Here is a 70,572-nt window from a genome sequence, read left to right as displayed (position 1 = left end):
GTCCAAATGTCCCCTTCTTATAATGACACTGGTGATAGTGGCTTATAGGGCCACCCTACTCCAGTGTGACCTGATCTTAGTCCATTATACCTGCAACACCCCTATTTCCACACAAAGGTACATTCTCAAGTACGTGGCTTAGGACTTCAGCATACAAATTGGGAGGGGCGCACAACTCAGCCCAAAATATACACTGTGTCTCAGCAGCGCCCCCAAACACACCCGGTCTTCTTTCTCTTTGTTCTTGCCTGTGACCTGAGATGCACTTTCCCTCCCGTTTCTGTCCAACTCCTGACCATCCTTGAAGGCCCTTCTCAAACCACCTCCTCCACACCGTCTGCCTTCTACGCTCTGGTCAGAAATAGTCCCTCCCTCCTCTGTTGTCTCAAATGCTCTCCTTTTTACTGTCATGGTGCTTTTCCAAATCGGCCCCACGTTTGTGTCAGCTGTGCGACAGTGTGGGTTCAGACCCCAGACAGGCCACTGTCCAGCAGGGTGACTTAGGACCTCCCCACTCCGGTGCGGTCCACAGGCCAGCAGCCTCCGCATCACCTATAAGAAATGCAGAATCTCAGACCCCCCCCACCCCAGACCTGCTGGATCTGAACAACCTGGAGTGGAACGAGACCTCAGCTATTTTCTATGCACGCTGAGGTGAGAGACGCACTGACCTAACACAATTTGAGCCTCCATTTCCTCTCTGTGAAATAGGAATAGTAATGGGTACCTGCCTCCTAGGGTTGCCAGGGCAGTAACTGAGAAAATGCGTGGGCACAACATGCTCCACACAGCGCCTGGAGCAGGGTAAGTATTAATCACAGTAATTACAATCACTGTTATTAGTATCAACTCTTAAAGAGCAAAGATCAATATTTATTTAATGAATAAAACTCAGAATAACATCAAACTCAGAATAACCATGCAAAGAGCTCAGGAATGATGGCTGTTGTTATTGCTGCTAATCTTTATAACCCGCCACTACTTTCCCCCCCCCCCCCCACCTACCTTGGGCCGGGGCCCTGATCAGACACTGCCCATCAGTGCTTATGGAGAGTGTGCAATGGCCGAGTTAACAGGCCCATATGGAGAGGGAACCCTGGGTCTCATGAGCGCTAATTGCATTCACTCACCAGTGCCAAGGCCCTCCTTCCAGGCTGTCACTTAGCCAGCTGCCCCTTGCCCCAGTTCCGCTCCCAGCCAAGAATTCTGGACTCACACCCGCAGTACTTTTCTGTCTTCAGTCACCTCCTGCAAGATGCACAGCAGAGAGAGAGGGAGAGAACCGAAATTGCTATTGAGGGTGAAGGGAGGTTGTGGGATGTAATTCTGGCACATGAGACACTGAGTTCCCGCTGGGAAGGACAGGGACAAGAGTGTCAGGCCACTCGCTGTGTTGCTATGTGCTGGGAACCCTCTTAGACCCTTTTTTATTCCTCTTCTCATTTCCTCCCCGTGACACCCCATGAGAACTTGTTATTTTTATTCCCATTTTGTAGATGAGGAAATTGAGGCACGTAGATATTAAGGAACTTATGTGAGGTCCTTAATATCACTAGGCTGCTTAGTGACAGAGCTGAGGTTCCAGTACAAATTTCTCTGATTCCAAGCCCACTGCCCTGAGACAGACCGAAGGAAAGGAGGAAGTGGGGGAAGACAAGTAACCCTCCTGCCTCCCAGGTTTGTCCAGAGCAGGACAAAGCTTAGCACAGGGGAGGGGGATGTGTTCCGGCTGGGAGGAATCTTTGAGAGGGCCCCACGCAGCCTTCCCACGGGCGCTCCCTCCCACAGACAGACAAGCTGAGGCCTCAGGGTTTGATGGTGCCTTGTATGAACAGGATATGGGCATGCGTATTTAGGGAGCTCTGGTCTGGTGCTCTCATATGGTATCTCCTCTGTCCCCCAGCAGCTGGGGCCATGACGATCCCTATCTGCTGCCCTTCCAAGTTTTTCAGGAATTAGGTGGAGACACCGTTTTTAAAAATGTTCATCACCCCCATTTCATACATGAGGAAACTGAGGCTCAGAGCAGAGAAGAACTTACCTAAAGTCTGGGAGACATCGCATGGCAGAGCCGGGATGGTAACCCAGCCCTGCCTGATCCCCAAGCCCGTGACTCCTGCCAGTGCCCCACTTGAGAGAGGGTGTCTAGCAAGGAACCAGCTCAGAGGCGGAGGACAGCAGATGGAGGCCACCCTCCTCTGCGATTGCTGCCATAGCACAGCTTGTCCCCTGGGGGAGGGCGACAAGAACTCCTCTTCCCAAGGCACAGCAGGGACCACCCATATGGCAGCAGGAAGTGGACAGATGTCCAGTCCAGAAGGCTCTGCTCACAGGGAGCTTCAGACACCTCCTCACCATTGTCGGAGGCAGAACATTCCATGGGACTCGCCCGTCTCTGACCCCACAGGGCCCAGACCCAGCCAGGCCTGAGTTCCAATGCCCCTCCCACCCCACCGGCCGCGCCCACCTTTCTGATATCCACTCTGTAAGCACCAGGTCCAAAGCTGCGTTTGTCTGATGATCCCCACATTCTTGGACCACATGCCCTATCATTTACTGAATTTTTTCTATAAAGTGACTAACTTTTAACTTGGGCTCATCCTGAAGTCTAATATCCACAAAATTACAGCCACAGGGGGCTCATCATTCACGTTGCTCTCCGTAGAGATAAACACAGTTGTTAAAGTAAAATCTGCTTATTTGTGTAACAATTCAGATTGTCTAATGTGACACCAGTGGTATGTGTATCAAATTCCACAAAACTCTGACTTACACATACTTATGCAGCCACACAGGGAACACATGACCTTATCTGCAGCTCCAGTCCCAGCATCTAACATGGTGCTTGGCACATAGTAGGTGCTCTAAAAATTATGTGTATGAATGAATCAGTGAGCCTCATCTCAGGTGGCAAAGCCAGGGGGGAGATGGCAGTCAGACGGGGTGCAGATCCGCCCTGCGACTTCCCTGCCACATCGACTCCTTCCTGATGCCTAACAACCCTCCGCACATAGAGCGGTTCCACTTGGAGACTTGCAATTTGATTTACACCCGAGTGACGTCATAGCCATCACCATGGCAACACCCAGCGATGCCTGTCGGCCAGACAATGTCTCTTCCATTATGAAAGGGCAAATGGACACCCAGGACAGGAAGGAGCCATTCGTGAGGCACGAGCATCAGCCCTTACAGCCCCACATTGGGAGCCGAGGCCTCCAGGGGCTGCTGCTGATGCATAACAGTCTATGAGTCCCGATGGAGGGTGGGCAGACTGCCATCCCTGCTTATGGAAGAAACCTTTGTCTTTGAGACAGGCCAGCCAGCCGGAAGTAACATTGTGTGGGTGGAGGCCAAGTGTAGCACAGGCACGTCTGGCTGGCTTGCCTGCGGGCATCTGCCCCTCAAAACACCTGATGAGTGATCAAAGCTACGGCTTTCCTGTCTGTCCAGCTCTCTTTCCCTTCCTGATTTCTTACTTCTCTTCCTGTTCCCTCGCCCCTCGCTATCTTTCTAGTTCTGTCAACATCTACTGAGAACAAGTTGTGTGTCAGGAACTGTCATAGACAGAGGAGGCGGGTTCCTGGGGTCCAGATGGGTCTCTCCCTTAGAGATAAGAAGGTAAGCCCCCCTCCTTACCCTCTGGGAGGAGCTCCGAGGCCGTGGCTCAGGGCTGGCAGGGTATTGAAGACCAGAGACCTTCCTGGTATCATGAATGACACCTCGGAATGGGTTTCTTGTAGCAGCAGGATTATAAGTGACAGCTGGCTAGAGTGGAAATACTGCTAATAATCCTCCAGGTATTTAAGGGTCAGATGGGATTTTGTGGCCAGTCTGGAAATCCAAGCACTGTCTTACCTGGGCAAATGGATTCCAGATTCCAAACCTGTCAACACTCACTACATAGAAGCTGAGAGCTATAGCTGGCAGCCTCCCATTTCCTCCCCCTCTCTGTGCCTCTCTGAGGCACTCAGACTGCCTTAATCCCACAAGCAAAGGGATCAGAAATTTAGAAGACATCACAGTTTTGCATGGGATTTGCTGTGCAGGCAGCAGGCTGCCTGTCTGTGAAACAATACGGTACGTGGTATACAATAGTCGGCACAGGCTGGCCTCAGGGGGACCGGGCTCCCGCCCCGGCACTCCGCTGCCTGGCTGTCTGATCTTGGGCAAGTTGCCCTCCTTCAAGGAATGTCAGTGTTTTCATCTGTAAAATGGGGGTGATGCCCCCCTAAATTCCAGGACCAATGTGGGAAGTGGTGACATTAACTACACAGAGCCCGGTCTGCAGAAGGCATGGAAGGAATGCCAGCTTTTACTGTGACTTCCTCAGGAATTCGGAGCTGGCCTTCCAGCCACCCTGCTGGCAGGCGTGTCAACAGCAAGAGAAAGATGTTGAAAGATGCCTCCTGAGCTGACCCCAACAGAGGAGCGGTGACAATCGGCCTCTTGAAAAACCTCAGCAAGCTGCCAGGGCCAGGGGAAATCCAACCGTAACGACATTGCCCAGACTCTGCAAGATGTTTCCTAATCGTTAATGCTCACGAAGGGCAAGCAGCAGCTGAGCTCATTCCTCTTCCTCTCATTTTCCACATCAGCCCCAGCCCTTACTGAACATGGAAAAAATAAGGACTTTGTGGGCATGGCTACAGGCTCCCAAACTCTGGCACGTCACCAGGCCCTTCCAGAAATCGGCTTTTCCAACTGGTCCCTAAATTGTCACTGGTAGCTCTGGTGGACAGGGAGTAGCCCTGGCCTAGGGGTTCCCTGAGGGTAGGCCTTTATGATCTGCCATAGTCCCAGCACATAGTAGGGCATAGCACACAATAGGCACTGATCAGTGTTTGTTGGAGGGATGGATGGATGTATATATGAAGTACAGTGAACTGAAGTAGAAATTGCCTCCTTCCTGACAAGGAATCCCATTAGCACGTTGGGGGAGCAGTAGGGCTCAGGCTCTGGGAAAATCTAGGAGGACCGCAAAAGGGGGTGAACCCCTAATGACCTTGAGACCCAGGGCAAACTATTCCTTGTACATGCACAAACACATTTCAGAGAGGTACAAACTGTGGGCTTGGGGGCCAGGCCAGCTTCTCTTGTTGTAGATGAGAGCTTTAGTCTCCGTTTTGTCTTCAGAGGCATAGTCATGTCACCTCCATTGCTGGGTTCTTGCAAAGTTTCTGTTGAGATAACGCTAGCTAAGCAGTCTGCACAAAACCTGACACATATGCATGTGCGATAAACATGTTAATGTTATTTATAACATATAAATAGTATATGACATACGAGTGCTTATGACATATGAACACCCAGTATTCATATCATTGAAACAGAGGGACCATGACCAAGGTGAAGATACAGAGGGAGCAAGAGCTTTGCCTTTATTAGTTGCCTTGTTTTCTCATTCTTTTCTCTCCCAGTTGCAACAAACCCCAGGAGGCCAAAAGACATCCCCTCATCCCAGCCCAGGCCAGGGACAGGCGGCTGCCATGGTGCAGAGAGAGCGGCTGTTCAGGGCAGACAGACCCCAATTCTGCCACTTACTTGCAGCCTTGGGCAAGTTGGGTTTTTTTCCCTCTAAAACTTGATTTTCTCGTCTTTAAAATGTAAATAACAATATTTTCTTTACATGGCAATTGTTACCAGAGTTAAGTGAATTTATGTATACTTTTAAGGGCCTTGTCTGGGTTGATGCTCCAGAAGACATCAATTCTCTCACCTAAAGAGGCAGCTGGGAAATAAATCAGGATCTGGACCACTGTGCAGGAAAGATGCCAAGCTGGGGTCTTCAAGGGGGGCCCTCTTGGGTGGCTCTTGAAGGCTGAGGCAGAACTGCTGGGGCTGGAAGAAGGAGACAAACAGCATTCCAGGCTGAGAACATGCCTGGAGATAAAAGTCACCCTGCGTTCCTGGAGCTGGAGGGGAGCCTGGGGAGTGGGGGAGGCAGCGACGTAACTGCAGTGAGAGAGCCTCTCACATCAGGCTCAAGGAAGGGAGATGCAGAGCCCGGCCATGCGGTCCATGGAGGACATGGTCAGACTCGGAGTTTTGACTGGGAACTCTGCCGGCCATTGCAAGGCAGATGACGGATGGGAAAGAGCAGAGGCCCGAAGTCCAGTTAGGGGCTCGTTAGAACTGTGTGATAAAGGAGGAGATAAAGATGCCTGAACCATGGCGCTGGCCATGAGGAAGGGCGACGGGACAGATTGGGAAAAGAGCTTCAAAATATTTATTGAGTACTTTCCCCATGACCTCCGACCCCTCAATATCCACAAGGAGACGTCTCTCCAAATCTTCACCTGGCAGCTGTGTGATTATCTCGAAACATCTGATCCAGTCAGCCCCTGCTTTAAAGCTTTCTGATGGCTTCCAGTTGTCCTCGAGATTAAAGCCAGATTCCCCAGCTTGGTCTGCAAGGCCCTGCAGGGTCTGGGCCTCGTCCTATCTCCTACGCCCCTGCCACACAGCCTTTGCATATGCTGTTCCATCCACCTCTGTTCCTCTCCTCTTTCTCCTCTAGTTCACACGTACTCATTCGGATCTCAACTCAAGTGGACTTCCTGAGCTCCCTGATTAGGTCAAATTCCCTGATCTCTTGGTGGAATTTGTCATAGTTGCTCTTGTATGTTATTTAGCAGCTCCCACTTCCACTAAAATGTATGCTCCATGAGGGTCACTGCTGTGTGTGTTTTCTCTCTCTTGGCATCCCCAGCACACAGAGCTGTGCTCAGAAGTGCCAGTTGAATGAATGCATGTACACGTGTGTCGGGCACAGGGGCTAGGTACTCTGGGGAGATATCAACAGGCAGGGAAGTTTTTAAGGAGCGGAGGACCACCCCCTAGGAGGGAGAGGTCCTTTTGTACCTCTGTCCCTTGGCTCTTCTGAGGTATTTACAGCAGCAGAGCATATTGAAGGCTGGCATCCCCTTGACAGCATTACCACCAACCTGATTTAATCTGTTGCTTAACTGGACCATGCTGGCTGGACCCAGCCTCAGAGGAGCTAAAGCAGATGCCATGGCAACAGTCTGGCTCCTGGGGATGCCAGATATGGCTTCTCCGTCCTCTGGGAACTGAGCCCAGGATCCATCCTCAGAGGGACAAAGTCTTTGAGGTTGGGATCCAACCTCAGAGGGACAAAGTCTTTAAACTTGTTGGGAATGTACCATCGCAATGAATTGTCTGAGAGCCCAGGGGAGCCATGTATCAATTCATCCTATTTCTAGGCTTGTTCACATATCTGCAGTGACTGTCACCACAGGGGCAAGGCTCCCTGATCAAGAGGGAGAACCACAATTAAAGGAGGCCATGGAAAGCTCCCACACGGGCGGGAGAGAGGAGCACAGTGCTGAGGACCCCAGGTACACGGGTTCAAATCTTGGCTCTGCCCTCTAATTCCCTTCACCCCACTGGTCCCTGTGACCTCATTGATAAAACGGGATTAGACTAAAAACATATCTTGCAAGACTGTGGTGGGGATCAGTTCCGTGGATAGGTAGAAATTCCCTGGAACATTATAGAGCGCAAGCCAAATCATAACGGTTGTCATTATGTCAACTGATGGTCATCGGCACCAGTTCAACAGCAGCAAGAATCTCCAATTTGGAGTTCAGTGAAGAAGAAAACTTTAGTCAATGCAAAATAGCTCAACTGTAATACAGTGTGGCTGTGAAGACAAGATGGCTAAGGGCACTCCTGGAGCCAGGCTCCCCTCTAGCTAGACAGCTCTGCTCACTTCTTCATTAATGTGCCCCATTCTGCTCTGGTGAGACATCATGGGTGTTTCCCCACAGCCACAAAACACAGTCCCTGTATTCAGTGGAAAGAGAAAGTACATTCCCAGAGCCAGAGGGGAGCTGACTTATAGAAACAGAAGTCCCCGCCCCCAGTCCCTGATTGGTCCATCCTCATGTAAATGAGGACTCCAAATACTCACAATTTGATTGGTCCAAAAGGCACTATTGGTCAGAAATGGGCTACTCTCATTGGTTGATGAAGATGAGCAGCTCCAATTGAATAGGTAAAACCCTAGTCCTACTAGTTGAAATAAGACCCCAGGAACTCTTTTACAAGGGCGGGCTCAGATGGCAAGAAGGCAGTGCAGGCAGGCAGTTCAGTTCAGGCTTCTCCCTGAAGTGCAGTTTTCAATAGAGTCCCCTGTGTAGAAAAAACTGCTAAGCTCTGTTTTTTGTTTTGTTTTGTTTTTTTATTTGAGCCCAGCTAGCCACCAGGAGCCCTTCTTAGCAGGTATCTTCTTTCTCAGGGTCCACAATTAGCATCACTGTGGAAAGTGTAAATAGGGCACTGCTAAGTTGTGTATTATGTTCTTATGTGGCTGCTTAGTAAATGGGCTGGGCAGCCTGTGGAGAGTGATCTGTAAGGGTCCTGGATTCTGCTGCAAGGGCCAAGACCAAGGCATTTTCCCCAGAACTGAGTCATACTGTTTCATAAAGACCTTCTGCCCCTATTGGAGCCAACTTTATAAAAGGGTGGTTGAGCTGGACTCCTTGCTGGAGGATTCAGGACTGTCAGGAATGCAGACACATTTACTAAACCCAAATGCAAGTTTATTTACTACTAAGAGCAAAGGGCCAGCATGAAGGCGAGCAACCCTCAGCAAGTGCCATTAACATGAATAAGCAAACCTGCAGGCTTCACCTCCACTATCTGAGTAGGGACCACAAAGTCCCCTTCTTTAAGTGTCTCTGGAAGTCCTGGGGGAAGGAGTTTTCCTTCAGACAAGACCATGCTAGACAACCTTGTTGTGACTGAGGGCTGGGTGCAATTTTTGTGGGTGCTCAAACCGTTGCCTATGTTGGGGTGCTACTGCAAGGTTCAGTGGTCCCAAGCGAAAGCCTCAAGATGCCAGACTGGCTCCTTTTCCTCCTCTGTCCTCACTGTGTCGGAACCATGCTAGAGACCATGCAGAATGGGGAGATTTCGTTCATGCAACAGCCATTTATTGAGCATCTACTATGTGTCAGGCACTATGCTAAGTTCTGGAGGTACACCAGGGAATAAACGTGACACAGTATTTGTGCTTTGTGGAGTTGGTGGTCTAGTGTGTGATAGAGATGATCAATGAGTGAACAGAGAAATTAAAATTGTGAGAAGAGCCAATAAGGAAATAAACAGGATGCTATTCAGTTATGTAAACTAGTAGGAGGATGTAACTTGGGGTCAGGTAGTCAGAGAGGACTTCTCTGAGGAGGTGAAGTCCTCCTCATTTATGCTTAAATCTAAGAGTCATCTTGCCGCATGTGAGGGACAGAGCATTCCAGGTGGGAGGAACTGGGAGGAGGGTAAGTGGCTGGAACACAGAGTGGAGAGGGAAAGGAAAGGGGTGAGGCTGGAGAGGGAGGCTGGGCCAGGTCATTCAAGACCAAGGTGGGGAGTTTGGATATATTTTAAGTGTGATGTGTTTTAAGCAGGGCAGAGATGTGATTTAAATTATGTTTCTAAAATGTCACTTTGTGGGAACAAGCCAGAGGGAGTGCCAGGGTAGGGGGGATGGCGAGAGGTGGGTAGATTTGAGAGATATCTCAGAAAGGGATCAGCCATGCTTGCTGATGAACTGAACATGAATATCTTGATTATTTTTTATTATTAAAATAACACCTATCCCTTGTTTCAATGCCTTTCTCAACCAGGTACTTTACGCAGTTTTCCCCTCTAGCCCTGGACACCGGCACCCAGAGCTTTCTGCACACAAGCGTCCCTCCCCAAGCAGAGGCTGCAGCTGCCTCAGTGCCCTGCATTAGCTGCAGCTCGGCCAGGAGACCACGCCACCCCAGTGAACACCTATAAGTTCATACATGTTACAGACAGCAGGAGCTCGAGCATTGCAGGCCAATCCCAGGCGATGTTTAGAAGAGAGGGGTTAAGAAACTTTCTCCAAATCACACAGACTCCATGTAGTGAGTTAAAAAACCCCAAAGGTAGTTATATTGCTATCAGACCATATATGATAATTCCAAGAAATATTACCTAGGAGAAATCTTTAGAGAATTTGCTTCAATGAATAGCTAAGAGTTCATTTCTTTGATAAACCCACTGAACTTCTATTATCTGTTATGGGCATCAGTTCTCTATTATCTGTCATGTGCCCAGTGCCCAGCCAACCTCTAGAGTTACGAAGATAAAGCCCCTTATCTTCACAAAGCTCAGTTTGGGGGATGGAGGGCGTTTGGGGAGACAGAAGGTAAGGACACCTCCAAAGTAAAGGATGACAGTGCAATGAGACAAGTGCAGGGGCAAAGACACACACACACAACACGCCACAGGACAGCTAATCAAATGGTGTATAAGCCCACTGACTACGAATCTGATGTACAGCACATGCCAGGTGCTTCCTGAGGGCTTGGATGTACTTGTTCTCAACAAGGGTTCTTAGCCCACTAATTTGGACCACCCATCAGGCAGGCTCCGTGAGGCCAAGGTAAATCTCAATCCTGGCTCTCCGATGGTCCCAGATTCCACACTGTTTATGTAGCTGTTTGTCCAGCGCATTTGAGGCTGGCTTTGCTTCTCATTGGCTTCATCTAACATGAGCTCCCTGAAGAAAGAGATCATGTCGTTGGCTTTCTTTGCATGCTTTCCCTTCAACCTTCAGTAACGACTTACCAAACACCTACTATGTGTTAGACTGTCATGGATGGGGGCGCAGAGCAACGACAATGGCAGGCATGGTCCCTGTTGTCATGGAGTTTGCAATCAGTGCTCAACCAACTCTCAGAACCAACTCACAGGAGGGCCTGTTGCGTGGTATTAATTACCATCTGTAGCTTTCTGTCCCCTAAATTTGATCCTCAGCTCCATATCGTCTGACCTCCAAACTCATATATCCAACCACCAACTCTACCCGGATACATGACTAGCCATGAACTCATTATGTCCAAATCCGATTTGTAGATTCCCACCAATGCCACAACCAACCTGGTCCCGCCCCAGCCTTCCCCACCTCTGTGAATGACCATGGCCCACCTAATTACATAAACCCATGACCTAGGGAGAAGCCTTGATTCTTCCCTTACCCGTCCCACACCCTATCCATTCACTGGTCTCTATCACCGCCTTCACCATTGTCTCTTGCTTCTGTCACCGCAGTAGCATCCCGTGGACGTTCTCCCAACTTACCCCACTGGAATTCATTCACCACTCAGTGGTCGGGAGGATCTCATAACCTGCAAACAAAAGCATATCTCTTCCCCATTGTAACCTTTCAAGGACTGGTCTTGGCTCTCAGAGTAGAAGTCCAACTTCAGTCATTTGCCCTGTCCTTGTCACCTCCTGCCTGTCCCTCTCCTCAGTGTGGGCCACTCTCACTTTGTCCCAGCGGGCTGCACTTCCTTTCTCTTCCTGAGTCCACAACACCTCCTTCTCATACTCTGCACCTGCTGCTGTCCCTGACTTCTCTTCCTCTGCCCCATTTTAAATAGCTGCCCTCCTCCCTCATGCTTCCACTCAGATGTCACCTCTTTGGAGAAGCCTCCCCTGACATCCCAATGCAACCCTCACTCTAGTGACCCCATGACACGTCACTCAAATTCTCCCCTTTGCAGCCTTCATGAGACCAAATCTTTAATGGGATTGTGGGTGTAGAATGTAGGATTCATGATGGTAGGGTTAGTGCTCATCTTCATTCAAGTGTCTGTTGAACTCAAACAAACCAACAGCAAAAGCTTTCCAGGGCTGTTTTCAAGATGACATGAAAGAGTGTTTGTGTGGGAACACTGGCCAAGTGTCCCAGGCTGGCCTATAGATTTCAGGAACCAGAAATGCCTTATCTTCTTCTCCTGAGAAGAAAGTCCAAGAGACAAGAGGGGAAGAAGCCTACAGAAGGGCTCCTACTTGCACCTGAAAGAACTTACTTTATTTTCTACCTTTCTCTCCTAGAAAACACGTCAATTTTTAAAGAGCTGGAGGAGTGAGGTACGGGATTGAGAGCTTCCAAGATTCTACCCTTCTTGGTCCCCCGAGCAGCCCTCTCTTGCCTCCTTCTGGTTGCTCTCAGCAGCCGCCTGTTCTGAGATGCCCACTTCTGCCCCAGCCTCCTTCTCCCCCCACCTCACCGAGCTGCTCGGGACCCCTGTCTGTGCCCCTGACCTCAGGAAGGCTCTGATGCCAAGAGCTGCCTCTGCCTGTCTGTTTGCACCAAGGCCCCATGTGTGGTAACAAATCATGAATAAGAAAGAGACACCTGATGGCAAAGCAGTGGTCTCCTGTCAACATTGACCCCTGCCAGCAGCTCTCTGCAAACTCCAGGCAGACCACCGCCTAGAGAGGTGGCGGGTGCTAGGGACAGGCCCTGGGGCTGGAGGCAGAGCCCACGTGAGCTCAGCAAGCAGGATCGAGCCCCTCTGTGTGCCAGGAGCTATGTCTGGGTCCCTACTCTTGCTCTGCTTGTAAGCCAGGAGACTTGGGTAACTCCCTTAGATTTTCTGACCACCAGTTTTCCTGATCTGTAAAGTGAGTATAATAATAATAATTCCAAGTAGGTAACTAGGATTTATATTTTTGATAAACAGAGGAAACACTCAAATGTTGGTTACCTGAAGCAAAATAAACAACAGCAAAAGCTTTCCTGGGCTTCATGCCCTTAAGCCCCTGTCCCTGCCCTGCAGGAAACCAGGGACCCTCTGAACTGCAAAGCGGCTCCAAACTACCCCAGGTGCCACTCACATCACCTCTCAGCCTCAGTTCCCTCCCACCTAGAGCAGGGCTGATTCGGTCTACTGCACGGGGTGATCGTGGGGATTAAGTAAGACAGTGAATGGGGAAAGGCTTTAGGGGACTATCAACTGGAACAAAAGTTGGCTGGGAGTCCTGGTGCCTCTTCCCACGTGGCCAACTATCTGGCATCTGAGTCTTGCTCATCACCATCACCATCTCTAAGCACTGGACCCAACACCTGGCTCATTGTGGGCAATCGCAAGTCTTTAACTAAAGTGATTTTGCCTTTTATCCCAATTAGTCCTCATTATGACAAAGTGAGCACTCCATTCCCCAAACCATTATTTTCTACTTACGAGGGATCCCACAACCCAGCAGGCACCCAAAGGCAATCCAGGTAACACAGCCAAGCCGGAGAAGGGCCTTAGTCTGCAGGCCAGCTCCCTTTCCCCTCCCCACCATCCCCCGTTCCCCTGGCCCAGCAGGGTCCCCCAGATCCATCCCTCCGGACTGTTCTCCAAAATTCCCATGCCAGGTCTCCCTTCTCGGCTGGCTGACACCTTCAGTGATGGGACCGGGGTTTTAGGTCAACATTTAATGAAGGTCTCGTAGGACTTAAAGCTCTCAGGGATTCTAATGGTGGAATCATTGACTCTCAGACTTCTGGCTAAGATCACGTGTCATCTGTTACCTTGGCAGTGTGGAAAGATGGAGTCAGACAGACCTGGACTTGAATTTTAGCTCTTTCAAATGCTGTGTGTCCCTGGACAAGTTACTTCGTCTCTCTGAGCTCATTTTTTTTTTTTTTTTTTTTTTTTTTAATGAGGAGCTTAGAATCCATGTCCCAGCATTTGGTGCAGAGCAAGTGAGCACACACCTTTCCCAGGCCTCTCATGCAGTGACTGACACACGGTGACAGATACACAAGACCAGTGAGGTGGAATGGAACCTCCCCAGGCCTGGGGATCCAACAGGCAGGAGTTCGAAGCCCTGCTCTGTCACTTCCTTGCCACGTGGCCTTGGGCAATTTACTCCACTTCTCAAATCTACAGTTTCTCTATTAACTTGGGATAAAGCCCATCCTCTTGGGGTCTTCTTAAGGACTAAATAAGATGTGTAGCTGTCTGATCATTAGCTCTGCCCTGTACTTCTGAGGCATTTACCCTTTTACTCTAGACTCCAAAGTGAGGTTCCACGGGCCCACCCAACAGACCTCTTGGCTTCCAGATCTACCTGTCCTTGGTCATGACAACCCTGTGGCTCCATGGGCTGTCCAGCTTTGTACCCGGAGACCAGACCTCTAGTCTCACACTCCCCAGAGATGCACCCAACAGCCTAGGCATTTCCCTTATGGCTTTGGCATGACTGGGACAGGAGGTGATGGCTCAGGGATGCTAAGGCTGGACAGGCATGAGCAAAGGTCTCAGCAGATGGCCTACTCATGCCCACTAGGGTAGCCAGGGCCATTGGCTAGGCTGCATCTTGGCCCCGTGAGGGGAACGGATTGATAGCTGGTATCATTTGGCCCTAAAATGGATTTGCTGGGGGGACAAGAAGATGCAGAAGAGGCCAGCTCAGCTCTGGTCCCATGCGGAGGGGCCCCAGGGCACAGGCAGGCCCTGTACTGTGCTGATTCACGGGGAGGCAGCTCCATCCCCGAGGAGGAGCTGCCCAAAGACCTCTTGTCACCGGCCAGGTCCCTTCCATCAGCCCCAGCAGGAATTAGCAGAGGCTGCTAAGTGGCCTCCTGCTTTCTCCTTGCTCCAGAGGAAGGGGGAGGGGCGGGGTGAGGGGGGAGTAGCACCAGCGGTGTGCGCATGGGGTGATTGTCATGGTTACGCTCTGACAAAACAAATGGCTCTGCTTCCTGCAGGCCACCTCAACAGCCATCGCAATGTGGGCATTGATCAAGCCGGCTGCTTGGGCAGCGGGCGCTGGGCTTGGGCACTGGAGCAGGGCCCCGGGTGCCCTCTCCAGCAGCTCTGGGTAAGGACGGCAGACGCTGGCACTGTGCACAGAGGGAGTATTTGCCCAGACACGTGTTGCTTCTGGGGCAAGGTAAGAGCTGGTCCAGCTTGTGTGAGGATGAGGGGCCGGCAGCTGGGCTGTCCCAAGTGTGTGTTTGTGTCTGTGTGTGAGAGAGCATGTGTGCATGTATGGTACACTTGTCTGCCCCTGAGTATCAGTGGGCGTGTGTGTGTGTGTGTGTGAGGGTGTGTACATTGTGTGCTTGCACTCCCGGAGAGGTGGGTCAGCAGAAGACAGGTTCAGGATGTTCCAGCACTAGAAGTAAGATTGTAGCACGACCACATGTTGCTGCTCTAATTCATATTCTTTCTCTCTCTCTCTGTCTTTTTTTCTGTTTGTGATTCTCTCTGCTTCTCTTTCTCCTTGTGTCTCTGGCTGCTTCTCCTTCTCCTGTCTCTCTCTCCTCTCTGTCTCTGCCTCCCTCCTCCCCTTCTCTCGACATCCCCTCCCCCATCCCCGCCACCTGTTTCCACCGTCCCCCAATGCCCCATCTTCTCCGGTCCGTCCTCCAGGGCCCCAGGGCGGTCAGGAGCTCTGCGGGCTATTCACCCCTGCCTGACCAGCTCTCGCCCGCTGCCCTCCAGTGACCGTCCCCGAAGCCGCCGGCCGGGAGCGCGCCCTTCTAGATCCCCGCGTCCCCCGGTTTCTGACAGGTAAGAGGGGCTCCAGGAGGAAGAAGGGGTCCTTGGGCGGGCGCAAGGGGACTTAGTACGACGTGCAGCAGTGGCGTCTGCTAAGACGTCAGGTGCCCGCTGGAAGTCCCGTCATAACATGTCCTGCAGCAGCTGCAACAGTTCCATCCCAGGCTCCCTCCGCACCGCGCAGCCCCACTCCGTGCCCGCCCCGCAGCGCCGCAGACAGAGGCTGGGGGACAGGGAGGCAGACCTCCTCCCTGCTCTCCACACCCCACCCCCAGCAACAGGTACCTTCCTGTCTCTGTCCCTATTTGCCTTTCTTTCTCTTTCCTTTTTGGAAGAAGACTTAGGAGGCAGAGCGCTCTTTTACTCCTTTGCTTGCGCGGGTGCCTGCTCCCTGGCTTCCACGGTCTGAACCCAGCGGGGTCTTGGCAGCTGGGCAGAGGCCCAAAGGGCACCAGGAACCCCAGCCCCCTGCTCGGGGAAGGAAGGCAGAGGGCACGGAGGCTCCATTGGTTGGCCGGCCTGGGGGGCGGGGGCTGCGGAGCGCACGGGCTGAATGTGAGGATGGGTGCTTGAGAAGTGTGTGGGCAAGTATGTGGAGGGCAGTGCCGCCTATGGCGTGAGCTACAGGACGTGGTGTGGGAGGGCGTGCGTAAATGTACTTACACGTTTAGGGGTACCCGTGTGGGACAGCCCGTGTCTGTTGGTGCGCAGAGATTTAAGAGTGTGGGTCACGCACATGTGTGCGTCCAGGCAAGCACACACACACACACCCATGCAGGGGATCATAGATCAAACTTGACCCAGAGGCTGGCTGCTGGGCAGGATTCCCAAGGCCTGGTGTGGTAGTGGCATGAGTCTCCCTGTCACCCAGCCTTGGTTAGCATCGCTCTCCGGGGACAGCGCTGTGGCTGTCTCCAGCCCAGACCCACCGAGGTGATGATCAGGGCCCAAGGCGAGGGGTCGGCCGGCCCCACTGCTTTTCTGTGATGAGACAGGCCCAGGCTGCAGGGCTGGGGACGACCGGGGTTCTGAGCATCCTCCCAGTCCAAGATAACCTGGGGTCTGTGGAGGGCCAGCCTCAAATCCCGGCCAGATGAAGCTCTCAGAGGGCACTCCGGCCACTGGCCATTGGTTTGCTGCCTGGTGGAATGGGCTTCCTGTGACGTTGTCCTGGGCCCAGAGAGAAGAACGGTGTTTCTGTACCCCCCGATCTGCCTCGCTGTGCTCAGCTCCGAGTGCTCACTGGCTTGTGGTCTCTGCTTAGCACACATATGATACTGACTGCGGTTCCACGGGGAAAGGGACAATCCTGGGGGGAACTGGAACAGTGGAAGAGGCACCCGGAGACTCCAGGTCAGTGGCTCCTCTAGGACCCTGGCTTTGGGCTTCTGCTCAGGTTCAAGTTGTCCTGTCTGTTGGGTAAATGGACCTCTCTTTGTACCTCCTGCCTGATTCCCTCCAACTACACGACCCGGGCAACCAATGGCCAAGCTAACTTAGATTTTTTGTGGTCTCGTGGGCAACCTCAGTACAGCCAGACCGGGAAGGGAGCTTGGGTCATAACAAGCAAAGGGTCACCATACACAAGATGTCAGAAGACTTCCATGGGGGGTTTGGGAATGGCCCAGTGGGATCAATGGACAATGTATGGTCACCAGGGACACAAATGCTTCTATCCCATTAACCTCCTTTAAGAGAATGTGCCCACTGGGCACTCCCATTTGGAGCCTTTGCTTAGCCCCTGCTCCCCACTCCCCGCCCCCAGGTTCCTCACCCAGCAATGCAGCTGACCCGTGCAACCCTCCGGAGAGAGGGGTTGAGATCAGGAGTGTTCAGTGTGGGGCTAAGAAGGCCTTTTGGAGGAGGTGATGTTAGAATGGGAACTTGGAGGAAGCAAGGTCAGGATGTGGAAATATGGATGGATAAAGAGGAGCAGGAAGCTTTATATGTGGCCAGAGGCATGAATACAGGCAGGGTTGGGAGGCACGGCAGGTTTCGGTCAGCTGGTATCAGATAAGTCAGTTTGAATGAACTGACAAGCTAGAGTAAAAAGAGGGAAAGGAACGAAAAGTGTTTAGCTGCCAGGTGCCCACTTGATGCCAGGCCCTGGGCTGGGCACTGGGCCTCTGTCCTCAGGGAGTTTGCAGTCTCAAGTGGGGAGACTGACATCCATCCATTAGCCGAGGTTATGTAAACCAGCACCCATGAGAAGAGCTCCTGGGTTTGAGACCTCACCGAGCAAGCAAGCGGAGGATGCCCAGGAAGGATGTATGCGTGAGAGGCACCCGGTCTGGAGGCAGACCCGTGTGAGCCGTCTGCTCATCCACTGGAGGACGGCAAGGCTCAACCACAGGGCAGGGGAAGAGGGGAAGGCTGCTACTGGACCTTGGGGGACTTCTGCCTACAATGATCAGTCACTTGCCTCACTGTAGTCCTGGCACTGAGAAGGCAGCCTACAAAAGAAAACAGAGAAGAGGTAGCTAGAGTGAGGAGGCCATTGTTGTCCCTGCTTTGTGACATCCCCTTCCCAGGTACTTTACCCATAGTCTTGTATTTAATTTCCATTTTATAGTTGATGAAACTGAGTCTTGGAGAGCTCAAAGAACCTAGGTGTAAGGTCACGTAGCAAATGACAGAGCCATTTCACCAGAAATGAAGTAGGGGATGCTGGCAGGTTTGTCAAAAACCTGGGGACATGCTCTCTTCCTGGGTGCCTGGAGAAAGACCAAAATGAGGACTCCACCCTTTATGAAAGACGTTAGACAGTCCCACGAGGGTGATCGTGACAGCCAGATGCGGCAGAGTGAGGCTGTATGCCAAGGGGTTCAGAGGAGGGAGCAGTCCCACCAGGGAAAAGGATCGGGAAAACTTTCAGAGGGGAGGTGGGACCCCAGCGGACCCAGAGGACAGATAAGGAGATCTAGAAGCTCAGAGATGGGGCACTGGCGCTCTGGGTTTAGGGAAGAGCATAGCAAAGACACGGAGCTGGCACTCACAGGGGATCCGGGAAGGAACAGCAATTCTGGTTTGTCGGGAACAGTGGAGGAACAACGTAGGATCAGGCTGCAGCGGGGCTGGAGTGACCATGGGAGTCTGGTTTGGGCATGAAGGAGTTAAGGCTTTGGCAGTCCTGGAGCACAGAAGCCCCGTGACCAGATTGGGATGTCAGGAAGACCCATGGACAAACCGGAGTTGAAATTGCACCTCTGGGATCCTCACTAGGATCTGGAGGGACCCCAGTCCCCAGTTTGAAGACCTTTTGCCAGGTGATGTGCTGTGAATGCCCTTGAGACAAAGGTCTCTAGTGGCCTCACTACAAAGCTCTTTTCCTCTTCCCATAACCACACCGAGGACACTGCTAAGTGGTTCCTTCCATGGGTGACACAGAGTCAGGACAGGCAGCTGGAGGGGATGCTCCCAGCACAGCCTAGAAGGGAGCCATGGGTGAGGGTGGCTGGAGGGCAGGGGTGAGTCTACCTGTTTTACTGTGGCCCCCCCATTCCTCGTTCAGGCCCCATGCAGGGGTCTGAGTGATCATTATCTGAGACACCACAGATGTGGGGCTATAGGTTTTAAAAAAAGTCACCATAATAGAAGAACGTTAATGAACTGACCACTTAAATGTAGTCCCTGTGTGGACATCTCTTTTGCCCAGTGCCAGCATCGATGACCGCCCATCACTTAACATCTGTGTCCAGCAGGTTCTCTTTGGTTGTCGGGTGGGGTCAGCAGCTGACGGTGCAAGTGCTAAAGGATTGAATGGGGAAGCTGATATCTTGTGAAAATTGTGGCATTTAATGGCATTGAATGGTGAAACCAATCAAAGAGGACACTAGAGATTCTCCTAACGCCCCACAAAGTCATAGACAAATGAGAACTTGGCCGAGGTCAGCTGATTAACAACTGGAGAAGAGAACATCAGCAACAATGAGCTCGCGGTGGGAAACTTTACTCACTGTGCTTCGGCACTGAAAGATGAAACGAAAAAATGTCATGTCCTGCCAGCATGTAGTTTTATTCAAAAAAATTTAACCCCCTTCCCAACCCAATCAATACTGACTTGTTCTATATTCATTGAAAGTTTTAACACGTGGTCATAATTTTAATCTTATTTTGGTCCCATGTAAGACTCTATTTTTGTATTTTCAGTTTCATTTGTCAAAATAAAATCCTAGTTGAAAACGTTTCTCACTCACTATTTCCCATGAAGTTTTGGCCCCTATCTTAAGTGGATTCACTTGAAATGGACTTTTTCTGATCCAGTTATTGGAGCAGGGAGGATGTGGAGAGCTCACATGGTCAGTGTTGAACATTTGTAGAGATTATGGAAGAATAAGTGAATGAATGGCTATGCAGCTCCTTCCAAAACCACACACGTTTGCTCTTCAAGTCTCTTGCTTCATTCATTCCTTTAACATTTAATGAGCACCTGCTGATAGCCAGGCACTCCTTTAGGCACTGGGAATCCAACGGTCTACAAAACACACCAAAATATCCACCTCGTGAAGCTTATATTCTGGTGGACCTCGCTGGCCAATCTCCCCTCCCCCCATCTCTTACTCCCTTCCCAATATTGTGGCTTCTGTCCCAGAAGCATCATCTTTGCTCAAAGACCCAAACGTTCACAATTTTACTAGCCAAGTCAGATTAGGTTATGTTACAGCAAGAAGCGGTGCTGTTTTCATTCCCGCTCAAGTCACATCCAAAGCAGGCCACACATGTTGTCACATTAACACAGGCACTCCTTGATCCAGGTAAACAGAAGCTCCTCATGGACACAGATCTCCACAATCACCGTAGCAGGGAACACGACATGGCCAATTACACACCGGCTTCTTCACCTCCAGTCTGTTCATTGGCTGAAGCAAGACACATAGCCACGCCCTCTGGGGGGCAGGGAGGTGCAGCCTGCCATGTGCCCAGAGGAGGAGGAACAGAAAGATCAGCCTAACAGCATGGCAACCGGGATCTGGCTTCTTGAAGAGATGGGTGTCATAGCCTTTATGAAAATACAAACAGGAAATGGAAAAAGAGGAAAAGGAGCATCTTATTCCCCAACCCTGGCCACGAACACTCAACTCTGAGCAGCAAATCCGAATGCCTCATGGCCAGTGAAGTCAGCTCCTGCCACTCAAGCCCCAGCTTAGCAAAGCGGCAAGTCCGGCTTAGTGAACATTGCGCTAACAAAAATACTATCGACTGGGTGACTTAAACAGCAATTTACTTCTCCCGGTTCTGGAGGCTGGAACTGGATCAAGGTTGCCAGCATGGCTGGGCAAGGACCTCTCCCTGATTTATAGACAGCTGGGCACCTTCTTGTGTCCTCACAAGGCAGAGAAAGAGAGCTTCGGATTCTTCCTCTAATTATATAATCCCATTGGGAGGGCTCCGCCCTGGTCGCCTCAGCTAAACCTGATCACCTCCTGAAAGCCCCGCCCCCTCCATGTACCATTACATAGGGAACTAAGGCCTCCACATGGGAAGTGGGGGTGGGGAGACCACGGACATTCATTCAGCCCACAGTGTGGAGGAAGCTCTGCCATGCGACCTCCAACTCTCTCGTGTTACTTCCCCTCTGAGCCTCCTTCCTCTGGTCCTTCAAATTATAATTTTTCCTTTGCTTCTACTCATAAAGCTCCAATTAATTCATGGATGTGAAAGGACTTTCACTATAAATTGCTTCATATGAAGCATGAGAGCTTATTACTATCACTTTGCGACTCAGGGTGAATTGGAGAGGGAAAGTTGGTCAGGGACAAAAAACTTTCCATGCTATTTGTCATTCCGTCATTTTCAATTCTTTGAACCTTAGAAAAGAATAAGGCTTTTCTAAGCTATCCCCTTTCTAAGGGATTTTTCACAAGCCTGTTGAGACACCTGGCCTTGACCAGCTTCACCCGTCAACCCACCTTCTGCTCACAGGCCAAAGCTGCCGACTCACCTTTGAAAGTCAGCCCTGTTTTGTTCTCACCGCCTTAGCTTGGCCCGTGACCTCCTCACCTGGGTCACACACACCTGTCCAGAGCTAAGGAACCCTTGCCCAGTGCCAGCTCGTTACACCGTGTTTAGCTCATTACACGCATCGCTTGGTTTCTTCATGATGATGCTACCAAGCAAGTCAGCCACTACACCCACTTTACAGATCAGGAAACTGAGACTCGGCCAGGTGAAGCCAGTTGCCCATGTCACCCAGAGCTACACTCCAGAGCCTGGCTTCAGACCTAACTGTTGGGACTCAAGAGCTGCATGTCCTGCTCCTCAGGCTGATGATCAAAGGGGCTCCTGCCTACCTGCCCCCCGATGGTTTTGTCTCTGTTGCTGACAAGCCCTCCTTGTCCCTTGGACTCTCCGAGAGAAGGCTCTTATTCTGCCTCTGTGGACTTCCCTGTGGTGTAGTGTGATGAACGCAGAGGCGTGGGAGTAACACTGCCACGGTGTGAGTCCCAGACCCGTCCCTTACGTTCTCTTACGTTCTCTGGGACTTCGAGCAAGTTTCTGACCCTCGAGTGTGTTCACCCAGACCATCTAAAGAAAACAAAAAGCTCTTACAGAGTCCTGAGGCACCGGTGTGACAATAATGCACGCAAACTGCTTAGCACAGTGCCTGACTCAGTGACAGTTCATTCTACGTGTCAGGAAGTTCTAAATCCTATCTCCTTAAACCTGGGTGCAGGCGGGGAAGCCTGTGTCCTAGACATGCTTCTTCCACCGGCTCCCATTCCCTATGAACGCTCAGCTGGCACTTCGTGGAGTCCTGCTAAGACAAGGGACACTGCCAACTCCTTCCGAGGTTCCTCGGCAGGAAGTCACCCCAGAGGATCCATCTGGAGGCCTCTCCACGTGTCTGCTGTGGTCCCAGTGTGCTGATTCTGTAGGACAGCCCTGGCGTTCAGGCGCCGCAGGGGAGTGGAACCTGGGCTTTCATCCCTGCCTGTGCGGAGGAATCACAGCATCTGAGTGAGAACAGGCCAGTGCACTGACGGGGCCTAGGCCCCTGAACCTGCTAGCGGCCGCAGAAGGGCACGGTTAACAACAGGGGTCCTGCAGCCAGGCTGCTTGGGTTGAAATTCTGACTCTACCCTGGACTTGCTGTGTGACCTTGAGATTTATCGAATCTCTCTGGGCCTCAGCGTCCTCAGTTGTAAAGTGAAGATGATCAGTTTCACAGGGGTCTTACAGGGAGGGGGTTAAAGGAGATCGTGCCTGGGGCATTCCGGAGCCACTCGACCCCGCTTCTGAGAGTAGAGCTGGCAAGTCAGACAGGCTGACTCCTTAAAGAGGCACCTGTACTGTCCCTTCAGAAAAGGGAACAGGGTTAATTCTCCAGGGCCACCTCGTCATGTTGTCAGATACAGACACCGATGCCACGACTGGGGGCGGGGCGAGGGGCCGTGAGGAGGTGACCCTCTCCCCGTCAGGTGCTCGCTCATTCTGCAAGCACTGAGTGGGAAGGAGGCCTGCGGTTAGAGATCTGCTTCAGAAGCCGGAGTCCAAACGCCAGCTGCCACCTGCAAGTGGGCAGGAGATGTAACCACTCTGGGCCTCAGTTTCCTCACCTGCAAAATAATCCTGCTTCCCAGGGCCGTCCTGAAGGTCACCTGAGCCAATCCGTAGAAGACAGTTAGAGTAATGCTTGGTAGATATTAATTGCTTGATATGTGTTAGCTGCTCATTATCTTAAAGAGCTGTTTCAGCCCCCGTCCCTGTGCTGGGGACTCTAACGAGGAACAGGACAGCGTTGGTCCCTACTCCGGGGTTTACACCCTCAGGGGTGTTGGCCAGGACAGACACAAAGCGGGGAGCCCATCAGTCTTCATGGCCCCTGGGACCGCGGTGTGCCAGGCCTGAGAGGTGGGCTCTGGGAGCAGGTGACAGCAGAATTCCAGTCTGGGGCCCCTGTGGGGTCTGTGGCAGAGCTGGCGCTTGGGCCTGGGAGCTCTGAGTCCATGTCTAGTGCCCGACACACACAACCCCTCCATGCCACCTGAGGGGACAGCATGTGGCGGCAGCCTCGCAGCTTGGCACAGCCCACCCTGGGACCTCAGGGGGAAACTGAGGCAAGGAATCTATCCTTCAGTCAATACCCTGGCTGGACACCCTGGGAAAGGTGGTCTCTAGGGTGGCCAGATGGCGGGTCTGGGGACTGTGGGTGGCCATGGGAAAATACCCAAATCAGGAGGCCAGATGCAGTCTAAGTTGGTGGAGGGTCAGACCAGAAAGGAGTCCCAAAGAGAGAGGGAAATGAAAGCAATTACCAACGTCGGTTGAGGAGGAGGTGTGGGGGAAGCACTTCACTCACGGTACCTCACCTGTAGCCCTCACAGGGATCTGGGAAATAAACCACCACTTCACGGGCCCGTGACGCAGAGGGTGACTGAGCCTCAAAGCTTTCCGGTGAGAAAGTGCTTGTTACAGAGGAGACAAGGCAGGGTCCAGGAGCAGCAATTAGCTCCCTCATCTGTCATTTTGCCACTCAGAGGCACAAGAAGCAGACCTGGAAGGGACAGGGCTCCAGGCTGGATTCCCAAACAGCCCTCCCTTTGTGCCATCCCTCCGGAGCTCCTCAGTAGGCAGGGAGTGCGGGGCTGGCGCCGCGGATGAGGCCCAGCCACATCCAGAGCATGCATTCAGGAGTGCCTTCCGTGGGGCAAGGGGGTGCCGGCGGCTCAGCAGGGAGCTCACCTCGCCGCTGTGCCCCTGGGAAGGTGGGTGGGAACTGAGTTTGTGTGAATGGAGTCCAATTTTCCCAGCAATGAGGGGCTCGTTTTCTGAGGGACCCTCAGGGAGCAGAGACTCCAGCACTGGCACCTCATTGCTCCCCTGGGAACACACATTTGTCCCCCTGTCAGCAGCGCACTCATGTGCATTTAAACCGCCTTCTCCTTAATTTTATACAACAAAGACTGTCAGAAACCCTACAGACTGCCCTTATTTATCTGGGGTTTTCAGATCCCAGCGTGCCTCCCTCTCCCTCCTTCAGCTGGTCCAGACACAGCTGGGCTGCCAGCCCTGGATGTCCCCAGGGCCGACCTCCAGGTCTCTCGGGCCATGCGGGCATGCTAAGCACTGCGAGGCCTGGGTGATTTCTGTCCTGACCGTCCCCGCCCTGCACAAACTCCCTGCCCGAAAGGAGACACGGCTATCTCTGGGGTGGAATCCAGGCTAAAATAGAGGGATTTTCTTCACTACTAAATTATTGAGCTGAACCCGTAGCCAAGCCCTACTCCTACCCCTGACACATTCCATCTTACTCATTCCTTCATTCACCCGCTCATTCATTCATTCATTTAACAAACGAGAATGTGCCATCCACCCATTCAATTCACCACTGAGCCCAGCTGTGGGGAGAAACACAGCCTGGTCTGGAGTTCTGGGAGCTGACAGCCTCCGAGCTGAGTGGGTGGGGAGTAGGACCAAGACACGGCCTTGGGGCAGGGTCCTTGTGCCCAGGACTCTCTGTGGCCCATGCCTAGCACCATGTGTGGCATATAGCAGGTGCTCCATATACATCTGTTGAATGGACATACCACACATAGATAATGAGATTGCTGGCCTGAGACTATGCTAGTCAAGGGCGATCATATTGGCTCGGCTCAGAACTCCGAGAAGTCTTCATGGAGTTGGTGGCATTTGAGCTGGGCCTTAAATGGTGAATAAGAGCTCCTCCCGGCAGAGGTTTGGGGGAGCTGGCAGCATCGAAAGAGGTAAGAAGCAGGAAAAGCCTGGAGAAAGAGCAAACGGTCTTGACTGGCTGGTGCGTTGGGGCGAGTGGGGAGGTGTCAGGTGCATGGCTTTGTTACCTATACCAGCTGGGTATGGGCCCAAGGGGAAGGGGTTTAGAGGAAGGAGACCAGAATGTGAGAACCCCAGAATTCTAGAAGCTTAGAACAATCAGACCAGCAGACCAGATCCAGAGATCCTGCCCGACTTTGACAGGGCTGCTGGTGCAGGTCTGTGAGCGAACAGTCCTCGGAGAACAGGCTCCCCATGAGGACATGACAGCTCCGACCTCTCGCAGGGTCGGGGACAGGGAACAGGATGAGGACCCCCAGCCCAAGGTAGGTGGGCAGAACAAGGGAGCCAGAACTGCTTGGTAGGCTCAGTCTGCATCTGGCCCAGGCCGGGCTGAGCCCACTCAGCTCCCCAACTCTGTGATGCACTCTAGGGGCGGGGACCCAGACTGGGTGAGGTGAGAGGCCTCCAGAATGGCTTTCCAGGTAGAGGAAGGAGGTCTGCCGTTCTGTCTCTGGGACAACACTGAGCTGGAGATGAGAGCAGATGGGGCAGATTCTGTCTCCAAGGGCAGAATCGGAGGAGTCTTCCCAGACCTGCACGGGGGTCACTCTGCCCAGAAAGTGGGCCTTGCAGGAGGGCCCAGGGAAGAGGGCAGAGGAGAGAAGCCCCAGCCCCATCAGGACCCCCCCGATTTCTGCCCACTCACCTGACAGGGACTCTCCCCTTTATTCTCTCAGTTTCCTGGGAGGTGGGCACCATTGTGGTACCATTTTACAGATGCAGAAGCCATGGCACAAAGAGATCAAGAAACTTGCTCAGGGTCTCACAATATGCAAGCGGCAGAGCCCAGCCCAGGAACTGACCCAAGGCCCTCAGGAAGGGACTTCCTGCCAGGGACTCTAACCCCAGGCAGTCCTCTAGATACAGGGACCAAGCCACTACCCCACAAATGAACTTACCCCTTTCCAATCTCTGCCTGAAGCAAATATTCCCTGGCAAGGCGGGGGTGGGGGAGGCCCCTCTCCTTGACCCCAGAAGCCCTGATGCAGCCATTCCCCATGCCCATCGTGATGACTGAAGACAAGGAGGGCCCCAGCGCTCTCACCTGCTCCCTCCTTGAATGTCCTTTATTGCATCTAAATCAAGTCACACCACACCTGCTGCAAGTATCTGCAGGTCCAAGTACCTGCTGGTCCAGTCTCTGTTCTCAGCCTAGCACACTGCACCCAGGCTGTCGCAGGGCCCACACTGGGCCCCAGACCACAGCCTCCCCAGTGGTGTCTTCTGGAGCTGGGGAATGGTCAGGGGCAGGCTGAGCTCAGGGTGCAAGCAGGACCACAGCAGTAGCTTGAGAGGCCTCAGAGCCAGGGGAAGACCCGTGTCCCCAAGACCCACAGCCCCAGTTCGCCAGGCTCCTGATTCTCATTCTTCCTCTTCTTCCTTCTTCCCCACCCTCCTCCCCACCCTCCTCCCCTCCATCCCTCTCTCCTGTGCATGGCAAGGACTGGGAAGCATCTGGGAAGGGAAAGGACAAGCTCTGGAGGAAGGCGGCTTCTAGCCTGACTACTCACCAGCTGTGTAGTGCTGGATTCCTGACTCCTCAGCATCTCAGCTTCCCCACCTATAAAGTGAAAGTGGGCATGCGCATTGGCAATGATCATGAAAGATTAGAATCTGGTAGATGCCCCTTAGGTGAGCCCTGGTCAGGGACACGGGCCAAGAAGGAGATGTACCTGCTGTTCGTACAGAGCTCACGGCCCTGGGGGAGCAGGGAGACAAGCCCTTGAAAATGGGCAGGTACAGTGTGTCGTAATGTGCGACATGACAGACAAGCGCTCATAGGCTGTGGAAGCCCGAGGAGGGCATGTGAGATGGACTGGGATGTCAAGGGGGGCTTCACGGAGGAGGTGACCATGGAACTGGGTCTTGAATGGTGAACGGGACTTTATACAGCAGAGAGGAAGGCTACCATCATCACAGAAAAAGGCTCAAGGTTGGGAAAGAACCTGATCTGTTCAGGGAGGTTGCTGACATTCATTCTATCATTTAGTTCAAGTTTAAATGTTTATTGAGCACCTGCTATGTGCCAGGCCCTGTACTGGGTACTTTATACGTTTCATGCAATCTAGGGAGCCAGTGGCCCCTGTGCTTGCCAAATTTTATAGTAGAGGGGACTAGCATTTGGGGATTAAATGACTCATCAGGGTGAGTGAAACAGTAAATTATCCACCAGGATTCAAATCTCAGTTTGCCTGGCTCCAAAGAGGCCTGTCTGAAGGAGGGCAGTTGTTTGGGATTTACAGGTTCTAGACCATTAAGAAGCAGCCTGAGTATTTGACAGGGAAACTCCCAGAACCTGGGTAGCTCACTCAGGGCTCAGGTTCAGCACATTTCATTCCAAGAAACACATCATTCAAAGCTCTTTGTGACCCTTAAAGAACATTAAATGGGGCTCGATTTTTAATTCAGGGCACCTCTTCTTAAGTATCCTCTTCTCTCCCCAATTCTCCTGTGGCTGCTGTAAGGCGTCTAGTATCCCTCCGTCCCCACGCCCCACCCATCCTTTCTCCCAGCCCATTCAGTCCCCTTCCTGTTCTCTCTCACCCCTTAGCCCATTTTCCAGATTGAGAATCTGGGAAGCTAAGGACCTGAGCGAGGACAGGTGTCTGGCAGATTAGGGACGGAGGTGGGGTAGGCAGCACATTGGCCCTGCTGCACTAAAATCTGCCCCGAATCACCACTTCGGACCCGCTCACACCGTTCCTGAGGCCCCACCCTTGCCTCTCACACGTCCTGGACACAATGTCAGTGGCTTCTTCCCTGTCAGGTATCTTTCTGTAGTCTGGTGTCCACTCAAAGCTCAGGTTGGAATGGTTGGAGGACGGATGCTCAGCATTCTTTGCTCTTGTCCCCATCTGTCACAGGGACAGCCCTGGGCTCCTCCCAGGAAAAGCCCCACCCAAGTGCCTATTGTACCCCTATGTCCTTCAGATACCCCAAACTCATATGCAAACTGAACACTTCTCTCTTGGGGCCTCAGTATGCTCATCTGCAATATAATGTACCTGGTAAGATTATTGTGGGCATTAAAAATGAGATCGTACACACGCCTGGCACATTTTTAATGTTCACTCAAGTTCAGCTGCTCTTGCAGCTCTTCACCTGCTCCCCAGTCTCCTCTGTGGATAGACTGTAAGTGCCTTATGGACCAAGCTGTGTCTTATCTTTGCATCCCCAGTGGCAATTTGGGAGCCTGGGATACAGGCAGGGGTTACCAATGCTGGATGAATGGATGGAAATATGCACTAATTAGGCCCCAAAGAATTTCAAATTTACTCTTCCCAAGAGGCCTGATATCATTCAAGCATTCTTTCTGAGTGGGTTTGCCCTGGGTTACCCACACTGTTTAATCAAGCATGGCTTCCCAAGTGAGGAGCGTCCCCAGGAAGCCTGGGGGTGGGCTCAGGGGCAGGGGGAGAAGACTGGGCTGGATAAAATCCCCTTGGCAACACTCCACCCCAAGACGGACTGAACCTTGAGGCCAAGTTTGCCCCACATCCCCACATTCAGGGTGCTCATTGCCTGAAGCTGCAGCTCCATCGGCATTCTGCCCAGGAGTGAACCCGGATGCGAGGAGGAGGGAGAGGTGTGGGTGGCGGGAGATGACAGGCGGCTCAGGAAATGAACTCCACCATCTTGTTCTGACCCCTGCGAATGGCCAGGCTTTGCTGGGGCCCCCAAGCCAGAGAACAGCGAAGAGGAGGCAGCTGGGGACAGAGCAGCAGCCCAGCTCCTTATCTCCCTCCTTCTGCCAGTCAACCTGTGCAGATAAGACAGGGCGGAGAGCAGTCTGGGCTGGAGCCACAAAGGAGAATGTAACGAAATGATACTGCTGGCCCGGCAGGGAGGGCGGGAGCGTGGAGGGTCCCAGCCAGGACATGGGTGTGTGTGGGGGGGGGGCGTCTTGGAGGGAAGGGTTCCCTTCTTTGAGAAGAGGCAGAGGAATCAGCACCCATTGAACAGCCTTGCAAATAAATGGCAACAGGCTGGGAGCCCATGGCAGCTTCACCGGGTGCAGAGGAGAAATCCCAGAGAGAAGCAGACCTCAAACATGCGTTCCGCACCCGTTCCACCGCACTCCCCACTCCCAGCCCACACCTCAGAGGCGGTGATCGCCTGCCAGGTTCTCAGGAGCCCAGCAGAGAACCCACACGTTGCCCTAAGAAGTGCTCTGAAGTCTCACGGTGGTATGATGGCGGCCATCCATCCTTTTACTCACTTAACCAGCACTGAGAACATGGTACGGCCGGCCCGGAGCACACATTCTAAAGGGGACCACAGACAGTAACGAACAGTCTCCCAGAAACAAGAGTACCCCAGCACACTGATGCCAACGCCCTGAGGGAGAGAAACTTGGCTCTGAGCTCAGAGGAATGACCCTGGGCATGGTGGTCTGGCTACCCTGCGGAGGCTGGGGGGACCTCAGTCGACATCAAAGGATGAGTAGGACATTACTAGTTAAAGGTGGTTGGGGGTGAATCTTCCAGGCAACAAAGGACACATACAGAGAAGGGAGAGGAGGACACATTGCAGGGAAGCTGGGGAGACCCACTGAATGTGTTTGGCAGCCTGGTGACTGGGAGCTGGAGGAGACAGCAGGACCAAGCCACACAGGGCCCCAGGCCAGGGATTTGGGGCTCTATTCTAGGAGCAATAGGAAACCACAGGTGGGTGGAAGAGGGGGTGGGAGTGATAGAGACCCGTGTTGCTTTGTTAGTTCTGGCCACTGAGTAAGGAGTGGATTATTCCGGTGGGGGAGGGGGCAGCGGTAGATTCAAGAGGCCAATTAGGAGCTGCAGTCCAGGCAGAGATGGTGGTGCCTTGGACAAGGACGCTGGTGACAGAAAAGGAAAGACATGGGTGAATGCCAGGGCTTCTCCAGAGGTAAATCACAGCCCTTGGGGGCAGGTTGGGGGTGGGGGCAGAAGGGAAAAAGAGGTTCCAGGGGTGACTCCCCGGCTTTCAGCCTGCTCACGTGGTGGGATCATGGCCACCTTCTCCATGGCAACTTTGGGGGGTACTCCTCGTTCTTCTGGTACCCCAAGTGTTGACTCTAGTGGGAAGAGTCACTGAAACCAGAGAAGGAGGGACTTGATGAGCTGTTCTGATCCCTCCTTTGGCAAAGGAAGCACCCACAGCTCAGAGGCTTTGGGGCTGACAGATGGATGGGCCAGGCCAGGAGAGCGTTGTCCGCTGGGGAGAATTCCAGGCTGGACCCGAGTGAGTCTGCTTGGGCTCCAGCCCTGACCGCGCACCCACCCACTGAGTGAATCCAGGTGGGTGGCCTGCCTTCCGGCCTCAGTTTCTCTGCTGGGAAATGGAAAGACGTGATATTAGCACTCCTCTTCCAGTTCAGCATCACTGTGGGTCGCTAACTGGAAGTGCTTGGGGAAGAGGAAGAGGAGGATGCTCGGACTGCCTGTGGGGTCTAAAGTGAGAGAGCAGACGGGGTGGGGGAGGACAGGGAGCAACTCCTCACTTCCTGCCCGCCCTGTCTCTTGCAGACCCTGAAGGCTGAGTAGCCAGCGGGATGCCTGGTCTGCTGAACCAGACCACAGGGGCCGCCCTGCCCCTCACAGCCTCTGACGTCACCTCCTTCGTCAGTGGGTACGCACTGGGTCTGACCGCCTCCCTCACCTACGGCAACCTGGAAGCCCAGCCTTTCCAGGGTAAGGAGCCCCTTTGGGACTTCCCCAGCATCACCCCTCCTTCATACTGAACCCCCACCCCAAAGGGACTGGCTGATGGACACTGGGCCTGTCCTGTAACCTCTTTGAGTCTCAGTTTCCTCACCTGTAAAATGGGGATGCCGTTTCTGCCCAGCAGGTCTCAAAGCTGGTAGCAAGTCAGGTCAGGATTTGAGCCCGGGGTTGGGCCCAGCCCTGCCAACTGTCTGAATAGTGCTGCGACAGTTCCACAGGGCACACCCACCTGTGCCGAATGGTCAGGCCTCCACTTTCTCCCAGGAGCCTCACAGTGGGAGAGGCCTCAAGGCTCAGGGGAAGCCAGGCGCCTCCAGGCCCAGGTGTGTGACTTTGGGGAAGCCACTGTCCTTCTCAAAATCGGGATGTTCCTTGGCCTGTCTGGACACCAGGGTCTGCGGAGGGAGCAGATGAGGTCACGTGTGGGGAAGAACAGTGTGGAATAAAACAGTGTGAGAAGATGAATCACTGGGTGGAGCAGTCAGGACCGGACGGTGGACGGGTATTTGCCTGAGTCGTTTTTACGTCCGACTCCTCACTGTCCGCTTTTGCAGGGAGGCTGGCCGGGAGGGCGGTGGGTAAAGGCTGGCTAGGGTTGGGATTCCCTCTCACCCCCAGCTGACAGGAGCCTTCTAGCCCCTGCCCTGGGCACCCCATCCAGCCTGACCTGAGGTTCTGAAGCCGTTCCAGTTTCCAAAAGGAAGCTGCAGGGAAACTTTCTTCCCCTTCAAAATCTCCCGGGCAGAGCAAACAACCCTGCTCCTCTGTTTAAGTAAACCTAGAGAGGGCAGCTTAAAAAGGGACCCACTGAGGACCCGGAGACTACATTACTGAACAATTTTGGGCCAGTCCTGCTGCCCCACCCCCATTTTATGGATGAGAAAACTGAGGGTTGGGGGACAGGAAGCAGGGGTTTGTGGAGGGCTCACTTTTGGGGCCCGGCACTGCGTCGTCCCAGCGTTGGTCGGCAGTTTAAATGAGATACAACCTTGATCCCCCCCGAGTGAGGTCCCCGAGCCATCAGCACCACCCCAGACAGAGATGGTTAGAAATGCAGATCTAGGCCCCGTCCCCAAACTGCTGAACGGGAATCTGCATTTTAACAAGACGACCCCCCCCAGGTGATTCATGTGCTCTTAAAGCTTCAGAAGCGTCGAGGTAGACAAGTGGGGAGCACATAGCTTAATAAATGGTGGCTGTGTTTTTCAATTTTCATGATGACCCTGTGAGTCGGGCTCTATTGTCCCCATTTTTCGGGCTTAGAGAAGCTAAATATCATACCCAGGTCAGCAGGCTAGAAAAGGCTGCAGGGCCCAGATTCGAACACTAGTTTGCTTCCTCCAACGGCCCGGCTCCCGGGAGCCAAAGACAGTGCATTCGCTACACAGCTGTGTTTTATTCGGCCCATGCGACAGGGCACATAAATTCCAGGCTTCTATTCTCTCTCAAAAAGTCGGCAGCCCTGGCTACAGTGGACTTGCATGCCTGCCGAGTGACAGTTGTCTGTAAAATGGGGATGCCATTTCTGGGGCAGCTGTCCCTCTTCCAGTAGCCCACTGCACAGAGTGCCTGGCCTCAGAGCCGTGAGGCCCCAGTCCGAGTCCTCTCTGACACCCTCTAAGTGGCAGCGAGTACGTCCTTCTATCTGGCAGCCCAGAGGCTTGGGTCCCTTCCCAGGGAAGGAGTGTGCAGGGTAGGGCTGGGGCACCCCGTGACGCTGGGCCCTGCTCCGGCAGGTCTCTTTGTGTACCCACTGGATGAGTACACCACGGTGATTGGCTTTGAGGCAGTCATTGCTGACCGGGTCGTCACAGTACAGATCAAGGACAAAGCCAAGATGGAGAGCGGCCACTTCAATGCCACCCGCGGTCCAGCCACAACGATCACGGGTAAGGAAGCCAGAGGGGGCTGTGGCAGCGCCTGAGTCTGGACGAAGTCTCAGGCAGACTGAAAGGGCAGCCATGGGACAGGGTAGAGAGAGCACTAAACTAGGAGTCAGGAATTCTGTGTGCCTTTGGGCCAATGATCAACCTCTCTGAACCTCACCTTACTGTCCATAAAATAGAGGCGATCTTTCCTCTTCTCATCTCAAAAGCATGGGGAGGATCGAAGGAGGCAACAAAAGAGTTTTGAGATGTCTCTACAGAACAGAATAGCATGTCATTTAAGCTCAGAAGTTGTGGAATGAGTCATACAAGGGTTGGACTCCCCATTCTGCTGCTTGCAAGTGGTGTGAGCTCAGATAACAAATTAAAATTATCCACAAAATGAAGCTAATAATTATACACACCCATTGCTCAATGGAGCATGTGTGCAGAGCACTCATCACAGTCCCTGCTACAGACTTAAATACTTGAAGTATGGCTACTGATGACTGCTATTAAGGATGCTGAGGCTCAGAGAGGGTGAGTGACTGGCCCAAGGTCACACAGCACATTAGTGGCAGAGCCAGGGCTTGGAATCCAGACCAAGTATCATACGATGTAAGAGATTCTTACCATTGGATCTATGACCAAAGTGACATGGGTTCATCTGATCACTAAGATATTCAGGAGTATTTTAATGAGCACTCACCATACGTCAGATGCAGTTGCCCTGAAGTTGTTCTGACCACTCACAGCCTGGAAGAATAGCTCGGGTGTGCCGGGAAGTAACCATGAGAGCAGGTGGAAAGTGGCTGTGCCCAAAGAGGCCTGGAGAATGTCAGGAGGGAGAGAGGGGTGCAGATTGGGGCCTGGGGAGGCATTCATGGAGGGGTTGGATGGACGGGTGAGACCGGCTAAGCAGGGATGGGGCAGTGGGCCTTTTGGATAAAATAGCGAAGCACAAGCATGGATCCCAAAGGTGGCAGGTGCTTGGGCACGATTCTTGTGGGGCGTAGAGTCTGCGGATGGAGAAGCGGCTCTCTGTTAGGGTTTCGTGGGTCCAAGTCTCTGGATCCCAGAGGGTACAAGTACACAGGCCTGGCCTCAGACCTACGCAGATTCAGATCCTGGTACAACGAGTTAGTTATTTGCCCAGGAAGTTGGCCGAGTCATACCCCTGCACTGAGTCTGTTCACCCATCAGCAAAATGGGCTACTCAGACCTGCCGCACAGCAGGCTTAGAGGGGACCAGAGGCAGTTAATCTGTGCACAGCTGCTGACTCCAGGCCTGGCACCTAGGAAACGTTCTGCAAGAGGGCGTGTCCATCGCCCCTCATTCCCGCTCACTGGAAAAGGTGGCTTTGGATGAGGACTTGGAGCGGATCCTGTTTGTGGTCAACCTGGGGCCCATCGCCCCTATGGAGAACGTCACGGTCTTCATCAGCACATCCTCAGAGCTGCCGACACTGCCCAATGGTGCCGTGCGGGTCCTGCTGCCTGCCATCTGCGCCCCGACTGTGCCCCAGTTCTGCACGGAGAGCGCTGGCCCCTCCAACCAACAGGAGCAAGGGTAAGAAGCACCTGCCTGGACAAGGGGACAAGGGTCGGAGTCTCAGGGGTGTGTGGGGCGGTGGAGATGGAGAGTCGAAGGTGAAGCTCAGCACTACAGGTGCCACCACCCAAATAACTGCTCCTCCCATGCTCACTCTGAGAGCATTAGAGTCTCCCTGCAATACCTCGGAGTGGTGCTGGCCAGGAGTGCTGGAGTTTGGACAGCTTGGGACGAGAACTTACAGTCTTTAAATTTCATGTGCTGAAGACACTGAGTGTTAGGAATCAAGAGTCATCCTGGCTCCTCCCTTTTTAGAACTTCGGCGGGAGAGATAATTATCCAGTTAATAATAATGTGGAACTGCCTGTGTCCTTGCATGCATAATAAATTATGTGAACAGCACGATGAAGGAGACTTTCACGGGCTAAAAGTGTAAGAGAGGGATCCAACCTGGGGTTCTTTGGGCCAGGCAGGCTTCTCTGAGGAGTGATGATGTTTCAGCTGAGAGCTGAGCAATGAGGGTGGAGCAGGCACAGAAAGGAGCATCCCTGTAGGTGAGAAGAGCAGATGCAAAGGCCCTGGGGCCACAGCCTGGGTGTGAGTGAGGAGCAGCAAGCAGGCTGGCAAGGCTCCAGCAGGTGGGAGAGTGAAGGGAGAGATCAGAGGGCTACTGTGGCATCACCCTGTGTAGGACCTTGAAGCCCTGGGTGAGGACACTTGTCACTACAACAGAGAAGCAGGAGGCACAAGCCAGTCTCAGACCAGGGGACACCAGCTTGTGTTACCTTCGTAAGTGCTGCCATAGGCACCAAGCACTGCACATTTGAGAGACAGGCCCCCGTGGAACTGGGAACATTCAAGATTTGACAAGAAGGAACAAGAGGCCCCGGGGGCCTTGATACCCCTGACGTGGCCCCCATAATCTTATTGTCCCAGCAGGTAGCATTAGCAGAGGTACTCAAGGGAGAGTCCGGCATCAAACCCCTGTGAACCTCACAGATGTTCAGAGAGAGTGACAGGAGATAAAGTGAGAAAAAATAGATGAAGCTGAGGGCTAGTGAGGGCGAGGAGAGAAGGAAACTTGTGCAGCACTGGTGACAGTGGAATCTGGGACAGCCACCCTGGGAAGCAATCTGGCAACACTTCGTGTATGCCCTTTGACCCGGGGACCCCAGAGAAATGCTTCCATAAGTTCGAAAGGGGGACACGGATGAGGATCTTCACAGTGGCGGTGCCCGTGGACCCGGGGTGGAGGCAGGAACAAATGGGGACAGTATAACAGCCTTACATGAAACAACAGGTGCCCCGGTATCTACAGCGGGTACCATGTCAGCAGCAACAGCTGGTTCACACACAGCCACTTGGACAGAGTGAAAAAGGGGGCAGGGGAGAGTAGTGAATGAGATTCATAACGGATTGCAATCTCTTCTGTTTAAAATGTGTTCCCAACCAAATGCCACCACGGGTGTATGTACATGGAGACCACACCTCAAAGACCTTGGGAGTGGGGAGGGGTCAGGACCCCCAGACAAGGTGGGTGATGACACAGAAAGAAAGCCAGTGACTTGAGCGATCTGCAAGGGACAGACATTTCCTAAGCACTTGCTCAAAACGACAGTGTCATTATTATCCCCTTTTAATGGATGAGAAAACCAAGGCTTGATCGGGGGCTCCCAGCGCCCAGAGAGAGAGCAGGGATTCGGGAAGTGGTGTGATGTAGCCAAACAGGAGCAGGCAGGCTGGGCGAGCACGCACACTCGCCCAGGTCCCGCTTGTGGGAACTCAGGCCGGTTGCCTCATCTTGCCGAGCCTCGGTTTCCCCATGTGGGAGATGAAGGAGACAGGGTGAGGTGGGGGGACCCTGTTGCCTCCTTCTGGGGGTCCTGGTGAGAACAACGTGCGGTGACTCAGTGGAGCCCCGAGCCTGGCCCCTGGCCCAGCCCCCGCAGGTAGTGCGCCTGTGTTGGAGTCCAGGTCCTTCCTGGGGGCAGGTTGAATGGGGGAGAAAGTAAGGGTCTGGGGTGGGAGGAAGCCCATGAGCCGCCTTCCAGGCTGGGCTACAGGGGTGGCAGGACGGCCAGGGACTCACTGTCCTCTCACGCTCCCCCCCCCATCACCACGCTGGCCCTGGCGGCTCTCCGCTGCCTCCTCCTCCTCTCGGTCCCTTCCCAGCAAAGACTGGCGTTGCTCCAGCCCCTGGGCCCAGGACTCCTGCCACAAGTTGTGCCTGGCGACACTCTGGGACACCACCGTGTCCAACCCCATGGAATACGAGTTCAGCTTCCAGCTGGAGATCCGGGGGCCATGTCTGCTCGCAGGTGAGAGGAAACCGCCCAGACCCAGACTGACGCCAGGGAGACCCGAGGCCCCACAGTGGGGAGAGCCTCAGGCCCAAAGCTTCCAGTGACAAAGGGGGGGGGGTGACAGGCCCAGATGGAGGACGTCCTGAGTACATGGGGCTTCAGGGATCCCCATTTCCGGTCCCCCAACATACAGCCCAAAGAGGAGCCCCTTGCACAGACGGGTTTCCAGGCTGCCCCACGCCCACTTCAGTGGCTTCCCTGGGCAAACGGGCGTGGGAGCCTGGTGGTTCTTGGTCCCTCCTAGAGGCTGCAACCACAGAGCTGCTTCCCGGTTCTTGCCTTACTCAGCAGAACCACCAGGGGATCTTCCAGAATGCTGCCGCTTGGCTCCCGCCCGAGCTTCTGGCACCCGGGTCTGGGACATGCCTTGGCGTTGGACAGTTCCAAGGTCCCAGGTGATTCCAATGTGCAGCCACAGTTGGGAGCCATTTGTTCTGCTGGGTCGCCTCCCCCACCCCCTCAAGGTTTTAAAAGAACCTGGTTTCTTGTCCACGAGTGTTTCATTGGAGAAGCATGACCTTCCAACCTAAGAGGTGTTTATGGAGTCCCCGCCAATCGGGTGCTGAGCTCTTTCCATCTTTACGTGCCTCCATTGGGAAGCAATTCCTTTGACCATCCCCCACTGCAGTCCCATTTTGCAGATGGGGAAATTGAGGAGACCTATCTGTCCATGGTTACATAGCAAGCAGGTCAGGAGCCCCGGATGGGGCTGGCGTGTCATCTCTGGCCTGCATCTTGGTGTCTCCCACCAAGCTCCTACCTCTCTCCGGCCCCTGAGCCTGTCCCATCTCTGTGCCACTCAGGGGTAGAGAGTCCCACCCACGAGATCCGAGCCGACGCTGCCCCGTCTGCACGCTCAGCCAAGAGCATCATCATTACCTTGGCCAACAGGCACACCTTCGACCGGCCCGTGGAGATCCTCATCCACCCCAGCGGTACTGTGCACCAGCAGGGCGCCCCGGCATGCCCGTGGGAGGGGGCGGTGCTGACTCCATGAAACACAGACAGGTGGCCCTGCACCCAGTGGTCAGCCAGAGGAAAGGTAGGGGTATGTGGCTAAGGAGAGGAGACCAGCCTTCTAGGAAACTTGGCTCAAGCTGGTGGAAATGCCTCCTGCCCCGATTCTAGCTCCAGAGGCTCCGGGGTCTCATCCACCCACTGGGACTCTCTGCCCCCAGCCAGCTGAGCAGAGGACTCTGATACCCAAGCTCAGGGAGATTCTGGCAGCTCTGAGTACTTGGTGTGCAACTCTTTATCTCTTTAAGAATTCGTAGGATGTCAGGACCTGAAAAGATCAGAGCACCCAGGCCCATCCCCACTTTACAGATGGACACACTGAGGCCCAGAGAGGGCAGTGGGCCAGCCATGGCCAGAGGCACTCCTGACTCCCAGCCAAGGGGTCTGTCTGTCCGTGGCACCACACTGCTTTGGGCAGCCAGGGCTTCTGAACCCCACTTCCTACTAGGAGTCCCTCTCCCCTAAACCAAGGCCCCTAGTATCATCCCCCCCACACTCAGACAGGTGCTGAGAATCGATCTCATCTCCTCAGAGCCCCACATGCCACATGTCCTGATGGAGAAAGGGGACATGACCACGGGAGAATTTGAGCAGCACTTGAAGGGAAGAATGGACTTCATTAAAGGGATGAAGAAGGACAGCAGTGCAGAGCGAAAGGTGAGGGTGACGGAGGAGAGAGTCAGGGAAGCAGAACTGGGGTGGCATTAGGGACTTTGTCTTCGCTGACGACCAGTGAGACGGAGCCTGGGCTGGGGTCGGGGGACCTGCCTGAGATCACACACCAGGCAGGTGGCAGATTCTCGTCAGTGTTCCCTTTGGTGGGCTGGGGCACTGCGGAGCAGAAGTAAATGGCTTCCAGATGTGGCAGTCGCCCTGGTGCTGTCCTCATGCTTCCTGCCAGGTCACCTTCTAGTACCTGAGCCAGGCTGGTGGCAGAAACAAGGCTACTGTACCCCCAAGGGGCACCCAGGAACATGCAGCCGGCTGAACTCCAGCTCCTGCATCACTCCCAGGCCTCTGTCTTCCCACCGGTGGAATGTGTCTCTTGCTCTTCCTTCCTCTGGTCCTTGCTGCCTCTTACATAAGCAGTAAAGGCAGAGCAAGGAAAGCTGGACAAAGATGCCTCCTCTCTGCCGGTCCTCTCCCCCGTGAAGCTGAAGGAAGAGAGGCCCTCAGCAGAGGTGCTGGAGTGGGGGTGGGGAAGGCAACGGTAGGAGGCTGAGCCAATGGCCACAGATGGTACCAGCAGTCTCTCTCCCACTCGTGACCTTGCACGCCAAGCCGGGTCCTGCATTCCAAGATAGGTTTAAGAATGATGTCCCACTGCTTTTTCATTGTCTCCCCTTCTCATATGAGAAAACTGAGTTTTAGCACCCTCCAAATATCTGGTGAGCCGGGGAAAGGGGAAGACTGTCCTCTTGGGAGTTGGCTTTGGTGGCAATGAAGCTGAGGACTTAGACTAGATAGGTGGGACAGCTACGCTGGATTGAAGAGCCCCTCCCACTCCTGCTGGCCTGACTGACAGGGGCTGGTGGCAGCTGAGCGGCACACAGGAACACGTAGACTGCTCAGTGCTTACCCCGAGTGTCAGAGACCCCCTGGAGGCACCTGCTTGGTGGGGGTGGGAAGGGTGAGAAGGGGGAGGTGCAGATGGCTCAGTGCCCATCATGTCGTCACTGTGTTAGAGACCCCGCTGGAAAAAGCTATTCTCTGAGAGGTGCCCCCTCACCCAGATGGGTCTGTTGGGAGAAGAGGCTGAGCCAGGTTCTCAGAGTGGGGGCAGCAACGCCAGGTGTACCGCCGAGCTGTGAGGACAACCGTGCATGGACAATGCTCGGGGGTGGGACCAGCAATGGGCCTCCCAGACCTGGGGCCGGGTCCCCTGCCTACCAAGCCTTAAGTCAGTTAGCTCCGAGACCACTGAAGCAAATGAGAATTAATTTGCCACCTTGGGTTGGTTATGCAAATACCCTGTATTCTCATGAGCTCAGGGATGACAGCGATCAACCCGAAGCTGCTGAGGAGTGATGAGTTTATTGGAATTAGATAATAGCAGCTTGAGGAGCCCGGGGCCCCATCCTGGAGATGGCTCTTTTGACTGACAGATGTGGCCGTTCCTGCCTTGGGCTCTGTCATCAAAAGAGCCAGGCCGGGCATTGGCTTTCTGCAAAGGAGCTCCATGCAGGACGGAGAGTGTGATCCTTTGCCAGGCAGGAAGGTGGACATCCAAAGGGTGTACATCAATCAGGAAGAGTGGGGTGGACAAGCTGTCAAAAACTGTGGTTTAGCAAAGAGGGAGCAAATGACACAAGGAAAGACACCACGTAGAAGTGATGAAGATGCAGCAAGAAGCAGAGATAAACAGAGACTAAAAAAATTGTTTTAAAACATGCACACACAAGTCAGTGGCAGACAGACACACACAGGTTCATTCTCTCATTTATTCATTCAACCCACACTGCGTGCCCAGTAGCTGTCAGGCTCTGTTCTAGGCCCTCGACAGGCCACGCTGAAAACGACACATCCTTGTTCTCATGGAGCTTACATTGTAGCCCAGGAAGACAGACAAGAAGGAAGCAAATGAGCAAGGTCAGTTTGGAGAGGGCTGGGGAGCATGACAGAAATAAAACGGGATGATGCGGTAGTGAGCGACAAGCACTGGATGCTGATCAGCCAAGTGCCTAGAAAAAGGCCATCTGAGAATGAGACCTAGTGAATAGTGAAGAACTGGGGTAGAATAACGATGACATGCATGGAAAACAGAAAGGCATCCAGTGTGATGGAACTGTAGGGAGCAGAGTGGGCCAAGATGCGGTGGACAGACAGGTGGGGGTCAGGTCCTAGAGGCCTTCATAAGCCATGGTGCAAGGTGTGAGGAGAAGCTATTGCTTGAGGAAGAGAATGACAAGAATGATCTTGACGCCTACTCTACATCGAATGGACCACGGGGAGGTGCAATGGAGGAAAGAAGCCATAAGAGGCTATTGCAGGAGATGATAGTGTTCTGAACTTGGGTGGTGGCAGTGGAGACAGAAAAGAGGACACATTAAGGATGTATTTTGGCTGCAGAACCAGCAATCCTCTGCTGAAGGAGTAGTTGTAGAGGGTGTGAAAAAGACAGGAAGCAAAGACAACTCCTCGGTCTTTGGTTTGAACACCTGGGTGAGTGACAGTGTCATCTACTGAGTTGGAGAAGAGACTCAAATAGAAACCAAAAAACAGGCACAGAGAGACATGTCCACCCAGAGACAGTCATGTAAAGAGACAGAGAGCAACTCGGGATGGAGAGAGAGGGAGGAAGTGACCGTTGGTGGGGAGTGAGTGGAGAGTCAAGGAGGGTCCAGCATCACATCTGCCAAGAGAACACATTAAAGGGTAAAGAACTATGGCGCTGTTCTTCCCTTGTTCACTGAGCCCATCTCTGCACCATGCTCTGTGTCAAGCCCTAGAGATGCAAAAGAGACCCAGGTGTGACCTACCTTGAAGTAACACACAAGCTAGTGGGGAGGTGGAGATATGAGCAAAAAATCACAGTGTGGGAAATGCATGGGCCCCGTGACAAATGCCAACAACAATGATGGCTACTGTTCAGAGACAATGACTCTCAGGCAGCAGGCTTCACAAGCATTGCAGTTATTCCATCCAACTCAGGGAAGCATATACTCTTGTCCTTATTTCACAGATGAAGACACTAAGTAATTTAGTCCACCTGGGAGATTGGGGCAGGTTTCCCAAAGAGGTAAAATATGAAGAATGAGTAGGAAGTTATCCATGGGAGAGAGTCAGTAAACCAGGGAAACCAAGGTCACAGCCAGAGGAGCCAGAGAGTAGCTCCTGCACTGAGTATGAGAGAGAAAGAACCCGCCATTCAGCTGAAGGCCTGCAAGTGTGCCAGGACTGCCCACCTGTGTGCCCACCCAGTTCATCCTCACCACCACGCTGAGGAGGAAAAAGTAATTACCTCATTTTACAAATGAAGAAAGAGACCCACAGGAGGGACTTGTTCAAGATCACAGCTGGATGGTGACAGCTGGGATTCGAACACAGGTCCTCTGCCTCCAAAGTCCATGCTTGCTGTTGCAACCTGTGAAAATCTAGCAAACAGAGAAGCCAAGTAGAGTCAACCTGGGTGTCTCTCATGCAGGGTATGAGTGGCATCTTGACAATACTTAGTGAGTAATAGAAGACCACATGAGTAGCAGTGAACCCCATGAATACCCAAGTGAGAGCTTTTCTTTCAACCCCAGACAGAAATCATCCGGAAACGCCTCCACAAGGACATTCCCCACCATTCTGTCATCATGCTCAACTTCTGTCCCGACCTCCAGTCAGTCCAGCCAAACTTGAGAAAGACCCATGGCGAGTTCATCTTCCTCCTCGACAGGAGCGGCAGCATGAGTGGGACCAACATCCACCGGGTCAAGGTACCTTCCAGAGGGCCCCTTGCCCCAGGGTCTAGTGCTGCAGGGTAAATCAGCTGTGCCCCCCCAGACTAGCTTCATCTGCACTTCAGTTCCAAGAATTTCACCTTCCACGCCTGAACCACTTTCCTAAATAGCTCTCCATGACCAAAAGGAGCAGCAACTCTTTAAAACCTGTTTGAACAGAGACACCCAAACTCAATGTGCTCTCAGAATGAACCCCTGATGTGATGTGAGCAGAGGTAGAACTATTGTTCATTTACAAGGGTTGACATCATCAACATCTTTCCTGGATGTTCTATGACCTTTGTTGAGTGCCGCCTCAGGCCAAAACACCTCAGTAGGTACTGTGGAGGGGGATACAACTGGGTATTGAATCCAGACAATAATCCTATGAGGTTGATCCTGTTGTCACCACTTTCCAAAGGAGAAACCCCATCCTGAGAGTTTCCGTAATCTGCCCAAGGTCACACAGCTAGTGTAGTCTAAAACTAACCCCATTCCCATCTGTCCCTCTGTCCCTCTGACCTGGCATCAGAGATTCACTGGGCATGGCCCCTGCCATCAAGGAATGTAATGAATCCAGTAGAAGAGATTTGGTTCATCTTTTTTTTATGTCTAATATGTGCACCATTCTGTGCTTGGCCATCTGAAAAGACAGCAGGTTGCAAACTCAGTTCCTGCCCTCAAGGAGCTCACAGTCAAGCGAGGGGCACAGCCCTGCTAACCAGCCACACCTGGAGCATGGTCCCACTGCCATGGAGAGTTCTGCTGGGTGCAGAAGGCAGAATAGGAAACCTGCCCCCAGACATCCAAAGGCATTTCCTCTCCCTCGGGAGATTATTCACCTCAATTTTGGCATCACCCGACACTGCCTTGCATTTTCAGTTGAGCAGATGTCTGCCCCCTCCTCTGGAGTTATAAACTCATTAATGGAAAAGACTGGAAATTTTTCATTTGTTACTTCCCATGGGGCCTACCTCTGTGTTCAGGCATAAAAAAGCCCTCATTTGTGTTTTATGGAGCTGGGTAAAGAATTACAGTTCAAAAGAACAAGGGACAGGGAACAAAAAGGGAGAGGGCTCTGTGTCACCTGCAATTTCGCTCCTTCCCCAGTTTGTGCCTGGGGCAAACTCTTGTTTCCAGGGTAACAGGATCTGCCAGGATGGGAAAGGTGAGGTGGGATCTGTAATGCCAGCTAACACCTCTGCCTTGCTATGACTGGGTTTTGTCTTGAAGTATGAGAAAGCAGTCATATATAGGACCTAAGTTCCTGTCTGAGGCCTCTTAACACTGGGTTGTGGCAGTGGTTGGTACCCTTCTCCACCCCTGCCCACCATCAAAGCAAATGTTGGGATGGGGAGCTGTCCACGGTGCTGGGGTGCTGAATCACAGTCCAGTGCCATGTGTACTCCATTCCATTCCACAGCTGTACCAGTCTGTTAGATGTCTCCACAGGTACTCTAAGCATCACGGAATAATGAAACATTCCTTAGAGACATTCAATACATTTTCCCGGTAAGGAAATTGAGTCCCCAAGAGGCTGTTTTCCCCAATGTCACAGTACTAGTGAGGGAGCGTAACTAAGCCTTCCATACCCTGGTTCAGTGCTCATTTTCCTTGCGTTAATGATAGGGAATTGTACCCACTTTTCCCCTAAGAAAAGGTCTCTTTTCTGATTGTCTTCTGAGGCATGGCTTAGCACAAGAGAAGTGCCTGAGTTCCAGGATCAATTCTGCCACTGATTTGCTATGTGGATTTGAACAAGCTGATTCTCAACTCTCAGCTTCATTTTTACTTTTTATAAAGTGAGAAGAAAAGATTAATATAGGAAGGGCAAACATATGTCATATGCCCCTCTGTCCCCCTCTCCCAAGTCCAAGCAGACATCAATAATTCGCCATGACTTTTTTTTCATGGTGAGTCTAGACTCAGTCTCTACAGTCTTCTCATCTCAGTGGTCCAGGTCATTACTACCAGTTAAATGGAATTGGCTTTTGAGTGGGAATTTATTTCCTGAGCTAAATACCTTTCCAACCCTGAAATTCCAGAATTTTCTGGTGAGAACTTCCTCTGGGGCTCCTCACACAGTCCCCTCCCCCCAAAGTCTCTCTAGCTTTCTTTTCCAGTTCAGCTCACTGACCTCAAGGTTACCCTTTCACAAATGGCCCTGCATTGGCACAATTCATTCTGCTGCACGTGCCCATTTTAGAAAAAGGCACAGAAATTATTCAGGCTGCACACACCCCATTCCCCACTGACACTGAGGCCACTGGGGGGTTGCTTTCATCATTAACTGTGGCCCATTGGGTTGAAGTTGTAGGGAAAACTGGGCTTAAGGAGGTAGGAGAGAATAGAAATCCAAACAGCTATGCCAAGGGGAAAGTTCAACCAATTTAATTTCCTGCAGCTGGTCTCATTCTTCAGCTGCCACTTGCTGCCAAAACCATGGCTTTGAAATTTCTAATAGGTGTGAGCAGAGACAATCTGTATGGATCAGCAGTATCTCCCACCAGCAGGAATCTACATTAGTGGCTAATGAACAAATAAGTGGATATGGACTTACTTCATAGAGAGACAAAATGTATTGGCACAAGCAACAAAGAGAGATGAAGAGAACGTTAATGTTAATGTTTACAGAGGGGAGTGGGGGAAGGGCTGCAGGTCCTTACGGTGCGGGAGTTGCCAGGATCTGCTTACAGCTGTTTACTTCTAGTTTCTGGAAGATAATAGTTTGTTTTGCCGAAGCCATGCTGAGATCTCTGAGCTGCCATCAGCAAACTGTACGAGGATAAGGCAGAGCACCCCCATTCCTGAGTTCTGTGCCAGGGCAGAGCCAACATGAATAAAGACTCGGAGCTGTGTTGAAAGCCTCAGCCCTATTCTAAGGTTTTGTGACCCAAACCCTCTGAGCCTCAGTTTCCTTATCTATAAAATAAAGGTATTCATATTAATATGCATGTCATTGGGTGTGTAACAATAAGCATTTCCTGACTGTTTTCTACGTGCCAGGCCGAGGTTCAGAGAAGCAATGTAACTAGCCCAAGGTCAAGTTAGTCATGGTAAAGGTGAGATTCAAACCCAGATATGTTTAAGGCCAAAGTGAATCTTCTTAATGACTGTTAATAGAGATTAAATACTATAATTAATATAAAGTGTTTATCACAGTGTTTGACATATAGTGATTGCTTGCTATTTATCATGGCATTGTATCAGCATCCATATCATCATTTTCCCTCCTGTTATCTCCACTTTTCTTCTTTGTCATTATTTTTTCCAAAATACTTTTATCAAGATCCCCTGGTGTTGCCTTGTTAAATAGGTTAAGACTCTAATATGCACAGATTGTGGGGGCAAAGTGGCACGTGTCTGGGCCCTGGGTCCACTATGTACTCTCTGCTCCCCAACAAGTCACTCGCCTCTCTGCCACTCATGTTCTCTTGTATGAAATGGGGATAATATTGTGCTGCTTCATGGGTTACCGTAAAGATTATATGCAGGTAAAGCACATCCTAAGTGTTCAACAAATATGACCTAAGGAGACTGTCCCAAAGGGATTTGTCCCTATTAATGACAATTAGGGTGATTCTTCTGCAAAAGGCCCTGGAGGACAGCCAGAAGCCTGTCCCAGCACCACCGTGACCAGGATGAGGCCACCTCCCTCCCTTAGACATCGATTCTCTTTGGGCAGAGAGGAGTGAGTGCTCCTTGCTCTTCCTACCTCTCAGGGTCGGCAGAAGGTGAGATAGAACTGGCAAGCCACCACAGAATGGTTTTGAAAAGTCAGACTCGCTACACGGATGAGAAATTTTATGATGATGGCTTTGGTCCAGCCTCAGCTCAGCGTCAGCAAATTTCCTGATCTGGGGGAAAAAGCAATGTTGGGTGCAGGTGGGGAGGGGAAGGGGGCAGAGGGCCTGTTTAGAGACAGATTCTGTGCTGGGACGGGGGTGGTGAAAGTCATAATTCCTTCCCAAATCCTGAAAATCCCTTTCTCACCTGCCAGGATGCCATGCTGGTGGCTCTTAAGAGCCTCATGCCAGCCTGCCTCTTCAATGTCATTGGGTTCGGATCCACATTTAAGACCCTCTTCCCTTCCAGTCAGACCTACAATGAGGTAAGGAAGGGCGAGGCTGGGACCAGGAGGGTGTGGGTGGTGAGGAGCAGAGGAAAGGCAGGAAAAAGAAAGAAGGTCCTGCTCACAAGCTGCCCACCCTTATAGGACCTGGATGATACTCAGGTGCGAAGAACTAAAGAGGGGCTAGCTCCGTTTGGGCAGTTTTCTGACATCTCAGCCTTCTGACACCCTCCTCTTTAAGATGAAGAATATGTTGGGCAGAGTGTGGGGCACAGAGAGGGGTATAAGGGGAGGGAGGAAGAGGATACGCATGCCAGGCCTGCTGCTCACTGAAACCTCTGTCTCATGGGAACGATAGATTCATGCAAGGCTGAACTAAGTGACCAGCGAGGGGTAGCAGAGTGAACAGGTGGATAAGTGGGCTAAGAATGGGTTCACAAGGCTCAAGCTACAGTTTTAAACAATAGGGCTGTGGCCCCAACAGCCTGTTCAAAATTGCAGCATCTTACCCAGGTCTAAGAATTGCAAGGAAGGAAGGAAGGAAGGAAGGGAGGGAGGGAGGGAGGGAGGGAGGGAGGGAGGGAGGGAGGGAGGGAGGGAGGGAGGGAGGGGGGAGGGAAGGAGGGAGGGAGGGAAGGAGGGAGGGAGGGAAGGAGGGAGGGAAGGGAGGGCTTAGGGGCCACTTTTCAATTTAAAATGCTTATGGGTTTTTTAAATACAAAAATAATATATGTTGATCATCTCACAATCTTTAAAGCTAGATAATAAAAATCATAAATCTGGCATGATCACATCTGTCAGGGGGAAAAAAAAAGGAAAAACAATGTTAAGAGCTTGGAATAAATCCCTCCAGACCTGGCTTTATGCACTTACACACACTTTTCATAAAGACAGGATTAGGTCTTCCAGAAACCACTCTTCTAACGCAGCAGCCTGTCGTGAGCCTATTTTCATGCCATTAAGTATAAACCTGCAACACAGTTCTAGTGGCAGCCTACTATTGCACTACAGCGACAGATTGTGGGACTTGTTTAACTAAAGCCCCTACAGCTGGGAACTGAAGTTGTTTCCTTGTTGTTGTTGTTGTTTCTTATTATCTTTGTATGAAAGACTTCACACGCATCCTTCATGATTCCCTTGGGATAAATTTCTAGTCTTGCTGATTTAAAGGTACACACACATTTTAAGACTTTGGACATTTCTGAGCACGGATGTTGGAAGAGCATCTTTCTGAGGCAGGCGCAGGAGGATGTGTGATGTCCAGTAGGAATCTATCCATCCAATGTCGACAATCCTTGGCCAGAAAGGAGATTAATTGATATACCACGAATGGCAGCATGTCAGGCATTGGGCAAAACCAAGACAAATAAGTAATCACCTATTTCTCCTGCATGTGGGGCAGAGATGAAATTGAGAACAGGACTTGACTCTAGTGTGGCTGAACTATTATTTAGGGCAGCAATTTTCAACCAGCATGCTTCAAGAATTTTTAAAGCGTGCACATGTGGCTATTTAGTCAGGGTCACTGACCGCTTCCCCTTAGATGGTCAAGTAAAAACATGACAATGGCCAGCACAACAATGGCCATCCTATGTGAATGGATGTGACAAAAATCATACCTATTTTTTGTCACATTGGCAAAAAATATATTTTGCGGTGTGCTTTGGTTTATATGTGCAATGAGATGAAAACGGTTGAAAATTGCTGACCTAGTGGAACTAAAGGACTCAAGGACTCATCCTCCACGAGGCCTAGGGTCTCTGCGTCACAAGGTGACCCTGGGAATTCTCTGCCCTGTCCATGTGCCCTTCCTGCAGGAGACCTTGGCCATGGCCTGTGATAATATTCAGAGAATGCGGGCTGACATGGGTGGCACCAACCTCCTCTCCCCACTCAAGTGGGTCATCCGGCAGCCGGCGCACCAAGGCCACCCGCGGCTTCTCTTTGTGATCACAGATGGGGCGGTCAGCAACACCGGGAAGGTGCTGGAGCTGGTGCGGAACCACGCCTTCTCCACCAGGTTGGCACAGGCCGAGGCTTGGGGCTTGGTTCTCCTGGGTTTCCCTGGGCTGGGATTTCCAGCACCCTGGACAACTTGGAAAATGCCAGAAGGAAAGGAAGGAACCCCATAGTGCTTTGCTTTCAGGGGGGTGTGGCTGACTGCAAAGTTAGGTTTTCCCTTGGAAAGTGCAGGAGGTATGAGGTGCTCACACCCCCACGTACAGCTCCCAAGGGGCAGCCTAGGCAGAAAAAACCCTTCCTGCTGCTTTGACTCTGGGCTGGGGCCAAAGTCATGGGCTGTATGTGTGAATGTAAATGCCCTCTGAAGGCCTTCTGCCCCCTCGCTCTTCTGGATCATGCTTTCCTGTCCCCATCAGGGGACGAAGATGGCAGAAAGGATGGGAAGTAGCAGCCTCTCTCCTCCCCTTTCCATAGGTGCTATAGCTTTGGAATTGGACCCAACGTCTGCCATAGGCTGGTGAAGGGGCTAGCAACAGTGTCCAAGGGCAGTGCTGAGTTCCTGGGGGAGGGGGAGCGGCTGCAACCCAAGGTAGGTGGAAGGACCCTGACTGCTCTCGTGTTGGGACCTCAGAGGCCCAACTGGTCAAAACAACTCAGTGGTGTGGAGTAGGATTTCACCCCAAATATGAGCTTTCCACGAGGCCACACTGCACCCTACTGAGAGTCAGAGGGGTCGAAGCCACAGAGCAGGCAGCTCAAGAAGCTGGTTCAGGGCTCTAGATCCCTGGGTCTCCAGCCACTGGTCCATCCATGAGCTGGGCAGGACTGGGGCCCCTGGAGGGTCACTGCATTTTGTGGGATTGCATTTGGAGTCGTTTCTGGCCATGTTCCTGATGGGGACAAATGAGGGCTCAGAAGTAACTAAAAGGGCCCAGAAATCAAGGGGCTTAGAATCTCCTCTCCATTTTCTGCACAATTGGCCCAAATAAACCAACTCCTAGAAAATCCCTGTTTCAGTTCAGGAACCAGAGACAGCTGGAGTTGAGAGTGCAAGAAGTTTATTGGAGGGTAACATCTGTGAAAGAGAAAAGAAGAGGAGGCAGGAAGGAACATTCACAGTTTGTGGCCCAGATGCAGCACCTGTGAGAGGAAAGGAAGGAAGGAAGCAGCCTCGGGCAGGGAGAGCCGCAGACTGCAATGCCAGTCTGACAAGGCCTCAGTCGACCCACTGGGGAGCGAAGATCGCCCATCACGGAGTCTGTGTTGGGCTGCAGTGCCAGGCACTAGAACTCCTGCTACGCTCAGTGGTTGCCAGGACGTTTCCAGGGAGAGGCGGGTCTTGGCTCCAAAGCTGGGGCTTTGCATCTGGAGACTCACCTAACTAACAGTCTCTCTTGGAGGGAGATTTGAGAGTACACCTCTCTTGGCTCCGACAATCCCCAAATCCTATTTCTCCAGCCTCGCAGTACGTCTGAGGAAATCGGCATACGTGATGCCAAACTATAGCTGTCATTTATTGAATACCTATTAGTAACAGATTCTTCAAATCCAGTATCTCAGATAATCCTCCCAACGATATGGAGAGTTAAGAATTCCTATCTCAGTTTAACAAACGAGGAAAACGAGGCCAAGGAAAGCAAATCGATTGGTTCAAGATCACTGTCTAGTCCATGTTTTGACACAAATTTTGTGTGCCCTGCACTAATCACAACCCCCCTTTGAGTCTCGGATTTTCTCATTTATAAAATGCTAAGCTTAGAGAAGACGAACAATAAAAATTTGTTCCAACTCTGACATTCTAGGAGCCTCAGAAGCGGCATGTTCCCTGGTAGGTAAGCCACCTGAAGGCCTCTTGTCACTTCCCTGCTCGCTTCCCCATATGGTCATACCTGCCTGGTCTTTGTGCTTCTCACCTGGACAGAGCCCTACTCATGCATGTCCCCAACCTGTGTTCTGACCCTGCCCAACAGATGGTCAAGTCCCTGAAGAAGGCCATGGCCCCAGTCCTGAGCGACGTGACTGTGGAGTGGGTCTTCCCTGAGACCACCGAAGTGCTGATCTCACCCGTCAGCACCAGCACCCTCTTCCCTGGAGAGCGGCTGGTGGGATATGGCATCATGTGTGATGCCTCATTATACGCCTCCGACTCCAGATCTGTAAGTATCTCAGGGTTGCCAGGGGTCCGTGGGGGTCCAGAGGCCTGCCCCCAACGCTGTCCTAGCTGAAAAGATTGGTCACAGCAGGTAGGAACGAGCTGGATCCGAGTTACAGTTGTGCGGTATGGCTGCCAGGCCATGGGCGTTCAGTCAGGGTGACGCTGCTTGAGTAGGTGCTACCATCTCAGTGGGCGGTTCTCCAGATGCTCTTCAGCAGAAGATCGTGGGGAACACGTTTACATTGCAGCGTCCTAGCTCCAACCTAGGTCCACTGATCTAAAAATCTCTGAGGATAAGGCCTGGGAACCTTCATTTCACATAATCTCCCCAAAGTAATTTTGGTGAACAACTTAGTTCAGAACCACTACACTCAGGTTTCCTTCTGGGGACACTCTAGTCAGGGCCTAGCTCCCGCGATGAGTCGGTGTGTTATTGACTTACACAGATGACTTTTCTGTGTGGTGGCAGAAGGGGAATAAAGTGGGGAACTTCTGAGAGGGAGGTGAGATTTATGCTGAAACGCGTGAGTTTCCTGAGAAGCTCGCTCTCCGTTCATCTTCCCTTTCTAGCGCGCCTCTCCACTGCCCCTGCAAGAATGCATCCACTTGCTTTGTATTTAAGCACAAGCCACAGAGTCAAAGCCTAGAGGGATTGGGCAGATAGAAAATGAGTGGAATGGACTTCCACCAAGATGGAGATGTAGGTGGAACCTCCTTGCCTCTGTGCACAACCAAATCTAAGAACAACTATTTTTAACAGCAATAAACGCAACCAAGCCACACAGAAAATCGACAATATGGAGTCCAAAGACAACTAAATGCTCAGCTAAACCGGTAGGAGGAGCGAAGCCAGCAGCGGAGCAGGTTGGCAAGAAAAAATCCCCGAACGGGTGGTGTGAGGCGCTGATCACGGGCTGGCTACGGGAGCGCACAGGGAAGAGGCGCGGCAGGCTGCCTGCGGTTGGTCGCGCATCTGCGTGCGGATAAACCAGTGAGAAGGGAAGCTTGTGCGGGGCAGCAGGCTCGCACAATTCAGATCGGATAAACAGGCCCGGGGCGAGTGGTGTGACTGGACGGACTGGGCGAGCGGAGAGAACCGCCATTGCTCCCTCTCTGACCACGCCCACACACACAGCATCACAAACCAGCGACCTGGGTCGCCCCGTCCTGGTAAACATCTAAGGCTTCACTCCGCTTACTTAACGGCAGGAATAGACCAAAAATGGCTCTAGGACAACTCAGAGCCCCAGAACCGATAGATCTAAGCGATGAAGAAATAGCCAGCCTTTCAGATGCACAGTTCAAAACACTGGTTATCAGGATCCTTACAGAACTGGTTGATTTTAGTCACAAATTAGAGAAACATATGGAAGCTAAACTAATTGAAATGAATGGTAATACAAAGGAAACCAATAGTAATGGAAAGGAGATTGGGACTCAAATCAAGGGAGTGGACCAGAAGGAAGAAAAAAATGATCAAACAGAAAAGAATGAAGAAATAAGAATTCAGAAAAATGAGGAGAAGCTTAGGAACCTCCAGGACATCTTTAAACGTTCCAACATTCGAATTATAGGGGTACCAGAAGGGGAAGAGTCACGAGTGGAAACCTTATTTGAACAGATAATAAAGGAGAACTTCCCCAATCTGGCAAAGGAAATAGACTTCCAGGAAATCCAGGAAGCTCAGAGAGTCCCAAAGAAGTTGGACCCAAGAAGGAACACACCAAGACACATCATCATTACATTAGCCAAGATTAAAATGAAGGAGAGAATCCTAGAAGCAGCAAGAGCTAAGGGGACAGTCACCTACAAAGGAGTTCCCATCAGACTGTCAGAGGATTTCTCAAAAGAGACCTTACAGGCAAGAAGGGACTGGAAAGAAGTATTCCAAGTCATGAAATCCAAAGACCTACAACCAAGATTGCTCTACCCAGCAAAGTTTTCATTTAGAATGGAAGGACAGATAAAGTGCTTCTCAGATAAGACCAAATTCAAGGAGTTCATCATCACCAAGCCCTTATTATATGAAATGTTAAAGGGACTTACCTAAGAAAAAGAAGATAAAAAAAGATGAACAGCGAAAGGACAGCAAACTCACAGTAACAACCACACCTAAAACAAAAGCAAACTAAGAGGACAGCTAGAACAGGAGCAGAACCATAGAAATGAAGATCACATGGAGGGCTAGCAACAGGAGAGTGGGAGGAGGAGAAGGGGGGAGAAGGTACAGAAAATAAGTGGCATAGACAGTAGATAGAAAATAGATAGGGGGGAGGGTAAGAATAGTAGGGGAAATACAGAATCTAAAGAATTTGAGACACGTGTTCATGAACTGAGGGGGGAGGTGGTGGGGGAGGGGTGTGCGGGGTGGAGGGGAATGGAGGGGGGGAATAGAACAAATGTAATGGCATAATCAATAAAAAAGTTAAAAAAAAAAGAAAATGAGTGGAATGTACTTATTGTAAAAGTAAAAGGGGTAGATGCCATGAGGGATAGCAGTTATCACTGTGTTCATAAGAGAGGCAATAAGGAGTGGTAAGGAGTATAGCAAATGGGATAGCTCATGCCATCAAAATTAGGCAGCCCTTACTCAGCTCTAAGAAACGTTGCTGTGCAGGACTGTGGGACCTGTGTTGAATGTGTTTCCAATATTTCGAGAGCAGTTAGAATTTTTTGTGAAATTTCCAGATTCTAGAATGTTATGAAATCTCTTAAGAGCCACGGTCAGTCATGATAAATGTGTTCTGGGGAGTGGCGTGTTCAGGTGCAGGGAGAAAATGCTGAATAACGTGCTGGTCAAGTCTTTGCACAGTCTAGACCCTTCCTGGAGTTCTGGGAGGCAGCAGGTGCATCCACAGACCCTACCACCAGAAGGGACCATCGGTCTCCTTTCCTCACCCCCAGTACCAGCACTGTTTTCTTGAGTGACTAGTAGGGCTGTTGGGTAAGGGCTACCCTCATACCTTATTGGTGTGAACGAGCCTTGCCCTCCTGGAAAGCAATCTAGAAATAACTCACGCAATTAGAAAGAGGTAACTTTTCAACCCAGAAATTCCTTCTAAGGACCTACCACATAAAAATAAAAGTGATATCATGGAGTTATGTCCAAGGATTTATTGTAGCATTTTCCATGATGGCAAAAAAAAAAACATATGGCTGCATATCGATGCCCCGTCTCTCTCAAAATGCTGTTTGATGTCACCTGAAGCAGGAAAATACCATGAAAGGCATGATCACAAGTGACAAGAATAGGAACTTCTCATCAAACTTAGTTATTGGGGTGGGGGGCGGCGACCATCTGTACATCTGAGCTGGTCAGTTCGTTTTCTAAAGTTCTTTTGTAAATTCCGGCACTTCATGTACCTCTTGTTCTTGCCCAAAGGAACTCACCTCCTCCCCAGAGCCCCCCAAAACTATTATTTGGTAAATCAACAAAAATGTGTGTCATGGGACACTATGGTCTCACATATTTATTTTAGCCGGACTGACTTTTATAAGTAATTTTCTCCTCTTTTCCTGGTCTGCGTTGGCCTCTTTTCTGCATCGGGTGATTCTTACTTTGGTTATCTGATCAGGCCCGACTTTCTGCTGAAGGACGAAAGTCAACAGAATGTTCTCTGCGTGTTTTGTATCCTCTGTTATCAACTCTTACTTATCAGTGGGTGACGCACGGACTTCTTGACTAATAACAGATTAAGTGGAAATATATATGTGACCACAAAGGGAATGCTGAACAATAAGCATTGTGGCGGTTAGATATTGTGCAGTCAAACGTTTCAATAAGAATAGTTGACATGCAGGACTCCCGAAATGTTTTAAGTGCAAGATTCAAGATGCTGCTAAATGTGAGTGATGGGGCCCAGTTTTTGTAGAACAAAAATGACCCCTAGGAGCCTTCATGTTTGATATGTGTGTTTATATTACGGAGAATGGAATGGAAGGAATAGATGGTTCATTTTGGTTACCTGTTTGGAGACAGCAGTGGCATTTAGAATTACTTTTTTTAAAAGTTTTGATAAAGAGGATAATTAAAAACACAAACAACATAAGCGATAATGAAGTCATTTCCACTCGCCATCTCTTAAACAGAGGAGTCTGCCTAGATTCCCCAAGCAAGCAAGACCCCAAGGTGGACTCTCCCCACCTCCTCCCGCTCTGCCCGCTGTACTGCAGATGGCCCTCCTCACATGCAGCCTCACTCCCGGCCCTCTCTTCTCTCCCTTCCTCCAGGACAAGAGGACTCGATACAGCATGCTGCACTCTCAGGAGTCCGGGAGCTCGGTCTTCTACCAGTCGCAGGACGAGGGGCCCAGCTCGGAGAGTGGAGACTGTGCCAGGAGCTTCGGGGCGCCCTTCGTCCAGAGGCAGGCCACAAATGCCCGGCCTTCCAGCGGAGACTCCACGGCCTGTCCTGGTGAGTCTGCCACTCCCTGAGCTTCGCTTGCTTCACCAGAAGCCATGATTGCTACACTTTACTGAGCGCTGACCACGTGCTAAACACTTTGTGCAAACAGTCTCATCAAGTAGTTAGCAGCGGCAGAGGCGGGTACTCCCTACTTTACAGGGGAGGACACTGAGACAGGGAACTGAAGTAACTTGGCTCAGCCCATAGAACTTGAAAGAGGTGGAGCGCAGGTAACGAGTGTAGACCTGTCTGCTTCCAGGGCCACTTTATGGTGTCAGTTTCCATCCAGAGGGTATGTACTGATCACTTACCCAGGCTAAGTCCTGAGCACAGTGTGGGAGCAAAGGTGACTCGAATGTGGCACCTGTTCTGAGGAGGCGCTCCGTGTAGTGAGAGAGATGCAGGTGGCCTGAGTTCTGATAGAAAGCAGAGGGACACGGGGCCACAGAAGGTTCTAGGCAGTAGCAACTGCCTGAGCACAGGTGTGGAGATGTAACACCAGAAAATGCACACACAACTGGCCGTCCTCTGCGGTGTTGGGAGAGCAGGTGGAACCTTGAAAAGGGAGCAGAAAGGAGCGCCTCTGGGCCACGGATGGGGGCCACGTCAGGCAGGCTTTTGAAGGCCAGGTGAGGGGAGGCGCTGGCACATGTTTCAGTAGTAGGTGAGCCGTGGAAAACTCAAGAGGTTTCCAAGCACGAAAAAGTAGTCAAGCTCCTCTCTTTCCCCACTCTGGTGTCTCCCCTGTCACCGGCCCTGTCCAGGTCTGGACCTCTCCCAGCGACGGCGGGCATACAGCACCAACCAGATCACCAACCCCAAGCCCTCCCGCAGGGCCGCCACGGCCAGCGACCCCACGACGGCCGGCAGGAGATACCCGCTGCGGAAAGCTAAGCTGCAGGACCTCACCAACCCGCCCAGCCCAAACGCCCCTCAGCGGCAGATGGATATGCAGGTACCCAGGCAGGGCAGGTTGGAGTTGGGTGCGGTCATGGATGGGGGTGAGCTGTGTCTCTTGCTTCAGCCAGAAGGATGGAGTCTGTCCACAACAGACACTGAGAAGTGAGTCATCTTTCTTTCTCTGGGCCTTCATCTGCCTGACCCCTGGTGACACCTTCTTAGTAGTGACACCCATTGGTCAGTGATATTGCCTATTCTCTGCACACAGCACTTCCCAGTTGGCCAGGAGCATCCCCCATCCACACTCCAATTAGCTTTTATAGCGCCCCTGGGAAAGGCGGGAGTGTGGGGCTGACCGGTCTGACTCTGTACAGAAGTGGAAATTAAGGGCCAGAGAGGTAAAGTGACTCATCCAGGGTCACACGGCTAGTCAGGAGGCTGCAACCCAGGACCCTCTGCCCGCAGAGACCTTGCTTCTCTCTCCATCACCTGGCACCTTCTGCGAATCCCAAGGGTTATGCCTTCTCCTGAAACAGAGGTCATCTCAGGGTCAGAGCCACAACAGGAGCAGTCGGCCCCTGTCCAGCTGGACCAGAGTGTCAGCCTCAGGACTGCGGATGTGATGATTCTTCGCTGTGGGGCCATCCTGTGTAGTGTAGAAATTCTAACAGCATCCCTGGCCTCTGTCAAACGAATGCCAGTAACACCACCACCCCCAGTTGTGTCAACTAAACATGTCTGCAGACATTGCCAAGGGTGCCCGGGGACAGGAGCAAAATCACCAGGTTGAGAAACACCGTCCTAAACCAATGGTGCCTGGGCTTCTCTGCACGGCTCAGCCCGTTTTCTGAAGAACGGGCTGCAGGTAGCTGCGTCACGGTCCATCTGTGGTTCCCTAGCAGCAGCCTGTGACCCCACCCCCACCCACCACCTCCATCCCTCCTTGCCTCCAAAGACACACAAGCCTCTATGCTCCTCAGCGGCAGACACCGCTACTTGGTCCCTAAGGCCCCTCTCTGTCCTTAACGAGGGGTGCAGTTGGGAGATGCTGGCCTTGGAGTCAGGCAGACTCTGCTCCTTGATCCTGTTACTTAACCTCTCTGAGCCCCAGTTTCTTCATCTATGAAGTGGGGAGATCAGCTTGTGCAGATGTTTGAGCTAAAAGCCATCAGGGGGTATTTACTGGGAGCCCACTGTGAGTGGAGGACTCTTGCAGGCTTGGGGTGACAAGAGGTCAAGTACCTGGTGCCACATGTGGCACACAGTAGTCGTTCTTTTACGCGCAGCTCTACTTGGCGCGAGCTTTGGGTGGCTTGGATTTTCTCTATCCTCCTTCTTGTCCGTCTTTGCTCATCGCTGCCCCATCCCCTACTTGGCTCCTTCCCAAATCTGATTCTCCCCAACACACTTGTACGAATGCACACGCACTTGCATGCAGATGGGCACACGCTCACTGCGGCCTCGGCTGCACGAAGGGCCGAACCTGAGACTGATCTGTCACCATGGAAACGGTAGCAGCTTCTGTTTCTCAGTGTGCTGGTGATGGTGGGGGAGAGGAGGGGGGAATCCCAGTTTCTGATGAGGGGGTGGGGTTAGGGATTCCCCCCAGACCCAGCTGCCCTGGCTGGGTAGCAGGTCCCGCTGAGGCCATCCTGTGAGTAACCAGCCCCTGTCTTCTTCCACACCCTGGTACCACCCCAGGACCTCAGGCCCAGAGGAGACAGGATGAGCACCTCCCCACCCCCCGTGCCAAGGAGCCCCCACTCATGGGGAGGTACAGTCCCCTTCCCAATAAATACCTAATAAAGACGAAAAAAAAAACCACTGTTAACTGTTGGCCTAAAAAACTGAGAAACACTTTTCTCTGTGCACTCCCATCTCCCACCAGGCAAAGCACGTGTTGCCAGAGACACAAAATCCATCTTTAATTAATTTAATATTCTTTAACCACAAAAGTAATACTCAGAGTTTGCAGTAAAAACCCTCAAACAGTTCAGCTGAGTATAAAGTAAAAAGAAAAGGACCTCTTTCCAGGCCCAGACCCACTTGGTTTTGACTGTTTCCTTCCAGAAACACTGTGCATGCTACACACATCTGCACACACACAGAGATGCTTCCAATAACCATGTACACAAATTTCTCTCCAAATTTCTTTTCTAATGACATCTTAATTCATTTTTAAATGCAGTAAAATTACTCATTGTGGTGAATAGCTCTATGAGTTTTGACAAATAAATAGTCCTATAACTCTGTCACAATAAAAATACAAAACAGTTGTAATTTTTTAAATATGTCATATCTTCCCATATTAGTTTAAAAAAAAACAACCATCGCTTTTGCTGCAGTGTTGCGTGGTGCACCAGCACGCGGACAGACCATAACTTATTTGCCAGCCCTCACTGAAGGACGTGTCAGTAGTTTCCGTACATTCACGAAACCCTTTTTAATGAACAATACTGCAACAAATAGAAATGTAGGGTGCATGTACATCAATATTTGCATCCCTGTCTATTTCCTCGGGATTCAGTTCCTAGAAGTGGAACCGCTGGGTCAAAGAGCTCGTGCCTTTTTAACATTGGTGGGGGGCACACGGCTACCATTGTTCTGCCCGACGTCTGTGTCAGAGAGCACTTCACTCCCAGTGCAGCCGAGACCCCATCTCCCCACCGACCACATGGGGTGTCATCAAACACTTACATACTTGCCATAATACGTAAAGCGGGGGAAATCCCAATTCATGTGAATTTAGATCAACATTCGAGAAGCTGAGAGTTTTTTCATGGGTTTATTGAATACTTTTTCTGTAAACTGCCTGTAAATGCCCTCAACCCATTGTCTATCGTATTGGGTTTATCATCTCCACCCCCGCCAGTGATTTATAAGAGCCTTTTCTTGAAAATGATCTTTGTTGTGCATGTTGCAAATATATTTTCCAGTTTACCCCTTGCCTTTGGATGTTTTTTGTACCAGGACAAGAATAGATAGATTAAATTTGCAAAACAGGACAGAAAGACTGGAAATGAAACTGACCGTGTCTGAGGGCTCTGTCGGCACAGAGGTGGAAACCAACAGACCCAGAGAGCCAACAAGGGCATCAGAGTCACCAGATGGTGCTGGAATTTGCACTATTCAAAAACTCAAGGAAAAGGCTGGTTTCTATTTCCTTACACGAAAATAAACTGCATGTGAGTCAAAGACTTAAATAAATGAAAAGACATCACAAACATTATATAGGAATTTTTATAATGCCAAAGAGCTTTTAAGCATGACATATAAAAAGGTAAGGAAAAAGTTAATTTTAAAAACACCCCCCACCCTGGCTGGTGTAGCTCAGTGGATTGAGCGTGGGCCTGCGAACCAAACAATCGTGGTTCGATTCCCAGTCAGGGCACATGCCTGGGTTGCAGGCCGGTTCCCTGCAGGCCAGTTCCCAGCAGGGGACGCAGGAAAGGCAACCATACATTGGTATTTCTCTCCCTCTCTCCTTCCCTTCCCCTCTAAAGATAAATAAATAAAATCTTTAAAAATAATAATAAAATAAAAAAATAAAGTAACTAATTAAAAAAACACCCCCCAAAGTTTTACACTTTATGGCAAAAATAAGTGAGTTTAGAATATTGTCCATGGTATGTGATTTTCCATGGTTTTCTGTGGTTTGGACTCAGTCCAGGGCTGGGATTATTCATGCTGATGTTTCTTGTGGCTGGTGGAGAGTAGGTCAATTGTCCTACCCAAGGACCTGGGCACTAAAAGGACCGTCCCCCAGGAGGAGCTGGGATGCCCAGGGAAAGAGCTGTGGCTGGGGTGGTGGTAAGGGAGCCAGCTTCCTCTTCCTCTTGCCCTCCTAGTCCTTCCTGAACAGTGGCCTGGACCTGTGCCAGGGCCCCAGACTCCGGGGTCCAGGGGCCCGAAGGCCTTCTCTGCTGCCGCAAGCCTGCCAGCCCCTCCTGCACTCTGGCCCCGAGACCCAGACCTGGAGCCCCATGAGAGAGCTGGATCTCGGGCCCAGCATGAAGCCTGCCTCAGACAGCCACAGCCCTGGGGACCTGGGTAAGTGTCCTCAGGGTCTGGGATCTGATCGGGGCCCGGGAAGACTCACTGGCCATGGCCTGACTCCAGATGACAGGCCTGGAGGACAGATGGCCTGTGCCCTTTGGGGGCTGGAAGGAGTCTGCTGTGGCCCCTTCCCCCGCTGAGGACCTCGCAACCTCACTCTTCCCCAATCGACCTGGCCCTGGGACTGCCTGTGTCCTTCCAGATGCACCGCCCCCTGCAGCTGCATTTCCCGAGCAGGGTCCCCAGTCCTGACTCTCTTAAGTGCCGGCTTCCTGGCGGGTGGATCTGCCCACTCTGGGGAACAAGCCCATGCCACCCCACCTGTTTTAGGGAAGCAGTTTCGTGTTCCCTGGGAGTGGGGAGGGGGTATTATACTGTACTTGCTTATGGGGGTCTGTACCTTGAGAAGGGATGATGTTCTGGGGAGTTGGCCCTCTGTCCCCCAGCTCAGAGCACTGTCCAATTGTCCCTTCACCCACAGAATCATCCCATCACCCCTCCGCCTTGGAGACAGAGACGTCCTCGGACTGGGAGCCCCTGGCCGAGTTCGAGGAGCAGGCCAGTACTGGCCGGCCAGCCACTCCAGACCCCGTGCTGGGCAAGGCCGTGGTCAAGGGCCTGCGCGGCACCCAACTTTTGCAATGGGAAGTGAGCTTCGAGTTGGGGCCTCCTGGCCCTGAGCGGGATGGCGGAGGTGACGCTGACCTTTGGAGTGAGACCTTCCATCATCTGGCGGCCCGCGCCATCATCCGCGACTTCGAGCAGCTGGCAGAGCGTGAGGGAGAGATTGAGCAAGGTGAGCGCTAGGGACCTTTGGCCTCCGAGCCCCGACCAAGGCCCCTCTCCACTAATCCCACCCCAGGAATTGGCCTTCCCCAACACCCCGCCCCGCCCCCCCCCCCCAGCAGAGCCACAGCGCAGGCTCCGCCTCCCCACTGCATCGCTGCCTCCAGGTGCTTCCCCTCCCGCCCAGCACCTTCCTCCAATGCAGCCCCGAGGCTCCACCCTCTCCTTGCTCTGCGCCCCTCCCCGCCCATCCCCATTCCTCCAGGAGCCGGTCTCTGGCAACCAGCCCTGGGCTCCTCCAGCTCTCCCACCCCCATGTGGCGATCTGTCCTCTCCTCTTCCTCCTCCTCCCCCTCTGCTGCTGGTCCCCACCCCTCCTCACTTCCCAAGGCTTGTCCCTATAGCACCTTCTGACACAAAATAATGGGGACAGCCCTATTCCGCCCTGCTCCTCTGGGACCACACCTACCTTCCCACACAGCCCCACCTAGGTGATCCACTCCTCACTCATCAACGCCACTTACTGAGTGGGGACCAGCTGGGGACCAGGCTTGGGACTGAGCATGGTGACCACCACATCCCTGCCCTTATCCAGAGCTTGACACAGACTAGCCGGGAGGCCGACAGGAATCAAATAAGTATACATGCATTAACTGACTGCATTTGTCCTAAGTGCTATTAAGAAGATACACAAGCGTACAAGAGATTGTATAACAAGGGTGGTGGGGGGAGCTAATTTAGTTCAGGGATTGGGGCAAACTTTTCTTAAAAAGTGACCCCTGGGACTGTGGTGGAGCTCACTTGAAAAATAGATAGATACAGGTATAAATAGAGGACATCTCTATTATTTGTTACAGTTTATGCTTTATGTATATATATGGCTTATATTTTACATTATTTGTATGTTTGTTGCAAATATTTCAAAAATAACAGAAGTAAAACCAATGAATCACTGAAGTAGTAGTCAGTGGAAGTTTATTGTGCACACATCAAAAAGACAGCTTGCAAACCAAGATCCCCCAAACCAAAACACAGAATGAGGCTCAGGGAATATTGCCAGAAAGAAGCTTATACAGTGAGGAGGCAGCAACAATTCATTCTTCGCAGTGATCGGTGATAATATTGGCATTTTCCGTGGTTACCTTACATTAACCTCGGGAAACCATTCAGGTTCCAGAGGCAGAAGCCAGAAATGGCCCAGGTCAAGTCAGTCTTGCAGAATCAACTAAATTAAATTTCGTTTGTATAACTGAACTGGTTTTGTCTACTCCGGGAATGTTCAAGGCCGATCTCAGTGTGGTTTGCGTTTTAACATTGTATATTATGTTATCCCCCCCCCCCGCCCCGGGAACACTTCACCTTATAGATTACAAACCGTGTCTGTCCTTTGGGTCCTTGGGCCCCTGACACAGCCCCTCGGGAGACGGCCAGCCACAACAACTGCCACCCTATTGAGTGGAAAGAGCTTGGGCCTTGGGGACAGACCATCTTAAGTCCTGATCTCAGGTCCATCTTTCACTCACTGTGTGACCCTGTGCTTGCCACAGTCCCTCTCTGGTTTTCAATCTTCTCTGCAAAACTGTCACAGTGGGCCCGACCACTGACACCCACTCAGCCAGGAAGCCTGCAGCAAGAGTCTCATCAGAAAACAGAAATACAGACGACACAGAGGGTTTTGTTTGTTTGTTTTTTAAATAACACTAGTTATTTAAGGGAAGTAATGACTTTTTATTCTTAGATGTCTTACCTCGTCTACATTAAAATGTCCTTACTTTATGAAATGATAATGGAGAATAATAATCTTGGGGTTTTTTTATGTCTTTAATTGGCAAGTTGGCAACCCCCTGATTTGAAGGATTTATTTAAACCTAAAGAGGGGAACCACTGGTCTAGCCTTCCTTTCAGCTTCCAGAGCTTCTGTGTCAGAGAACTTTGAGTCCACACAGTGACTCCAGCCTCTCCCTCCGCAGGGTCCAGCCGCCGCTACCAGGCGAGCGCCGTGCACACCAGCAAGGCCTGCAACATCATCAGCAAGTACACCGCCTTCGTGCCCGTGGACATGAGCAAGAGGCGGTACCTGCCCACCGTGGTGGCCTACCCCAGCTCCAGTAAGGCGGGTAGGTGGCCAGGGCACTCCTGCGGGCCAGGCAGGCGGGTGGGCTGGAGGAGGCAGCTGGGATACAATGGAGCACAGAGCAGCAGGGAGGAGTGCAAAGGTCGGCCTGGAAGCAAAAAGCCCCCAGTGGACAGTTTAGCCCCCACGGGCTTGTGAGCCTCCTCCCACGCCCTGCAGAAGGCTGGGGAACTGTCCCACTCCCTTCTTCCCACCAAACAAATAGGACTTCACTGAATGTTTCCAATTAGGCCATGATGATGTGCTCACCGTGGAAAATTCCAAAACACAGATAAAAGTGACTGGAAGTGACAGTGATCCAGAAATGAGTACTAATTACCTCCCTGGTGTGACCGTCCTTCCAGGCTTCTCTCTATGGATATCTACCTGTAGAGAAATCAAAGCACGGAATTTTGCACAAATCGGAACATGCCGGTTTGCGCTGTATCCTGTGAAATATGGGCGCAGAAAGGATCTTGCGACGATGGTGAATCTGCATCGTCACTCCAACAGCTTCGGCATCTGCCGATGCAGAGAATACCGTCATCACAATAGTTAGACAGCGCGTGTGTGTAGATAAGGTCCAGCAAAAATAGTGCCCCCTTTTATTACCAAATCTCTTATTACCAAATCATAAGCATGTAAATCTGTAACATAACAATATCACACTCAAGCACACCGTAGGACATTTTAGATGAAATGTTCAAATTAAAACTATAAATTATTACACCCATATTATTACCTTACCAACCACACTCAAGCAGGCCCCCCTCTAAAATTTTTTTTAAAAAAACTATTTTTTTAAAAAAACAGTTACCACTGAACTAAATAAATAAAGCTCAGAACCGTCCTCACAGCAGAACCCCTCGGGGCCTTCCGGATGTTATACACATCAGGAGGCACAAGGCTTCTCCAAAGTGTGTTTCCCAAATGAGCCCTTCATGTTTTAAAACATAGACCAGACTAGTGTTCTCCCAGAATGGGATTTCCCAAAACACACTTGGGTGCTGTGGCATCTCCTCCCTTTTGTCCATCCCCCGCTGGGGCCACCCTGGGACTTCAGGGGGCCGCTGTGGGAGGGGAGAGTGGGAGCTGGGGCTCCAAGGCAGCGGACTGGGAAAGAAGGGGAAAGCCGCCCTTGAACTACCTAGAAAACGTTGCCGCTGTCTGAGCGTTATCTCAGCAGTGCTATTTACCTGGCAGGGTGGGTATTAGCATCCCCATTTTTCAGATATGAAAACCAAGTCTCAGAGTGGTTAGCACCCTACCCAGCTACTAAAAGATGGGGCCGGGGTTCAAACCCAGGTCATTCTGGCTCCAGAGCTCACGGCCGTCCCTGTACAATGCCTTCCTCTCTTTGGAGTAACGACAGACCGAAGCCAGAATCATTCCTGCCAGCCCTGGGGAGGAGGCAAAGGGTGGGCCCAGTTGTACCCGGCTGACCCCGTCTCCTATCCTCCTGAAGGCGCTGCATCGCGGATGGTCAGCTCGAGGGTCCTGACCCAGCAGTGGCGGGGCAGCTCTGGGGCCTTCGGACGGTCGCAGACCATGCTCAGGGAGGACCTGGCGGCGGGACTCGGCAGATTTCAGAACCTAAGTAAGAGCCACTTGGGCCCTGTTCTGGAGCCCGAGCTCCTGAGTTGTCACGGCTTCCTTGTGTCCGAGGCCTCACTCCGAGTCTGCACTCTGGGCCCTTGCAGGGCCAGGGCGAGGCCAGACGCCCCCAAGTTCCCTGGGGCCTGAGATGAGCAGAGGGTGCAGCACACCCGAGCATGCCGCCCTCAACACAGCTTTGCTGGGAGAGGCTCCGGGAGCCGGAGGGCAGCGCGGCCCCTCCCCCGCTCGAGTGCCCACTCCATCCCTTCACCTCTGCCCTCTGATGGGCCACCAACCCCAGTGCCTGTTCCCTGCACTGAGTCCCCCCAGACACCAAATGCCAGGAAACCTAATAAATAGGGGAAAGCGGAGAGCAGAGAGTCAGGCCCATCTGTTTGGGTCCCGCCATCTGCTGCGTTCAGGGTTCTCAAGCTTCCTCTCCGCCCTCACTGATCCCACTGTGCCTGCTGCGTGGGTCCTTGAAGATCCACGACCTTTTGGTGACTCTGCACTAATTCCCAGGGTGGTTTTAACTCTGTGTGTGCTGAATGTCTGCGTGTCTCTCCGTCCCTCTAAGGACGGCCTGGCTGCTGCGCCCGTCCTCACCCCTGTCCTCGTGCCCTGGTGCGGACAGTGCAGCTCTCCTTCCTGTCTTCTGTGTGCACGGAGGGAGCGCACCAGAGGTCCCACCTGGCCACAAGCCCAGACACCCGGACCCGGACACGTGTTTTTTACCTGATGGACTACAAAGTTCTCACAGACATTGACGGGCTAAGAAAGGGCAGCGTGTGGGGGGTGAAGGAGCTTCAGAATGAACGAGTTCTGCCAACTCTAGCTCCTTCGGAGCCCCCGAGCCTGGGAACCCTGCTCTACCCCTGTGCTGTGCTGAGCCTCCGGTCTAGAGGAAATTGCTTTTATTTCTCCGTAGTTCAGCTCTCGATGGCCACAGATGCCACCAAAATCACAAATTCCTTCTTTTCGATTACCCTCTGACTCAGACCCAAGTGCCTGTGACTGCTAGGCTGTTACCCTGTCCCAGTCCCAGTCCCTTTCCCTCCCCAAGGGTGACAGTGGCTGACACTGCTGAGAGTTTCCTGTGTGCTGGCCACTGTCCCGGTTATCCATGTCTCCTCACAATCATCTGAAATGGTTTCTTTTATTGTGTCCATTAAGAGATGAGAAAACGGAGGCTCAGAGAGGGCAAGTGACTTACTCAAGGTCACACAGCTGATACATCGTAGAGCCGAGACTTGAACCCAGGCGGTGTCTGGCTCCAGAGCCCAGGAGGTTAACCGCCATGCTATTTGCCCCGCCTGGGTGCCTCACACATGCAGTCACTAGTTCACCCCCAGGCTGCCCCCACCCCGCCCCGAGCACCCAGTGATAAACGGAGCTTCTTGGCCTTCACAGAGCTGCTGACAGCTTCACAGGGTATCCGGGGCTTTGACGAACATGTTTGTGCACGAAGGTTTTTTCCATGATTCGGTTCATTCTTTTATAGCATATTCTCTATCACTCTCCATCTCCTGAAAGAACAATCCTAAGTATAATCACCCTGATTACTCATTTTGAACTACGTGCAATTATTACTCCCATTTTACAGATGGGAAAGCTGAGGCTAGAGCCTTCTGACAAGTCAGTGCCATGTTCTGGTGCCTCCTAGGGAGCTGGCACAAGCCCCTCCTCAAGGAGGCACAGACCTGGTGCCTCATGCCCACCTCTTCCCCAACCCCCACTCCTGCTCTCAGCCCCTGACCTGTTCCTGCTTCCCTGATGGGTCTGTAGCTCAGAGTTTTATTGAGCACATACTATGTGCCAAGCCCTGAGCAGTATCTCTATATCAACTCATTGAAGCCTTACAACAACACTGTGAGATAGATACTATTACCCCTCATTCACTAGCAAAACATAACAAAGTTAGTAAGTTTGCCAGGGTCACACAGCAGTCAGTGGGGAGCTGGGAGTGGAACCCAGGCGTCCTGACTCATAGTGAAGCACTGGTGGTATCTTCGGAAGGCAAAGACCCGTCCATGTACGGAAGGAACCCCTGACCTTGCTCTTGCTCTTCCAGCTCACCCCTGCCCCCCACTTCTGCAAATTCAGCCATCAGTCTCCTGCGGGGTGGGATGGGAGGTGGGGAAGGGAGGGCCAGGGGATCCCAGACCTCACCAACGTTCCCGGTTGCAGGAGCAGAGGAAAGCCCCACCTCGCCCTCCAGCGAGACCGCATCCCCCGGCCGTGAGAAGTCCATGGCTCCTGAAGGTACGTGGACAGACAGCCGGCTCTCTCCTCAAGGAAGATGATGGTGTTACTTGATCCTTGGGGTCGGGAGAGTGTCTTAGCCCAACGAGGTCCTCGGTGGCTCGTTTATTCCTCAAAGCAACTCCGTTCGAGATCAACAGGGACATCACCAATTTAAAGACGAGGAAAGTAAGACTCAGAGAGGTAAAGCGACTTGCCCAAGGTCACACAGCCAGTCAGTGACAGAGCCAGGCCTAGAATCAGGCCTCCCAATTTCTAGCCGAAGGACCATTCAACCACCCCACTCTGCCTAGAACCCTTTAGCAATGTACCATAGAAGGAAACTTGGTGTCCCCACTCAGGCACAACCGGGGGTGATATGAAGCTGCCACTGCAGCCACAGGTAACCTCCCAGAAGATGCCCGAGGCCACCAGCCAAGGAAACTTGGAGGCCTGTTGTTCTCACGCATGGACCGGTATATCTCACCCCTCCTGTGCCAAGCGGGTCAGAAACAGCCCTGCAGCCCAATGGCCGCCTCAGGCCCCAGGGTGCAGGCCAGCCCTGCCCTCTCTGGGCCTCTGTTTCCCCAGATGGGCAGTGAGCAGTTGGCCAGGGTTCTCTGTCTGGCAACAACTCTCATTCCGTGGCTCCCCAGGTCCTCTGCTCAGTCTGGCCACCAACACCCTCTCTTCCTTGAAGACCCCTGAGACTCTGTTTGGATCCAGGTACGTGGGGCTTCCATTGGGGTTGCACTACACCCCCACCCATTTTCCAGGGGCTCTCCCCGGCTTGGAAGGCCAAGCCCGACATTTAGACACAAATGAATAACCCAAATCGAGCCTAGAAGCCCCCCCCTGCCATTCAGAGATATCTCTGTCTTCCGGGATCCCACTGCGGAAGACCCCCCCACCCTTTTTGTGGCTCATCTCCCCTGGTGCGGTCTCTTTGCAAATGCCACTCCTGGGGAGGGCCAGCATGAGGCCCTCTGACCACAGGCCGCACAAACGCAGGCTCTCAACAGAGGGCCACAGGACGAACACCAGCCTGGTGCTCATCCGGGCCATCACCAACTGGCTGAGCTGGGTCTCGTTTCCCCAGCTGTCACATGAGATTGGAGGAAGGCCCCTGTCAGACCGCTTCTGGCCCCACTCCCAGAGGCTGCTGTGTGAGCACTGGGAGAGCGGGATGACCAAGGACACCACTGGGGTGGCTGTAGCCATGCTTTTCTGGCTCCGCCCACACAGGTTGACTCTCAGAAAGTCCAGGTTGCTGACGCGAGCAGCCAAGGGCTTCCTCAGCAAGCCGCTGACCAAGGCCCCAGAGTCGTTGCCGGGGAGCCAGAGCTTCAACTACATCCCACTGGTGAGTGCCCAGACCCCAGCCAGTCCGCCCAGGGGCCATCCTGTGAGCCTCCTCCCGCCCCGCCCGGCCCCCTCGGCAAGGGGAGAAGACCTAGACCTTCCCACCCACGTGGTCAGCAGGGCAGAGGTTTGCAGGAGTCCCTTCCCCAGAGGCTAGAAGTGTGGCTAGAAGCCAGCACCAGCACCGTGAAAATTCTTTGCAATCTGCTACCTTTTTAAAATTCATGGGGATTTTACATTTTACTCCACCGTCTATGTGCATCTGTTTTTCACGGCATAAAAATATGCCTTGAAATGACTCTCAGGTGAGTAAAATTAACGCCCCAGGGACACATGAACATGCTCTGTGTCTTTGCAGACACCCCAGCAGGCTGCGGCAGGGCGAGAAGCCCAGGTCTGGAGTGGCAGTCTCTGAATCAAGGGGCGAAGGGGTGAGGCTCTGCCACACCTGGGCCAACGGGGCGTGGGGAGCAGAGGGTGCTGGAAGGAGGCCCGCAGCAGGAGGGTGCGTGGCTCCTGTCCCAGCACCCCCAAGTGCACCGGCCCTTTCCAAAAATGCCAGCAACAGGGCACTATGCATGTATGTGTTCAACAAGGGTTTGTTGAGCCTGGCACAATGCTAGACAACCTTGAACTAGATGAACATTGTCCCTGAGCCCATGGCACTAATTATCTAGTGGGGACAGGGACATGGAACCAGGCAATTCTGCTCCTGGGTGCAGTGATAGGAGAGCTTGGGTGTGGAAGGACAGACCGAGGCATGAGCAGGGGAGTCTCAGGCTCGTGGTCAGGGAGGAAGGGTGCTTGGCTTCCTGGATGAGTGATGGCTGATGGCCCACGGGGGAGAGAGCACGTGGTGGCTGGAGAGTGGGGTTTGAAGAGGAAAATCAAGGATGAGCCAGTGCTTTGGAAATCGTAGTTTGGGCTCATCCGAAGAGAAAATTGAAGCCACTGAACCGGTGGCCTCCAAAGAGTGGCAGGACCTGTGCCTTACAAAGAGCCCTGGGTCTGCAGGGGAGATGGGAGGGTGTGGACAGGAGAGGAGAGCAGAGGCAGGGGCCACACGAGGAGGCAGGTGGTTAGAAAGCAGGCCCGTTGGGACTTGGACACTGATGGGCGTGGAGGGCCCAGGAGGGAGGTGAGCTGCCCAGAGCACGCCTGGTGGCAGAGGATGGTCCCAGATGGGCCCACCCGCCGGAAACAAGAGGCAGGTTTAGAGCGAAGATGCTGAGCTGGGCTGGGAGAGGGGTCAGTCTGAAGTGCCTGTGGGACAAAGGATGGAGATGCTCCGTCAGCCTGGGCACCCTGCAGGTCCCCCAGGGAGGTGGGGAGCTCAGTAGTGGGCTTTGGGGACCCTGACTTCTGCATTGCCTGGGCCCCGCAGGCTCAAAAGTTTGAGGCCCACTGTGGGGCTCTCCCACCCGCAGGTGTCCCTGCAGCTGGCTTCCGGAGCCTTCCCGCTCAACCAGGCCTTCTGTGAGGCCATCCACATCCCTATGGACAAGCTCAAGTGGACCTCACCCTTCACCTGCCACCGAGTGTCCCTCACAGCCCGCCCGCCTGAGACAAAGACCCCCAGTCCCCAGCTGTGCACCGGCTCCTCGCCTCGGCACCCCTCTTGTGAGACCTCCGTGGAGCCCGTGGCAGAGGACAAGGCAGGCGGGGAGCCCAGGGATAGGGTGGAACACACAGGGCAGCTGTGGGCCACGGTGGTGGCACTGGCGTGGCTGGAGCACTGCTCAGCATCCTACTTCGTGGAGTGGGAGCTGGTGGCCGCCAAGGCCAGCTCGTGGCTGGAGCAGCAGGAGGTGCCCGAGGGCCGCACGCGGGCCACACTCGAGGCTGCTGGCCTCCAGCTGTTCGTGCTGCTGCAGCACTGGGACGAGAGCCTGGAGTTCAACATGCTCTGCTACAACCCGAATTACGTGTAGTTGGGGGAGGGGAGGCTGGGGCTGGGGAGGAGCGGGAGGGCACCGCGAGGGCTTGGCAGCGGGAACCTTGGAAGCTGTAGCCAATACATTGGTTGCTACAAAGAGCCCTGGACTTGCCGTCGGGAGGCCTGAATTCAGTCCCAGCTTTGCTATCAACTAGCTGTGCACCTTGAGGCCAGACAGCGCCCCCTGTCTGGGCCTCAGTGTCCCCACCTGTAAAATCAGTGGGTGAGGTGAGAGAGTTGGGCTAGATCTCTAGAAGGTTCAAAGGTCCCTTTCTGCCCAGACAGGTGGGCTGCTATGGGGTTTCCTGTCCCCAGGGGCAGAGAAGGAGTACAACTTACACCTGAGCTCCCGCTGCAGGCGGGTCATGTGGGCGATGCCCCCCTCCCCGGAAAGGGCGGAGGAGCAAGCCCCAAAACTGCGAGTAATCAGACCCACAAACTTGCGGCTAGGCACAGGAGACCACCTCTGCCTGCTGCGTTGTGGGATAGGCTCGTGTCTCCATGGTGACAGTCCACGACCCCTAAATCCTGCTACAAACCAACTGGAAAACCACCCTCCCCAACACTTTACAGAAGAGTCACCCAGGGCCTCGTCTTTTTCTTGGAAGCTCTCTGTCTGTCTTAGTGCCGGCTGACAGATTATTTGTGACCTCCTAGCTAAGGAGGCGGTGAGCAGGACAATGGGGAGACCTCCTGCGAGCTGAGGTGTTAGAATTAAGTGGCTGTCTGTGCAAAAGTAGTCCCAAAAGCATAGATGGAGTCACAGAAGTCAGTGGAAAAACAGCACCTTCAATAATTTGTGCCTCCGGGAACTTCATGCTGCAGACCCCGTCCACGCGTGCTAAGGGGCTAGGGAGGCCCCCTGCATCACATGCAATTCTGGGACGGCGGGGCGCTGTCTAGCCAGGTCACACTGTGCAGGACAGGGG

General features: G+C 52.4%; 1 protein-coding gene across 2 annotated transcripts; it reads left to right on the top strand.

Annotated features, from left to right (window-relative positions):
* Positions 1-30,663: 30,663 nt before the first annotated feature.
* VWA5B1 (von Willebrand factor A domain containing 5B1) lies at positions 30,664-69,638 on the top strand. 2 transcript variants are annotated; one of them, XM_053660199.1, is made up of 21 exons: positions 30,664-30,802; positions 32,572-32,724; positions 34,000-34,270; positions 36,425-36,570; positions 37,419-37,550; positions 38,165-38,289; positions 41,880-42,056; positions 46,060-46,170; positions 47,949-48,151; positions 48,568-48,682; positions 50,064-50,249; positions 54,479-54,662; positions 55,418-55,608; positions 59,402-59,603; positions 60,091-60,405; positions 62,366-62,503; positions 63,974-64,087; positions 66,292-66,366; positions 67,002-67,071; positions 67,591-67,708; positions 69,135-69,638. In XM_053660199.1, exons 1-21 carry the CDS (start codon positions 30,664-30,666, stop codon positions 69,636-69,638), a joined length of 3,669 nt encoding a protein of 1,222 aa, XP_053516174.1. The 2 variants fall into 2 exon arrangements, with proteins under 2 accessions (XP_053516174.1, XP_053516173.1); XM_053660198.1 differs by lacking the exon at positions 30,664-30,802 and having other exon boundaries at positions 32,692-32,724; positions 34,056-34,270.
* The last annotated feature ends 934 nt before the right edge of the window (positions 69,639-70,572 follow it).

Source organism: Artibeus jamaicensis, unplaced genomic scaffold, assembly GCF_021234435.1.
Source record: "Artibeus jamaicensis isolate MK-2021 breed Jamaican fruit bat unplaced genomic scaffold, CSHL_Jam_final scaffold_847, whole genome shotgun sequence".
NCBI lineage: Eukaryota > Metazoa > Chordata > Mammalia > Chiroptera > Phyllostomidae > Artibeus > Artibeus jamaicensis.
This window is presented reverse-complemented; position numbering and strand designations above follow the sequence as displayed.

What these genes read in the sequence shown, in the direction of transcription:
- VWA5B1 (XM_053660199.1), top strand. Translation starts at nt 30,664, where the DNA reads ATGCCTGGTCTGCTGAACCAGACCACAGGGGCCGCCCTGCCCCTCACA. An exon ending in GGTGGCCTACCCCAGCTCCA is followed by an intron (nt 62,504 to 63,973) that starts GTAAGGCGGGTA and finishes ATCCTCCTGAAG; the next exon opens with GCGCTGCATCGCGGATGGTC. An exon ending in GAGACTCTGTTTGGATCCAG is followed by an intron (nt 67,072 to 67,590) that starts GTACGTGGGGCT and finishes CCGCCCACACAG; the next exon opens with GTTGACTCTCAGAAAGTCCA.